This window comes from Triticum urartu, chromosome 6 (assembly GCF_003073215.2).
Source record: "Triticum urartu cultivar G1812 chromosome 6, Tu2.1, whole genome shotgun sequence".
Taxonomy (NCBI): Eukaryota; Viridiplantae; Streptophyta; class Magnoliopsida; order Poales; family Poaceae; genus Triticum; species Triticum urartu.
Window position 1 is genome coordinate 539910558 of NC_053027.1, and position 65539 is coordinate 539976096.

General features: G+C 46.8%; 2 protein-coding genes and 1 pseudogene across 2 annotated transcripts; 2 read left to right on the plus strand and 1 right to left on the minus strand.

The window, feature by feature from the left end:
• Positions 1 to 16408: 16408 nt before the first annotated feature.
• On the minus strand, positions 16409 to 16556 carry LOC125517774 (annotated as a pseudogene).
• Positions 16557 to 20516: 3960 nt separating this feature from the next.
• LOC125515055 (protein DETOXIFICATION 19-like) lies at positions 20517 to 26202 on the plus strand. Its single transcript, XM_048680475.1, has 7 exons — positions 20517 to 20961; positions 24274 to 24818; positions 24912 to 24998; positions 25085 to 25141; positions 25232 to 25470; positions 25622 to 25740; positions 25871 to 26202. The coding sequence occupies exons 1-7, from the start codon at positions 20686 to 20688 to the stop codon at positions 25997 to 25999; spliced, it is 1452 nt and encodes a 483-aa protein (XP_048536432.1). The 5' UTR covers positions 20517 to 20685; the 3' UTR covers positions 26000 to 26202.
• A 9711-nt stretch (positions 26203 to 35913) lies between these two features.
• Positions 35914 to 37186, plus strand: LOC125515056 (dehydrin DHN4-like). The gene is made up of 2 exons (XM_048680476.1): positions 35914 to 36183; positions 36277 to 37186. The coding sequence occupies exons 1-2, from the start codon at positions 36010 to 36012 to the stop codon at positions 36856 to 36858; spliced, it is 756 nt and encodes a 251-aa protein (XP_048536433.1). The 5' UTR covers positions 35914 to 36009; the 3' UTR covers positions 36859 to 37186.
• Positions 37187 to 65539: the final 28353 nt, after the last annotated feature.

A 65539-nucleotide genomic window follows, 5' to 3' on the forward strand; every position in this document is an offset into this window, starting at 1 on the left:
TGAGCCATGGACATAGCACTTTAGGTGGAATAGAGTGGTGGTTGTGGAGAAGACAAAAAGGGAGAATATAGTCTCACATTTACTAGACGTATCAATGGGCTATGGAGATGCCCATTAATAGATATCAATGTGAGTGAGTAGGGATTGCCATGCAACGGATGCACTAGAGCTATAAGTATATGAAAGCTCAAAAAGAAACTAAGTGAGTGTGCATCCAACTTGCTTGCTCATGAAGACCTAGGGCATTTTGAGGAAGCCCATCATTGGAATATGCAAGCCAAGTTCTATAATGAAAAATTCCCACTAGTATATGAAAGTGATAACATAGGAGACTCTCTATCATGAAGATCATGGTGCTACTTTGAAGCACAAGTGTGGTAAAAGGATAGTAGCATTGTCCTTCTCTCTTTTTCTCTCATTTTTTTATTTGGGACTTTTTTATTTATTTTTATGGCCTCTTTTTTCGTCCGGAGTCTCATCCTGACTTGTGGGGGAATCATAATCTCCATCATCCTTTCCTCACTGGGACAATGCTCTAATAAATGATCATCACACTTTTATTTTCTTACAACTCAAGAATTACAACTCAATACTTAGAACAAGATATGACTATATGTCAATGCCTCCGGCGGTGTACCAGGATATGCAATGACTCATGAGTGACATGTATGAAATAATTATGAACGGTGGCTTTGCCACAATGTCAACTACATGATCATGCAAAGCAATATGACAATGATGGAGCATGTCATAGTAAACGGAACGGTGGAAAGTTGCATGGCAATATATCTCGGAATGGCTATGGAAATGCCATGATAGGTAGGTATGGTGGCTGTTTTGTGGAAGGTATATGGTGGGTGTATGATACCGGCGAAAGGTGCGCGGTATTAGAGAGGATAGCAATGGTGAAAGGGTGAGAGTGCGTATAATCCATGGACTCAACATTAGTCATAAAGAACTAATATACTTATTGCAAAAATCTACAAGTTATCAAAGCAAAGTATTACGCGCATGCTCCTAGGGGGGTAGATTGGTAGGAAAAGACCATCGCTCATCCCCGACCGCCACTCATAAGGAAGACAATCAATAAATAAATCATGCTCCGACTTCATCACATAACGGTTCACCATACGTGCATGCTACGGGAATCACAAACTTTAACACAAGTATTTCTCAAATTCACAACTACTCAACTAGCACAACTTTAATATCACCATCTCCATATCTCAAAACAATCATCAAGTATCAAACTTCTCTTAGTATTCAACACTCATAAGAGAATTTTATTATTAATCTTGTATACCTAGCATATTAGGATTATTTAAGCAAATTATCATGCTATTTAAGACTCTCAAAATAATCTAAGTGAAGAATGAGAGATCAATAGTTTCTATAAAACAAATCCACCACCGTGCTCTAAAAAAATATAAGTGAAGCACTAGAGCAAAACTATATAACTCAAAAGATATAAGTGAAGCGCATAGAGTATTCTAATAATTTCCGAATCATGTGTGTATCTCTCAAAAGGTGTTTACAGAAAGGATGATTGTGGTAAACTAACAAATAAAGACTCAAATCATGCAAGACGCTCCAAGGAAAACACATATCATGTGGTGAATAAAAATATAGCTCCAAGTAAAGTTACCGATAGAAGTAGACGAAAGAGGGGATGCCTTCCGGGGCATCCCCAAGCTTTGGCTTTTAGGTGTCCTTAGATTATCTTGGGGGTGCCATGGGCATCCCCAAGCTTAGGTTCTTGCCACTCCTTGTTCCATAATCCATCAAATCTTTACCCAAAACTTGAAAACTTCACAACACAAAACTTAAAGTAGAAAATCTCGTGAGCTCCGTTAGCGAAAGAAAACAAAAGACCACTTCAAGGTACTGTAATGAACTCATTCTTTATTTATATTGGTGTTAAACCTACTGTATTCTAACTTCTCTATGGTTTATAAACTATTTTCCTAGCCATAGATTCATCAAAATAAGCAAACAACACACGAAAAACGGAATCTGTCAAAAACAGAATAGTCTGTAGTACTCTGTAGCTAGCGCAAGATCTGGAACCCCAAAAATTCTAAAATAAATTGATGGACGTGGGGAATTTATCTATTAATCATGTGCAAAAATAATTAACTAAATAGCACTTTCCAAATAAAAATGGCAGCAGTTCTCGTGAGCGCTAAAGTTTCTTTTTTTACAGCAAGATTAACAGGACTTTCCCCAAGTCTTCCCAACGGTTCTACTTGGCACAAACACTAATTAAACACAAAAAACACAACCAAAACAGAGGCTAGATAAATTATTTATTACTAAACAGGAGCAAAAAGCAAGGAATAAAAATAAAATTGGGTTGCCTCCCAACAAGCGCTATCGTTTAACGCCCCTAGCTAGGCATAAAAAGCAAGGATAGATCTAGGTATTGCCATCTTTGGTTTTAGGGAAGAAAAGAGCAAACTTGCTATCTATGGAATTAATCTTTCTATTTTTATAAAGCACATGGCTATTAATTGTAGAAGAAATATTAAGTATGTTACGGAAATTTGTATCTAAGCTAGCCTTCATCTCTTTGATAGATTCGTTTTGGTAAGAGAGCAAAAGAGATGTAGATTCAACTTTCTCATTCATGGGGTGACCAAATATGGTTTTCATCTTCTCATAAGTGTCGACGGCATCCCCTTCAAGAAAGCCTTCTTCAAATATAGAATCTAAGACGTGCTTCAAAGAAGAAGGAAGGGCAATATAAAAGCTTTTTAAGTAAATTTCAATTTGGTATTGAGGTACATAGCTAGCCCTGATCCTTAATAGTCTATACGAAGCATCTTTCAAAGATTCATCAAGTAAATAACGAAAAATTCCAAAATCATCTTCATCAAAATTATTAAGATTCTCATTGATAACTCCGGTAGGTTTTTCCATAGTATCCTTATTTATGAGCTTAGCAGCAATAGAAGGGTTGTCCAAAGTACTAAAACTCGAGAGAGAACCCCCAACCCTTTTTGATTCAGACATGGCGGAAGAAAGGAGAGCGAGAAAAAGAGAGGGAGGATATATATATATATATATATATATATATAGAGAGAGAGAGAGAGAGAGAGAGAGAGGGCGAATAAAATGGCAAGGGTGAAGTGGGGGAGAGGAAAACGAGAGGCAAATGGCAAATAATGTAATGCGGGAGATAAGGGTTTCTGATGGGTACTTGGTATGTTGACTTTTGCGTAGACCTCCCCGGCAACGGCACTTGAAGTCCTTCTTGCTACCTCTTGAGCACTTGTGTTGGTTTTCCCTTGAAGAGGAAAGGGTGGTGCAGCAAAGTAGCGTAAGTATTTCCCTCAGTTTTGGAGAACCAAGGAATCAATCTTGATAGAGGCAAAGGTGTCCCGATGTTTCGATGAGATGGTGGCTATCGTTTTCTGTGGGAGTCGACTTTGACGATCCGACTACGAACGTGCGAGACGTCGCGCCTTAGCAATCGCTAAACCAACTTCCGAGGGGTTATTGACCACGCCGGAGCACGATCAACCTGACCACGAGGGCCTGTTTCCTGCGAGCAAACGAAGAACAAGCAAGAAACTGAGATTGCAATCTGGATATTGCGAATATAAGATGAAAGCTTTATTGATCAAGGTGGGGTTCTGTGACGTCTTGGTCTGGTCGTTGGACACAAACGAAGTACGCGAAGTTGCAGCTATGGCGAACTTTTAATCTAAACAAAACCCAAAGTCTAAACGACGCCCTAAGGGCTGTATATATGGAGGAAGAGGGGGGGAATTTCGTGGCCCTTGAGGGTGGGGTCCGAAACCAACCCTAACTCTTGTTTCCCCACACATACGGACTCTAAAAATAGCCTATACTTAAGTATTTCGAAATTACATGGGCCTGGCCCATTAATAAGGTGACACGGCACCTAGAATAGCCTATGGACGAATATTATGAAGTGGCATCTTGTATATTTCGTCCAAGGCTTCATGCACTCCTTATGGCGGCTTCAAAGTCCTGAAATCATCACTTGTAACTCCGTTCTTGATCCCCTTGCGCATGCCATCAACTCCATGCGTGTTCTTGCTCCAATGTTCATCCTTCTCCAAGCTAGGCCCTTCATTTGTAAGCAAAACAAATGTATCCAATTTAGGCAGCATCATAATCTCATGAACATTAGAATCATTACCAAGAAACGAAAGTACCTGGTAATTTAATTGGCGTGCGCGAGCTCTAGTAATTGGTCCAGTATATGTAACAGTAGGGGCTGTGGGTGTAACAATGGTATTGATGTCCTCATCAAATCTAGTAGGAGGCTACACGCTAGTCCCTCGCACCTACACAAAACAAATAAATCCTCGCAACCAACGCGATAAGGGGTTGTCAATCCCTACATGGTCACTTACGAGAGTGAGATCTGATAGATATGATAAGATAATATTTTTGGTATTTTTATGATAAATATGCAAAGTAAAATAAAAGCAAAGTAAAAAAGCAAAGTATTGGAAGGTTAATATGATGAAGATAGACCCGGGGGCCATAGGTTTCACTAGTGGCTTCTCTCAAGACCATAAGTATTTTACGGTGGGTGAAAAAATTACTGTTGAGCAATTGACAGAATTGAGCATAGTTATGAGAATATCTAGGTATGGTCATGTATATAGGCATCATGTCTGAGACAAGTAGACCGACTCCTGCCTACATCTACTACTATTACTCCACACATCGACCGCTATCCAGCATGCATCTAGAGTATTAAGTTCAAGAGAACAGAGTAACTCTTTAAGCAAGATGACATGATGTAGAGGGATAAACTCATGCAATATGATGAAAACCCCATCTTGTTATCCTCGATGGCAACAATACAATACGTGCCTTGCTGCCCCTACTGTCACTGGGAAAGGACACCGTAAGATTGAACCCAAAGCTAAGCACTTCTCCCATTGCAAGAAAGATCAATCTAGTAGGCCAAACCAAACTGATAATTCAAAGAGACTTGCAAAGATAACCAATCATACATAAAATAATTCAGAGAAGATTCAAATATTGTTCATAGATAAACTTGATCATAAACCCACAATTCATCGGTCTCAACAAACACACCAGAAAAGAAGATTACATCGAATAGATCTCCACAAGAGAGGGGGAGAACTTTGTATTGAGATCCAAAAAGAGAGAAGAAGCCATCTAGCTAATAACTATGGACCCGAAGGTCTGAGGTAAAGTACTCACACTTCATCAGAGAGGCTATGGTGTTGATGTAGAAGCCCTCCGTGATCGATGCCCCCTCCGGCGGAGTTCCGGAAAAGGCCCCAAGATGGATCTCGTGGATACAGAAAGTTACGGCGGTGGAATTAGGGTTTTGGCTCCGTATCTGATCGTTTGGGGGTACGTAGGTATATATAGGAGGAAGAAGTACATCGGTGGAGCAACAGGGGGCCCACGAGGGTGGAGCGCACGCCTGGGGGGTAGGCGCGCCCCCTACCTCGTGGCCTCCCTGTTGGTTGCTTGACGTAGGGTCCAAGTCTCCTGGATCTTGTTCGTTCAAAAAATCACGTTCCCGAAGGTTTCATTCCGTTTGGACTCCGTTTGATATTCCTTTTCTTCGAAACCCTAAAATAGGCAAAAAAACAACAACAATTCTGGGATGGGCCTCCGGTTAATACGTTAGTCCCAAAAATAATATAAAAGTGAACAATAAAGGCCAATAATGTCCAAAACAGAAGATAATATAGCATGGAGCAATCAAAAATTATAGATACGTTGGAGATGTATCAGTTCCCAATGAGCTGCTTGAGTTTTCCGGGCGCTTTCCATTTCGCAGTACTTTTGTACTATGGTTGCCAAGTCGGCGAAGGGTAATACGTGACGGTGGTTGATAGCGTTGAGGATTCCTTCATCCGCACAATTACTGCGGAATATTGAGATCGCGTCTTCGCCGCGGCAATATTTGATCTTGTTCTTGACAAGGAGGAATCTGGCCCAAAAGTGATGGACTGTTTCCTGAGACTGCTGCCGTAGGTATGTGAGATCGCATATATCTGGGTGGGTGGGTAGATTTAAATCCGAACCCCGACTCAATTTGGGATCCGGAGTTTGAGAAATTTCCGAGCTTAATAGTTCGGGCTCCGGGAGATCGACCGATTTTTCAGGTCTACCGTCTGATTCCAAGTTCGGAGGACATGTCATGTCATTCCGTGGACAGGTATCCGGCTCTTCGAGCTAAGAGATTCGAACATAGTTCGTCCTCGGTATAGAGGGATAGTTGTTGTTTTACTCCTCCACTATCGCTATCTGATGGGTGATCGATGGAGATTTGATTTCTCTCTGATCGGGTTTAAGCCCAATTCGACCGTAGTCTGTAGGGAGCCCCAAGGCGGCAATGCAATCCAAGAGTTCGTTTAAGGACGATAATTCCGTTGGATCCACCTGTTTGGAGTATTCGGAGTCAATTCGGAGGCGTTTTTCGATGACCCGAGAAATCATCGTCGGCTCATCGGCCGAATGGGCAGTCATGATAAAGCCACCCAACCGGAGGGTTTGGCCTGAGGCCAGGGCTCCATCGGCGGTGTTATTGTCCTTGATCACAAGGCGAGCCATCAACCCTGACTTCGACGTCACAGTGGAACTCTCAATGAAAACACCAACGTCGGTGTCAAAACCGGCGGGTCTCGAGTAGGGGGTCCCGAACTGTGCGTCTGAGGTTGATGGTAACAGGAGACAGGGCACACAATGTTTACCCAGGTTCGGGACCTCTCGATGGAGGTAAAACCCTATGTCCTACTAGATTAATATTGATCGGTATAGGGTTACAAGAGTTGATCTACCACGAGATCGTAATGGCTAAAACCCTAGAAGTCTAGCCTATATGATTATGGTTGTCGCTACGGACTAAACCCTCCGGTTTATATAGACACCGGAGAGAACTAGGGTTGTACAAAGTCGGTTACATAGAAAGGAAATAGTACATCCAGCCGCCTAGCTTGCCATCCACGCAAAGGAGAGTCCTACTCGGACACGGGAGAAAGTCTTCTATCTTGTATCTTCACGGCCCAATACTCTGGCCCATGTCCAACAGGCCGGACGCCCGAGGACCCCTTAGTCCAGGACTCCCTTAGTAACCCTCTCAACTTTTTAGCACATGCTATATGGGTGAAATGATGATACCATGCCAACTTTCAACCTTTTCAGAGTTCATTTGTAGTGTTTTTCAATTTCAGGGTCATTTAGCTCAAAAAAATCAGTAAATGCATGAAAAATGGCAAATGAAGTTAGAAAGGGTTGAAAATTGATGATGTGGCTTTGAATGGTGCATACTGAATGCACAAAAAGTCTGGAGATGAAATAATTTTAAAAAAATGAAATGCCTTTGTAGCAGATGAGTTTTCGTTTAAAACCCTGATACTTCGAAAGAGATTATCCATTTTGTACACGAAGTGCATCCTATTTTTGTCGTAACCCTCTCAACTTGTTAGCACATGCTTTGTGGGTGAAATGATGATATCATGCCAACTTTCAACCTTTTCAGAGTTCATTTGTAGTGCTTTTCAATTTCAGAGTCATTTAGCTCAAAAAATCAGTAAATAAGCTGAAAAATAGCAAATGAAGTCAGAAAGGGTTGAAAACTGATGACATTTGTCCGAAGCACAAAAGTACATGTTTCAAATACCAAAACACATAAGCACCCTAACTATTACAAAGATTCCCTATAGTTTGTCCAAAGTGGAACTTTCCAGATATATAAGTCCGGAAACTCACTAGAGAAGAAAGTGATGACAGTGAAGCCGGTCACATCCCAGAGTGAGATCTTTGGGTGTGAAACTTTTTCTTCGCGTGTGTCCCTTTGCGCCCTAACCATGGACAATCTTCATCATTTAACTTGATGATCGGGTCAATATTCACTGTGAAGGGAGCAATTTCATCAAACTTTTCATAATCTTCTGATATGTCTGTCTTGTCATCCACTCCCACGATATTTCTTTTCCCTGAGGTGGTCCAAGGGGCACCCGAGGTGGGCACAACCCACCAGGGCGCGCCTGGGCCTCCTAGCGCGCCCTGGTTGGTTATGCCCCCCTCGGGGCACCCCCAGGCGCAGCCAGGGTCATTGTGTTCCTTCTGGCCCATAAAAATTCTCCGTAATGTTTCGTGGCATTTGGACTCCGTCTGATATTGATTTTTTGCATTGTAAAAAACACAGAAAAAACAAGAACTGACACTTGGCACTATGTCAACAGGTTAGTACCAAAAAATGACTATAAAATGATTATAAAACATCCAAGATTGATAATATAACAGCATGGCACAATAAAAAATTATAGATACGCACTATGAAGGGAGCAATTTCATGAAACTTTTCATAATTTTCTGACATGTCTGTCTTGTCATCCACTCCCACGATGATTATTTTCCCTAAAAGAACTATGTGACGCTTTGGCTCATCATAGGATGTGTTCGCTTCCTTATCTTTTCTTTTTGTCAGCTTGATAGACATGTCCTTCACATAGAAAACCTGGGCCACATCATTGGCTAGGACGAATGGTTCGTCTGCGTATGCAAGATTGTTGAGATCCACTGTTGTCATTCTATACTACGGGTCTTCCGTTACCCCGCCTCGAGTTAGACTGACCCATTTGCACCAAAACAAAGGGACATTCAAACCACGTCCATAGTCAAGTTCCTATATCTTCTCTATGTAACCATAATATGTGTCATTTCCCCTCTTGGTTGCTGCATCAAAGCGGACTCCACTGTTTTGGTTGGTGCTTTTTTTTATCTTGGGCGATAGTGTAAAATGTATTCACATTTATCTCGTACCCTTTGAAAGTCATTATATTCGAAGATGGTAACTGGGACAGCAAGTACATGTCATCTTCAACAGCGTCGTTATGCATGGCATGTGTCTGCAACCAAACGGCGAAAGTCCCCGTTTGTTCACGTGTAATCCAGTCGTCAGACTGCTCCGGGTGTTTGGAGCGTAGAATATTCTTGTGTTCCTCGATATATGAAGCTACCAAGGTGTAATTTTGTAGAACTGTGTAGTGTGCTTGAGTGAGAGAATGCCCGTCCACTTGACAGTTTCATGAACCATTTTGAGTTGTTGTTGCTGCTGCTCAAATACTTTCTTAAAATTTCATACAACTTATCCAGACTAGAATCACCTGGTTTCTCCTTGCTTGGATCTGCCATGACACTGCAACCTAAACAAGAGCTAGTCACACCGGACTTGATTTTGCAGCACTCCACTAGCAACAATACACGCGTACAAATGCTGATGGCAAGTAGATGTACTCCTACCAGTTGCTCTCAAATGCACACAGACAGCACGAGCAGAGTATTTTAATCCAGCCACCAAGCAGAACGAACTTTCCGTCAACACTAATCACAATTGTCCAGAGTCGGACATCTAGCAAGCCAGCTTACTGCTTGGACATGGGCGACGCAGCATCAGGAAGTAATTTCCTGGCGGACCAGCACAAGCATCCAGTTTCTGCACGGGATGTATGTGCAGCCGCACCGGATGGAGGCCAGCGATGCGACAGGCAGCAGTACGCCTGTCACGGTGCTCCTTCTGTAGCTTCGAGAGGACAGCGACAGCTCGGGTACGACAGAGATGGATGCGCAGCAACCAACACACACAGCCACAAATCACAGCGACACAGCTCCGCAGTCGGTCGCCATTGCTGGTAATTGGTGATCTACATATCTCATCATCACCGATTGCACTTTGAACAAAGTGTCACTATCTCACACGTCACGAAAACGTGTGGAGTAGTAGACTAGCCACAATGGGTAGTAATATAGAGTAGTAACATGCTCATGTTACTACTCCCTCCGTTTTTATTTAGTTCGTATATTAGCTTTGGTCAAAGTCAAGCTTTACAAACTTTGACCAAGTTTATAAACAAAAATATTAAGATATACAATAACAAATCAACAACATTAGATTTATTATTGAATGCACTTTCACATCGTATAGATTTATTATGATAAATGTCTATATTGTTTTCTACAAACTTGGTCAAACTTTATGAAGTTTGACTTCAGTCAACTCTAATATGCAGAGTAAATAAAAACGGAGGGAGTATTATGTGTTACTACCTCTATAGTGGGGAGTAACATATGTGTGGTAACATGCAACACTTTATTTATTAGGCTATAGACTCATCTTGTCTTAATATGTGTGATGTTATTCATACTAGTAGTAACTAGCTATGTTACCATATGTCTCTTTTTTTTCATTTATTGCTTGCCACATCATTTATTTTATCTAGATATGTGTGATGTTACTATTTATTTTATCTAGTGAGTAGTGGTATGAGAGTACAATTTCCCACTATCCTAACACTGGAGCATTAAATGTTGATCACACCTACAAAGATCCAAAACTAATTAATGTGTACGATCTGCACCATGCATGTCTCCACCACCACGCGTTCGACACGCCACAGCCACCACACAAATACAGGGTGAAGACGGCTTGCCCACCAATCTCCACATCGCTATCCCGTTGATCGCCATAGCCCATAGGCACCAACCCACCTCTTCTCCCCTCTTCGTGCGGGCCGCGGGCCGACATGACTTCGGCTCCGCTGCTCGGTGGCTGCGAGCCCGCCGACGCCAAGGGCGGCGAAGGAGAGGCGAAGCCCTCCTCGCCGGCGTGGTTGCACCGCCTGATCGACACAGAGGAAGCGTGGGCGCAGCTGCAGTTCGCGGTGCCCATGGTCCTCACCAACATGTCCTACTACGGCATCCCGCTGGTGTCCGTCATGTTCTCCGGCCACCTCGGCGAAGCCCACCTCGCTGGCGCCATGCTTGGCAACTCCTGTGCCACCGTCACCGGCTACGCCTTCGTGGTGCGTACTGCTGCATGCTGCTAGTGCTACCACACACTCTTGATTCGTCCAAGCTCGATAATTAGATGGCGCATTAATCAAACCGGTCCCTTCAGACGCTGTTGCAGTGCTGCAACGCGTTTGCCATATGCAAGTTACCTGAAAATGCACATCGGTCAGCCGATTTCAAAACCTCACAGGCGAGAACACGGATGCCGCGATGGACAGCAGCGAGGCGCGGGGTCAACCTGTGAATGACACGGAGTTAGAGATCGACGATGCGGCAGCGTGTGGAGTCCGAGGCTTAACCGTTGGGGCGCGGCGTGTGGTGGACTGCCGGCGCCAGAAAAGAAGGATGGTGGAGCGACGAGGGAGGACGGCTTTGGTTAGAGGGGTCGTTGGTGGCATGCAGCAGGCGATTTGGTGGGCGGTGCATCAGAGCATATCCAACGTGCGGCGCGCTGAAAAAGAGTTTGCAGCGTGCAGATTGTCTGTTTTGACGCAACGAAGAGCGCTGGCTCCAGTGGCCACTGTAAACTTTAGCACACGTGTAGCTCCAGCAGGAGCGTTTAAAAAGCAGCGCGTGCAACCAGCCGGCGCTTTCCATATGTTGTATTTTGGACGCGAAATGAATTTCAAATATCAAAACAAAGACATGGCATAATTTAAATCACCCAAACAAGTTCATGATGACATAAAAGTTCATGCCCACAAGTTCAAAGCTCCAGCAGTAGGGTTTGCGGTGGCGGCGGAGGGGTCGCGGGAGTAGGAAGGGGTGAGGGGGGTGCCGGCGCGGGCGTCCCCATCGGGTCAATTCACCGGCGGCGGCGCGGGGCGGGGCGAAGGTGGCACGGCGGAGAGAGTGCGGCGCGAGCGCTCGAGTGTGCGGCGCGCGAAACGGGCGCACCAAATACACAACGCGCGATGACGATTCGGACCGCGCGCTGTACTCTATATGCCACACGCGCGCTTATTACGCGTTCGCTGGAGCCCGGATATTGATTGTGCGCGCGCTAAAAAAGACAAATTTACGGCATGGCGTTTATTTAGCGCGGCTGTTGGAGATGCTTTCAGAGATCGGACCGGTGTAAAATGAGGGCTACAAGAGGAAGATGGCATGGAGCCGTTGGATGGATATCGGACGTCCACATGAAATCAACTACTCCCTCGGATTCAAGGGAGTAGCACTGAATTGCTTTTTAGGCGGAGAGAGAGAGATAAGAGCGTAGTTAACGTGGCACTAGAGCCCTAGTTGGAATGATCAGATGAGATAAGATATTACCAATGTTGACCATACGCGCGTGCAGTACAATATCATTTTAGCTCCACTCGTATTCCATTAGTTTCATATTAGCAAGCAGGCATGTAAATCTGGGTGAAAGAGTTTGTTGTATCGGCCAGCAGGGACTCGTACGTGTATATATGGACGATCAAGAGTACAGGAGGCGTACATTGGTTTAGATTGACTTGGCTCGTAAGAAACTATACAGAGACGAAGCCATATCAATCCAACCTGACGTACATAATTACAATACGTAAATACATCAAGTCCTTGCCCTACACGTACAGGATTACAAGTATTCCAACATCCTCTCTCAATCACAACTTATCTAAGTTGAAATTGCGCCGAAAAGCTTCTTGCTGCCTCACTGTCAAAGGCTTCGTAAACCCATCTGCAACTTGATCTCCTGTCGGTATAAACCGAATGTTTAGTAACTTATTTGCTACTCTTTCTCTGACAAAGTGATAGTCCACTTCAATATGTTTAGTTCTAGCATGAAACACAGGATTTGCTGACAGATAAGTGGCACCAAGATTATCACACCACAATGTTACTGCTCGTGATTGGCAAATACCAAGTTCCTTTAGCAATGATTGTACCCAAATTACCTCTGTTGTTGCATTTGCAAGGGACTTATGTTCTGCTTCTGTGCTAGATCTAGATACTGTGGGTTGCTTCCGTGCAGTCCATGAAACAAGATTGCATCCAAAAAATATAGCAAAACCTCCGGTGGACCTTCTGTCATCAGGACAACCTGCCCAATCAGCATCAGAAAAAGCACTAACAAGAGATGAATCTGACTTCACAAGTTTTAGCCCAACAGAAGATGTATATCTGAGATACCGAATAATTCTCTTCACTGCTGACCAATGAACCGTAGTGGGAGCATGCAAAAACTGACACACCTTATTTACTGAGAATGATATATCAGGTCTAGTTAGTGTTAAATATTGCAGCGCACCAACTATGCTCCTGTACCTGGTAGAATCTTCTCCCCCAAGTAGCTCGCCCTCTGCTAAGGACAATTTCTCTGATGTAGATAATGGTGTAGTGACTGGCTTAAAATCCTTCATGCCAGCTCTCTTTATTATGTCTACAATATATTTTCCTTGAGACAAAATAATTCCATTGTGTACTGATGTTACCTCTATTCCCAAGAAGTAATGCAAGTCTCCTAGATCCTTCAGTGAGAAATCTCCACGCAGATCATGGAGTAGTGCTTCGACTGCCTCTGAGCATGAGCTTGTGACAATAATACCATCAACATAAATAAGCATAAATATGGTTATTCCATTTCTGCTATAGAAGAATAGAGAGGTATCTGCCTTTGAAGGAGTAAAACCAAGTGATTGTAGTTTGGTGGATAGATAAGAGTACCATGCACGTGGTGCCTGTTTCAACCCATATAGTGCTTTGTCTAACTTACACAAAAAACCAGGTTTCTTGGGATCCCATACCCTGGTGATTGCCTCATATAGACCTCCTCTTCTAGAAGACCATGAAGAAACGCATTCTGCACATCCAATTGTCGCATACACCACCCTTTTGACACAGCAACAGACAGAATTAACCTGATCGTCGCTGCCTTCACTACAGGACTAAAGGTGTCCTCGTAGTCAATGCCATAACGTTGCTTGAAGCCTTTAGCAACTAAGCGGGCTTTGTACCTGTCAATAGTATCATCAGATTTGTGCTTAACTTTATATACCCACTTACAGTCAATAATGTTAAGTCCTCTTTGAAACGGAACAAGATGCCATGTCTTATTTTTCATGAGAGCAAGATATTCAACATCCATGGCCTCTATCCACTTTGCATCACCAAAAGCCTCTTGCAGAGTGTCAGGTTCTCCTGTACTGCAGAAACCAGCCCAACGAATACAGCCGTCCTTATATTCTTTAGGGCGAAAAATACCACTTTTTGACCGTGTATGTGCTTGTGAAGGCGGTTGGGAAGGTTGGCGTGGCTGTGGCACAAAATTCGCAGAAGATCCAACGCCCACTGCAGCATCAGGGGCCGATCAATCCGTCTCGGATCGTGAATCCGCAGGAGCATCATGGACCGATGCGGCGGGTGAACCGGGGCGGCCCACTTCCGTTGATAGGCCGCCACTTGGCGAGCCACCAGGAGCGCACGCGGAATCGACCGCGTCCTCCACTCGGGGGCGCCCACCTGGCGAAGCGGGAGCCGTTCGCTCCTGGGCCGACCCGCATGAGGCGCGCTCCTGGGCCGACCTGCACGAGGCGCGAAGAGCAGTTTCCAGGGGCTCCCGCCGTGTCAGGGTGCCAGGTACAGATCCCGTGGCAAATTCGCTGCCATCCAGGGAAGCGCCGGATCCCGTGCGGGCAGGTGAGTCCGCCTGGCTTGCCGTGCCCTGATCTGCTGTGGCTATTTCATCCTGCATAAAATCATCTCCAAAAGCACTGTTTTCGAAACTGTGAGCATCAACAGTATTGGAAATTGACAAATGGTCATTACGCTCATTATTCCCATGATCTAAAGGAGTGAATGGATTGAGGAGATTTTGTGGTAATAGAAGGATTTCTGCTCGAAGTTGTGCGCCGGCATTAGGATGAAGATTTGAAAAAGGAAAAATGGATTCATCAAAAACAACATCTCTGGATATATAAACTCGACCAGTGGTGACATCAAGACACTTATACCCTTTATGAAGGCCACTATAGCCTAGAAAACACACTGTTTGGAACGAAATTGAAGTTTGTGTTGATTGTAGGGACGAAGATTGGGCCATACCGCACACCCAAAAATGCGTAAGAAAGAATAATTGGGTTTCTCATGTAGAAGTCGCTCCATGGGTGTTTGGAAATTAATGACCTTGCTAGGAAGTCTATTTATAAGATAGACAACGGTAAGAAAGGCTTCGTCCCAGAATTTAAGTGGCATGGATGCATGAGCAAGGAGTGATAGACCAACTTCAACTATATGACGATGCTTACGTTCAGCTGAACCATTTTGCTGATGAGCATGGGGACATGATACATGATGGGAAATACCAATACGGTTGAAAAAATTGTTCAACTTACGGTATTCACACACCCCCCCCCCCCCCCCCCCAATTCCCACCCCCCCCCCCCCCCCAGTCAGTTTGCAAAGCAAGGGTGTTTTTTTATCAAATAGACGTTCTACATGATGCTAAAAATCATGAAATTTCTGAAACACCTCAGATCTATTTTTGAGCACATAAATCCAAGTAAACTTACTGAAATCATCGACAAAGCTTACATAATATTTATTTCTGCTCACTGAAGGTGTAGCAGGACCCCATACATCGGAGAAAATAAGCTCTAAAGGAGCACTAGGCACACTCGTTGAACTAGGATACGGAAGTTGATGGCTTTTCGCCTTTTGACAGGCATCACAAACTGACTCGTTGTTTTTACTGGAGAAAGGGAGACGATTTTCCTTAAGAACTTTGTCGACCACCACATATGAGGGATGTCCTAGACGCCTATGCCACCGAGAGGAAGATGGTTTGCTTGCTGAAAAAGCTTGCCATCCATGAATTAACGGCTTGGACTGTAGGGGATAAAGGCCACCCCTACTCTGAGCGTGGAGTAGAACCTTGCATGTTACTTGGTCCTTAACAGAAATAAATTCAAGCCAAAACTCAATGTAAGTAAGATTGTCATGAGCAAGTTTGTGAGCTGAAATAAGATTTTTTTTGTTGCAGATGGAACATGTAGGACATTCTTAAGATGTAAAGGACGATCATGGGTATGAATTTGCGTTTGACCAATATGTTCTATTTCCATACCTGCTCCATTTGCTGCATGAACTTGCTCGTTGCCATGGTAGCGATCATGGACCGTGAGCTTGCTTAGCTAACCCGTAATGTGGTCGGTAGCTCCGGTGTCGACGTACCAATTGGTGTCAACACCATAGGAGTTTGTCATCATGTTCACCGTCATCTTCGGTGTTGCCGGTGGTGTGCGAAAACGTTTGTCATGCCTCTTCCAGCAGCGGTAAGCTTCGTGACCTTCACGACGACAATTTTGGCACTGCTCGTCAGAAGCATTGCCGCCGCCGCCTTGGTAGCCGCCGTCGCCGCCTTGGTAGCCGTCACCGCCTTGGTAGCTGCTGCCTCCTTGGTAGCCGCCGCCTCCTCCTTATTTTGGTGGCTTGTTCTGGTAGCCACCACCGTTGCTACTCCCGCGGCCATCATAGCCGCTGCGACCACCATAGCCGTTGTTCCCGTCGTTATTCCTGCGGTTGCCGCTGTTGGAGGGGCCACGCCCTCCTTTGTTAGCGAGGTTGGCAGAATAATATCCGCCATGAGCCAGGGCCTCGAGGCAACTCTCAGCCGCCAGAAGCTGCCCGTACAGGTCACCGAGAGAGATGGGGTCCCCTCGAGCAGTTGTGGCCGAGATTGCAGACACAAACGGGTTGTAGTCGTTGTCGAGTCCAGAAAGAATCTGCAAGATTAAATCATCATCATCAATCTTCTTACCAATTGCAACCATCTCATCAGCAATCCCCTTCATCTTCGTGAAGTAGGCCGATGCCGTCATCTCGCCCTTCTTTGTGTTGGAGAGTTGGCCGCAGAGCTGGATTGCTCGCGCCCGGGATTGGGATGAGTACATATCCGTGATTGCCTTCCAGAGAGGAGCCAAGGATGTGATGTCCGAGACCTACGCCAGGACCTCCTGTGAGAGAGATCCCATCACATACGCCAACACCTGTTGATCTTGATAGACCCATAGATCATACAGGGGATTGGCTACTTGCTCTAGGCCGCTCTTGTCAGCCTTCTAGACCTCGATGAATTCCAAGGGTGCGACGGTGGTGCCGTCCATGTAACCAAACAGGCGAGCGCCTCTGATTTGGGGAGGAACTTGGGCTTTCCAGAGAAGAAAATTTTCCCTGGTGAGGCGCTCGGTGACTTGCTGGCTAAAGGGATTGGAAGGCAGACTAGAGGAGGAAGACGACGCCATGGCTGGGGATGTGCGGGAAGAGGTTTTAGGCTCTGTATACCATGTAAATCTGGGTGGAAGAGTTTGCTGTATCGGCCAGCAGGGACTCGTACGTGTATATATGGATGATCAGGAGTACAGGAGGCGTACGTTGGTTTAAATTGACTTGGCTCGTAAGAAACTATACAGAGACGAAGCCATATCGATCCAACCTGACGTACATAATTACAATACGTAAATACAACAAGTCCTTGCCCTACACGTACAGGATTACAAGTATTCCAACATTTTCCTTGTTTTCTTCCTGGCCGAGGAGGCGGTATTCACATGAATTGACACATGTCATTCTGGAGCGCATGCCCGGAGAGCACGACCACGAGGCCTGGTCCTCCTTGGGGTGCCGCCGCATGACGACCTTCACCTTGATTTCGGCGCTCAACCGCATCTACGCACTTGTCCATCAGCACCGGCACCACTGGGAGAATGCCATCCCCGTGCCCTGGCCAGATGTCAACCTGTCGGGCATTTGAACCCAAATAGGGTCCCAGTGCTGCTGCAGCTGTTGCTGACCAGAGGTTCCGCGCGGGAGGCGGAAATCCGCCATTGTCATGCTCAGCTCCCGGCCGACCACCGCGACGCCCCAGCGTTCGCGGTGGACTCCGTGCATTGGGTCACGTTGTTCACCGACAATCACGACCAACGCTGCCGTTGTGCTTCGAGGGTGCGCCTCATGCACCATGCGCGCTCCAGCACCACAGCTGGTGGTGGAGGAGGAGGATGAGGAGGTTGTAGAGTCCTACGGAAGGGCCATCGAAGCCTTCGTGCTCTAGGAGCTCCCCAGCTGGCCGGCCTGGCTTGACCTGTCTCTGGCGTTGTCCGATTTGGTCAGAGTACAGGTTGTCGTGCCCTCGCCCGGGTTCGCGCCCGAGCCAGAGTAGTAGCCGTGGCCACTAGTGGGGCATTCGTGGTCGTGGACATCCATGTTCCCATGTGGGTGCACGCAGCTGACGCGATAGTAGAAGGAGGCGCACGATGCACCACTGCACGCACCGACACCGGTGGTAGTACCGTGGTCGTATCCTTGGCGGGTGCCGGTCTACGTTGACCTCACCGACAAGGATAATGGTGACGGCGCGACAGCCACTAGTCCTAGACTTTATTTATGTTTTTGATTAACATTTCTATGTTTAATTAATGGATGAAAGGACTTTTGATGGCACTTTATATATGTTTCTATTTTCAATAAAAGTCGGTCGCAATCTGAAATGCGTCACTATAGGCCGACGAACACTGCATTAATTGGAGTTGCCCTAACTAATAACTCAAGACTTTTTTGCGGTGGAGGGGCAGGCGCTAGCGTTTCTGTGTACAGTACCGCTTATAATTCGTGACCAGCGTTGGAGTTCAAGACTCTACGAACAAGCATCTGTGCGTTCGAGATGGCCACCGTATTGTAACTTATTACCAGAGGAACAACCTAGCATATAGTATTTCTTTTTGGGCAGTGATCTGCGCCGGCGCACCGGCCTAACGGTTGGGCCGGTCCAGCCCCAGCCGTCAGATCTGGTCCCCTGCATCGTCCGATCCGTTCCTCCCCCCACCTCCTTCTTCAACCTCCCGCATGGGAAAAGGACGGGCCTCCCTCGTGCGCGTCGATGCCCCAGCACGCGCCGACCGCCTCGCCTCGCCTCCTCACCGCCGGTCGCCCTCGCCGTCGGTCGCCTACGGTCGCCGCCCTCGCCGCTAGTCCCCCGCCCTCACCTATGTCGTCTTTGTGTGTTTTTGAAACCTCCATGGATGCAGCAGCGTGCGGCCATGGTTACGGCCAGTCGAGGTTGCAGCCCGCCGCGAGCCCGTAGCAGCTCGCCGGCGACCGGTTGCAGCATCCGCCCCCCCCCCCCCCCCCCCCCCCCCCCCCCCCCCCCCCCCCCCCCCCCCCCCCCCCCCGTGCTGGATCGAATTCACAGAAACCCACCACCGGCATCTGGCCGTCGTGAGAAAATGGATGTAGCAAAAACTGTGGATGGTAGCAAAAAACCACATGATTGAAGCAAAATTGTCACACAGACGTAGCAAAAAGAAAAATGCCTGTTCCAACACAAAAACAATGTAGCATATCTAGGTGATGGTTCCGGCATCACCACCAGCCGTGTCGTAGCTCGCCATGCGCCCATTGTAGCACCGCCACACAGCTTCATCTTCGCCGGCCGCTGTTGCTAGTTAGCCGTTTTCTGTTTGAAGCTTTTCTAGAAGCGGGTTGCAGCTTTTTGCGCTACGCGGTGGCCGACCTCGAGCTACCCCGTATCTAGTTGAAGCTTTTTCTAAAGCAGGATGCAGCTTTTTTGATTGCCGGATGTAGCATTTTTCAGTACTGGTTGCAGCTCTGATGCATGTCCATCGAAACTCATTCTTTCTCTGGTTCCAGCAAAATTGTCACCGTTCATAGCATTTGGCTTTGACGGTTGTAGCTCCTATGTGCACCGGTTGTAGCTCTGATGCATGTCCATCGAAACTTATTATTTCTCTTACGTCACGAGTTGCCCCACCGCGCAGCTTCCATCGCCGCCGCTCGCCATCATCAGTTCGCCGTTCCCTCGGTTGAAACTTTTCAAAAGACCTGTAGTAGCTATCTCGCGGCCGGTTGTAGCTTTTCAGTTTGCACGGTGGGCGCCCACAACTTTTGTGTCTATGTTTGAAGCTTTATTAGAAGCCGGTGGTAGCTTTCTTACACGACAGTTGTGGCATTTTTGGGTACTGTTTGCAGCTCCTCCTGCACCATTTGTATCCTCCGCTCTTTCTCTGGTTCCAGCAAAAAAAGGGTCAGTCGTAGCATTTTGTATCACTGGTTGCAGCTCCACCGCCATCGGTTTGATGGTTCCAGCAAAAAAGAAGCCGTTCGTAGCATTTTGTAGAACTGGTTCCAGCTCCGATGACTGCCGGTTGAAGCTCGTCTACAGGAAGGTGAGGGTTCGCAGGGGACTGGAGAGGGGAAAAAGGGGAGGGAGGAGGCATTGGTCGTCGACGTCTTCTCCGCCCCGCAATGGCTCGCCCCATGAGCAAGGCCTCGTTCATGCCGTTGTGCTGCGCGTGAGCTACAGAGATGAAGGAACCGAGCGGTCCAACGGCGTATACTGCGTGTCGTGAGGTAGAAGAGAGAGAAGATGAAAAAACGGTTCGTAGATGAGAGAGGTAGGCCCGAGCGACGCACGATCCAGATTGATCGCAAGGCCCGCGTGCGTCCGGCGCACCGGGTACGAAAGTTTCCCTTTCTTTTTACAACTCAACCTAGTACGTAGTAGCAAAAAAAAAAAAAATTTTGACAACTCAAACTAGCATTAATTAGGAACATCAACCCACCAAGAGACCATCCCTACCCCGACCGTGCTATGCGCACGCACCTTGAAATCTTCCTGTACCCGCACATGCGCACATCTCGTATGACGGGTGAGTAGAAAAAATTACAAAATCAATGTGTAGTGCGATCTTCTCCAGTTCTCCACGCCACCACCCGTTTCCCACGCCGCACAGAAAAACGGGGTCAATCTCCACATCGCTCGCTATCTTCTTGATCGCCATCGGCGGCGGCGGCACCACACACCCCCCACAAAACTAACGCAGCTTCTTCTCCTTCCCTCTCTTGCGGCGCGCTCGCGGGGCCGACATGTCCTCGGCGGCTCCGCTGCTCGAGCCCGCCGACGGCAAGGGCGGCGAGGCGAAGAGGCCCTGCGGCTGCCCGCCGGCGTGGCTGCGCCGCCTGATCGACACGGAGGAGGCGTGGGCGCAGCTGCAGTTCGCGGTGCCCATGGTCCTCACCAACATGTCCTACTACGGCATCCCGCTGGTGTCCGTCATGTTCTCCGGCCACCTCGGCGACGTCCACCTCGCCGGCGCCACGCTCGGCAACTCCTGGGCCACCGTCACCGGCTACGCCTTCGTGGTACGTGCTGCATGCTGCTACCACACACTCTTGATTTAATTCGTCCAAGTTCGGTTAGATCGCCTGCGTAGCTCTGCCGAAATTTTGAGACGGAGTACCGCGACGCGTATATGCAAGCTACCTGAAAATGCATTTCGATCAGCGGGTTTCAAAAGCTCCCTGGCGAGCACGGGGACACCGCGATGGACGGCAGCGAGGCGAGGGTTCAAGCCATGAACGGCACGGAGTTGGAGACCGACGATGTGGCAGCGGCTTCACCAGTGAGGGGAGGCCGGGGCTTAACCGTTGGGGTGTGGGGTGGGGTGGACTGCCGGCGCCAGAAAGAAAGGATGGTGGAGGGACGAGGGAGGGAGGGCCAGGGCGAAGCACCGCCGGCCGTTGGTGGAAACGGCGGCGCTTTTGGTGGGCGCTGCATCATAGATCGGAGCGGTGTGGAAAGAGGGCTAGATCAGGAGGAAGATGACACGGAGCCGCTCGATAAATATCGGACGTCCACATGAAATCAACTTTGTACTGAATTGTTTTTTAGGCGGAGAGAAGAGAAGAGAGTGGACTTGATGAGGTGACATCTTTAAAGATAGATATATGTTTTTTGCGTTCAGATAGATATATGTTTACTAGTTAACGTGGCACTAGCCCTAGCCGGAGCGATCAGATCAGATGAGATATTATCAACGCTCGTGCTAGATGGCCTGTTGACCTTACGTACAGTACCATATCATTTCAGCTCCACTCTCGTACTCCATTGATCTCACACTCCATTAGCAAGCAGTGATAAGGATTAAGGGCACACCAAATATATACGGCTGAACATTGGAATAATTAAGTAGTACTAGTGTAGTACAATTTGTTTGCTCGGAAAATGGAAGGGATGCTTCTTTTTTTGGTTTGCTCAGGAAATGAAACAAATCGATCGGCCACCATCTCTCCAAGTCTCAATCTACACGACCCAAAACCAGAAAACGCACAAGAAGCCAACATTTTCCTTGCTTTCTTCTTGGCCCAGGAGGCGCTAGCTATTCGCAGAAACTGTAGCTGTCTTACACACGCATTGAATTCGTGTAGCTGCCAACAAGAAACTGACACGCGGAGTTATACATCGTTTGCGTGGCCCGCAGAGGGAGACTGGGAGAGTTATAGATAGCCTATAGCTGCCGGGCATAGCTGGACTGACACAAACGTCGGTACGACTGTACTCCCTCCATTCCAAAATACTTCCTCCATTCCACAATATAGTACTTCCTCTATTCACGTGTTTCAACTTTGACCGTAAATTTAACTATCAAGATCGATTGCGACGGGAGCAAAAAATATATCAATGAATTCGTATTCGAAAGAAGTTTTTAATTATATAATTTTTTCTTCCGCCGCAGTTGGTCTTGTTGGTTAAATTTATGGTCAAAGTTGGACCTCGGAAAGCGCGAGTGTACTATATTTTGGAACGGAGGGTATAGTGCATCCGTGCTTCTCGAGGTCTAACTTTGACCATAAATTTAATCAACGAGACCAACTGCGGCGGGAGAAAAAATTATATAATTGAAAACTTCTTTCGAATACGAATTCACTGATATAATTTTTGCTCCCGCCGCAATCGGTCTTGCTAGTTAAATTTACGGTTAAAGTTGAAGCACGGAGATAAAGAAAGCACTACATTGTGGAATGGAGGAAGTATTCTGTTTCTGTGGGAGTCGATCGACGACGTGTCGTGTCTGCATGACTGCCGTGGCTCGGCTCGGCTGGTCCTCACGTACGCCATCCGGTCTGGCTGCATGAATGCGTGCGTGCATGGTCGACGTGTATGCACTGGAGTACATCACTACATGCGGAGACTAGGGGATCGAGCGAGGTCAAATAAATTCTGAAAAGTGGTAAACATATATACACAGGGGAGGCCGAGTCTTGAGCTAGGAAGGAAGGGGTCGTCTCGATCTGGTACAAAGCGAATATCTCCGTCTCCCTGGGAAACGGCGACGGTGTTCTCAAGCAATCAGTCACAAGTCTCACGACTCACGAGCCTCGATCCACCCACCCTTCTTGCGCTTGATGCGCTTAACCACTTGTTTGTCTAATTCGATGCCGTGCTGCAAGTAAAATAACCGATCAACTCCTGCTGGGTGACATGGTCAATGACGTAAATCAGCCAAGTTTCTCCAGAGTCGGGATCCAGGACTTTTCAGTACATGTGTGGCCACGAGTCCGCCGAATCATGGCCGCTGCGTCTGCCGATAGTGGGCGTGTGTTTTGCGGTAAACTAATGTGGGTTTCTAGAAATAGTGAATTTTCGTTTCGAGAGGTATGTACTTCCATCTGTCCGGATTATAGAGCGCTTTAAACTTTTTCTTATAAAACGAGGGCAAAAAGCTTTAACACTTATGAATGATTAAGAAGAGAGTTATAACTTATAAGATTATATGTCCGTTGCTCAAAGTTGATATACGAAACAAAAGACGACTACTCTTGCAGTAATTATTAATTCCATCATTCCATGTGTTTAGCCCCGGTGGTTGAGCGATCCTCGGCTTCTTTTCTAATCTTAGAAACAATGATATGCTAGATGCATTGAGAAATGGTTGCGGAAGTCGTACGCATTCCCTTCATTGCATATCTCCCATTAGACTAGCATGATAAGGATGATCATGGTTTACTCCGGCTGCCCCATGGGTGAGAGTGACTGCTGCGAACCACCACCCCGAGACCGAGCTGTAGTTGGCCGATTCTCAACATTAAAATAAATTGAGGCCAAGCCAATCCCAAACCATCTTCATTCTTCCCAATGCGGATGGAGAAACGGCACCTGAACATAATGTGGGTAAAATGGTGAATATAGAAAAAGCTACAGTAGAACACAGCGAACCAAGATGACTTAGGTGAAAAAGAAATTCAGGTGACTTACGAATAGACAGTCCCATTAAGTCCATAACTTGTTCTGCAGTTGTTCTAAAAAAAAGAACTTGTTCTGCTGTGGAACATTGTCGCATTGCATCCTACTTCCATTTACATCCTACTTCCATCCTTCCAAAATATAAGGTTTATTAGGTTTTTTCAAAATCAAACATCTGCATGTTTGATCGAGTTTAAAAAAAATGATATATCTATAATACCAAATTTGTATCATTAGGTCCATCATTAAAATTATTTTCATACTTTGTAGTATTGTGGATGTTGATATTTTATTTCATAATCTTGATCACATATATTTATATTTGATTTTTCACGAAAATTGATGCACTTTATATTCCGGAACAAAGGGGCTAACTCCTCAGAATTAATCCAACGGAGTAACTCATATGCAAAAAATGCTGAACATTTCAGACCGGCATGAGCGGCGCCCTGGAGACGCTATGCGGGCAGGCCTACGGGGCACGATTATACCGCATGCTAGGACTATACCTGCAGTCGTCGCTCATCATGTCGGCGGTGGTGTCTATGGTCATCGCCGTCCTGTGGCTGTTCACGGAGCCCCTGCTTCTGTGCCTGCGTCAAGAACCCGAGGTGTCCCGCGCCGCTGCGGTGTTCATTCGGTACCAGATCCCCGGTCTGTTCGCCTTCTCCTTCCTGCAGTGCCTTATACGGTACCTGCAGACACAGTCCATCGTCCTACCGCTCGTCGTCTGCTCCGTGGTGCCATTCATGCTGCACATTGCGCTGAACCACCTGCTGGTGAACGTGCTTGGGTTCGGCCTCATCGGCGCGTCTACCGCCATCTCCATCACCTTATGGTTCTCCTGCCTGATGCTGCTTGGGTACGTGATGCGGTCCAAGGAGTTTAGCGAGACATGGAAGGGCTTCTCCGCCGACGCGTTGAACTACGTGTTGCCGACGATCAAGCTCGCGACGCCCTCCGCCATCATGGTTTGGTCGGTAAATATATAGTTGGATATACAGATACCATTGTCAGCCACATGTTGTTTTTTCTCATTATTGATTTTGAGTTTGTTGAATGCATGCAGCTTGGAGTATTGGGCATTTGAGCTTCTGGTTCTTATCGCGGGATTGCTACCAAATTCCACAGTGAGCACGTCGTTGATCGCCATGTGGTAAGTTCATTCTCGAATACTGTCTGTCCGATGGAGCTTCAGAAGCATTGTTCCATCATGTTGACTTCTTCAACTTGTAAATGCAGCTCAAGCACGGAGGCGATTGCCTACATGATCACCTACGGATTCAGTGCCGCTGTAAGGTATGTACGATCTCAGGTTCTTCATTTAATTTGACGCTGTAATTAAGCACAACGACCTGTTGTTTCATTAACTGTTTGCACCTTTTGCAGCACCCGGGTGTCGAATGAGATCGGAGCCGGGAACGTGGATATGGCGAAGAATGCGGTCGCGGTGACGCTTAAGTTGTCGGTGTTCCTCGCTTTCTCCTTCATCCTGCTGCTGGGCTTTGGCCACGGCCTTTGGGCGAGACTCTTCAGCGGGAGCAAGGTGATTGTGGCAGAATTCGCAGCCATCACCCCGCTCTTGATGATCTCGATTGTGCTCGACTCCGCGCAGGGCGTACTGTCAGGTGCGGCAGCTACCTAAACCAATCTCCAAGAATCACTTACCTGCACTACTGAACAGATAGATAATTTCGTAGTACCACGTACTGGAATGCCGCTGTTAGTGCGCGCTAAACGATTCCGCAAATTAACAATCGAATAAATTGGCATGTGCAGGGGTGGCGAGGGGCTGCGGATGGCAGCACCTGGCGGCGATGACGAACCTTGTGGCGTTCTACTTCATCGGCATGCCGTTGGCCATGCTCTTTGCCTTCAAGCTCAATTTCTACACCACGGTAATTACCCTACTGAGAGCTCTCACCCTTGCCACTGCGGAATGTGGATAGCAAGCAGCTCGAACTCCATTCTTTCTGAAATATAATTAATGAGATGGAACACTCAACAGACCATGTACTTTGTTTGCAGGGTTTATGGTCGGGTCTGATCTGCGGGCTTACTTGCCAGACCAGCACGCTGGTGGTGATCACCGCCCGCACGAAATGGTCCAAGATCGTGGATGCGATGCAGCAAGAGAAGGCCAACTATATTGCTTGATCGATAAATATCGTTCATGGCTTGCACCTGTTGTAGGGGGTTTTGTGAGATGGCCAGGGCGTACGATGTTTGAACAGAAAGCTAGCTTTTTGACCGTGTACTTTCAGGGAACATATGTCTCAGAAATAGAAAGATGTACCCTAAAAAAACAGAAAATCGATCCTGTAATGGCAATTAACCAGAGAGTGCAGGAGAAACGTACATACCGGGACGTGGATGTTTCATCCTCCCAACCGAACCCATGGATGTTCATATTTTCAAGGACGCAAATATATCAAGGCCGTCAATGCGAAGTTGTTAGCGTTGAGGCCCTGCGCGCAAAGTATCGAGCGCGAAACCGCAAATGCCACTTCTCACCTACAGGGCGGGGCTACTGGGCACGCCCAATACTGTAGCTGCACGCCAGTTTTTTTCCTGTGGTTTCTTATTAGTTTTTTCACTGTGTTTGCATCGGTGTTCTTTGGGTTTTCTTCAGTTTTTCTTTAGTTTCCTTTTTTTCCGGCTTCTTTGTTTTTATTCTTTTTTTACTTTATTTTCTCCAACACATGTCTAATTTATTCAAATGTGTTCTACATTTTTCATATACATCAGAAACTTTTTTTATACAACTTAAAAAAATTCAAATACATGATTAATATTTTTATATATGTGTTAAATCTTTTCAAATAACTGTTGAAACATTTTCTCGAATGATACAAAACATTTTTTAGGCTATGCAAACATTTCTTTACATTGTACAATCTTTTTTGACGTCACAAACATATTTTTTGAAATGCATGCTTTATGAAAATGCAACATACTTTTTTGAATGGTACTAAACAATATTTGTAAATTGTATGAATATTTTTAAAAATTTCACTTACATTGTTTTCAATGGTACAATTTTTTAAAAAAAGTTCTTTCATAATATATGAATTTATTATTTTTGTAAATATAAACAAAGTAAAGAAACAACATGCGTGAAGTCAACATGACGAAACCATATGCTACTGGGCTGGCCACTTTCGGTTCCTGTAGGTGAGCTCGGCTTCTGTCTCGCTAAAGGAGACTTCTTGCTTGAATGGAATTATTTTATTCGTTTAGCTGGAGTTGGTGGAACCTTAGGTGGTTCTCGGAAGACGAAATCAACAAAAATATTCTGAAGTCGGAACTAAAAGGAATGTATAAGCCAATGCTTCCATAGATTTGATCGTGGTTTATTTACAATTATAACTTCCACAACTATTCATTTATCAGTTGGGATAATTTCCCATATAAAGAAATAAAAAAACTCAAAGAAAGGATGGGGGGTATTTCCCATGTCAAAAAGAAAAAGAGGTGAATGATACCATAACAATGTGTATCGGACTGCTTGTTTCCTTGTAGTTGGACATATAGACTTGCTCGCGGATAACATCCCGCATAGCTAGGGAAGCAGGCTCGTGCATCGTCATGGACATATAGACTACCACAGCCACCTTGATGAGGAGGAAGATGCATTGGAAGAAGACAACTACGACAATGACTAAGACTAATATATATTTGGGTATAAATATTGATCTTTTTTTCTTCGGGTTTCTTTGTATTTCTTCTTTTTTTACTTTCTTTTCTCCAACACATGTCTAATTTATTCAAATGCGTTACATTTTTCATATACATCAGAAACTTTTTTTATACAAGTTCAACATTTTTTCAAATACATGATTAACATTTTTTTATATATGTGTTCAATATTTTCAAATAAACGTTGAAACATTTTCTCGAATGATACAAAACAATTTTTAGGCTATGCGAACATTTGTTTACATTGTATAAACTTTTTTAACCTCAAAATATTTTTTTGAAATGCATGCTTTATTAAAATGCAACGTATTTTTCTGAATGGTACCAAAAACATTTTAAATTGTATGAATATTTTTAAAAATTTCACTTACATTCTTTTCAATGGTACACATATTTTCTAAAAGTTGAGCTAACATTGTTTTAGCTACATGGATATTTTTTAATGTGCAATGAAGTAACTAATTTTTCATAATATATGAATTCATTATTTTTGTAACTATAAACAAAGTAAAAAAACGATATGTGTGAAGTCAACATGACGAAACCATATGGCTACTGGGTTGGCCACTTTCGGTTCCTGTAGGTGAGCTTGGCTTCTGTCTCGCTAAACGAGACTTCTTGCTTGAATGGAATTGTTTTATTCTTTTAGCTGGAGTTGGTGGGACCTTAGGTGGTTCTCCAAAGAAGATATAAAAAAATTTATTCTGAAGTCGGAACTAAAAGGAACGCATAAGCCATTGCTTCCATAGATTTGATCGTGGTTTATTTAAAATTATAACTTCTTCACCTATTCATTTATCATTTAGGATAGTTTCCCATATAAAGAAATGGAAAAACTCAAAGAAAGGATGGGGGATATTTCCTATGTCAAGAGAGAGAGAGAGAGGTGAATGATACCATAACAATGTGTATCAGACTGCTTGTTTCCTTGTAGTTGGACATATAGACTTGCTTGCGGATAACATCTCACGTAACTAGGCAAGCAGGCCCGTGCATCGTCATGGGCTCTCACACTAGTAGGATGTTTATCCTTTCGATTTCTTGCTTTCCAAATTAACATAATGTAAAAAAAGTTACTACAATTATACCATGGCAAAAACAATAATCCAAAGTAGCTGCTTAAAGAAAGACCTTCCTATTCCTCGAGAATGCCAAAGTTACACTAGTGCCATGGATGTGTCCATGGAGACACGGCAACTGTCTGCGAGGAGTGACATTTGCATTAGCCTCTGAAGATGAAGCTGCTAGGTTTGGCGCCCCTTGAGAGGACAATTGGGAGGAAGCGTTAGAGGGTATTGGGGATTTAAGGAGAGTGTAAGATGCACATGTTTCCTACACTCGCATGCTATTCACCGGAGAAAGAAAGCCTTCATCTCTTATCTCAAGATTAATTGCTCACTTACATCTGATCATGACGAGAAGGCTACATCGGTGTATCCCTTAATCTTTGATATGCTGGGTTCATCACCAAATTACCTCCCAGTCCCCATTTTCAACCTACATCATCTTGAGGTGGGATTCTCAGAGAAGGAGGTGTGTAATGTGGTTAAAACGCAACAGATGGACAAGGTGATGGGACCTGATGGTTTCTCGGCGAGGTTTTATTTCACATGTTGGCATCTCATCTGAGAGGATATAGACACAAATTTCTGAATGTAAGGTGCAAAGAATAAGAATCGGAGTGCTCAGTGAAGACACGGATATTTTAATACCCTAGTTCAATTTGGTGGCACATTTTACGTATGGATTAGAGAGGTCGAGCCACAACTCTGAGGACACACAAGTTTCCGCCTTCTTATCCTTGAGATAAGTTCCTTGGAACTCACCCAATTACTCGGGGTCGATATTGCGATGATCTTCAGACCATCAAAAAATCATTCTTCAGCCGTTGTACACTGGAAGCTATGAATGACTCCTAACTTTCTAGAAGATGCATAGTCTTCAAGAGGAACAAGTCTCAGTAGACTAAGATCAACTTCTTTGTGATGCTCAATCTCTTTGCTTTACTATTTGGATGGTTTTTCCTCACTTAGATATCTCAAAATTAGTGCGGGCAGGGATGCTCTTTGCGTAACACTGGGCAGAAATTTCTCTCGAGCAATCTCCTGCTATCTGCGGGGTTAGGTTTCTATTTATAGTTGCATCTCATGGTTGGCTAGCGATATGACTGTTGGACAGGGGGCTCACACCAACATGTTGTTGCGAGCTGTCATAATAGTAAAAATTTTGAACTCTCATATTCACCGGTTCCTTAAAACTTAGGACAACCTCAACAACAACTTTCCTAACTCCTTAGCGAGTAAGTCGAACTCAGGTGTTTCAAAGTATCACCTTCAACACAAAGAGCTCAAAGACTTTTTCTGAAAGGAGATTCACATCTCTTCGCTCAGTAGCATAGATAGGTTTGATTGATCACACTCAAATACTTTCTATCTTGCTTCACTTTCACCCCCCTAATAGTACGGTTTTTCCTACGACTCAAAAAACTAACAAAGAATCACTATTCTTCAAAATTCAATTCTTTAGAGGGCACTATGAATTGTTAAATGTTATCAGAACATTTTTAGGGGTCATAACCCACTATTTTAACCAAATCATCGGGGACTTCACCTATGTGTACTCACGAACACATTAGTCCCTTGACAATTTTATCGTTAATCATCCAAAACCCACAAGGGGCACTAGATGCACTTACACTTTGTCTTTTTCTGTGGACACAAAATCATTGAGATGAACCCTTTTACTCCTTTTGGGTCATCTTTTCACTTCTTCTGTTTTGACTTGGTAGCATCCATCTAATGTGAATCTTCAACCCGCGTACAAATACTCAAGCTATCTAGCCTAGTAAATCAAGTTCTCCAGATTGCTCTCCTCCTCCCGCGACGTGCGTCACGGGAGAAACCCTAGCGCCCCGCCTCCGGGACCTCCTCCTCCCCTTCTCCCCTCCCTGGCCGCTGCCTGCGAGCTCAGTCAGGCGAAGCCTGGTCGGTTCCGGCGATGGGGGGGGGCATCTACCCCTCTCCGTGTGGTCGCTGTGGCGCGGGACGGCGTGGCCGGCGGAGGCGCGACGGCGTGGCATCCGGACGCGGGGCGGCGGAGGTGGCTGCGGTGTTGATGGCGGCTGCGTTTGGGCATGGCCTGATCCGGTGGCAGCTGCGCCACAGGTGGCGCGGGCTCAGCGGCGGCCTGGGTAGCTCGGCGCGCGCGGGAGCTCGGTCGGCGGCGGCTTGGGTCGCCGTTGCACCTCATCGTCTGGCTATGTGGATGCTGGTGGTGGATGGCGGCCGCTGGTGAGGTCTTCTCCAGCCGCGATGCCGGTCTGAGTGCGGCTCCAATCCAACCCATGTTGAGCTTGCACATGTCGCGGCATAGAGCTGGATCTTTCCTAGTGATGGCCACCGTTTAGGGTTGGATCCGAGGTCGGGAGGGCCACTTAACCATCCTTGCCTCCCGTCAGGTGGCGCACCGGGGAGCTCGTCCTTGCGCGACCTGGCAGGACGGGGCGGTGGCAGCCGAGTGCGGCAGGCCGGGGGGGGGGGGGGGGGGGGGGGGGGGCTTGGACCTGGGGGCCGTCCAGGGGCACGGGTGTAGGTGCCTTCCCGCTTGTCTCTTTGCCGGTCATGGCTTAAAGCTTTGGTTGGGGATGGTGTCGGGGCGGCGGCCGTGGAGTTGATCGTGGTTTATTTAAAATTATAACTTCAACACCTATTCGTTTATCATTTGGGATAGTTTCCCCTATAAAGAAATGAAAAAACTCAAAGAAAGGATGGAGGATATTTCCCATGTCAAAAAAAGAGAGAGAGAGGTGAATGTTACCATAACAATGTGTATCAGACTGTTTGTTTCCTTGTAGTTGGACATATAGACTTGCTCACGGATAACAGCCCGCGTAGCTAGGCAAGCAGGCCCATGCATCGTCATGGGCTCTCACACAAGTAGGATGTTTCTCCTTTCGATTTCTTGCTTTCCTAATTAACATAATGTAAAAAAAGTTACTACAATTATACCATGGCAAAAACAATAATCAAAAGTAGCTGCTTAAAGAAAGACCTTCCTATTCCTCAAGAATGCCAAAGTTACACTAGTGCCATGGATGTGTCCATGGAGACACGGCAACTGTCTGCGAGGAGTGACATTTGCATTAGCCTCTGAAGATGAAGCTGCTAGGTTTGGCGCCCCTTGAGAGGACAATTGGGAGGAAGCGTTAGAGGGTATTGGGGATTTAAGGAGAGTGTAAGATGCACATGTTTCCTACACTTGCATGCTATTCACCGGAGAAAGAAAGCCTTCATCTCTTATCTCAAGATTAATTGCTCACTTACATCTGATCATGACAAGAAGGCTACACCGGTGTATTCCTTAATCTTTGATATGTTGGGTTCATCACCAAATTACCTCCAAGTCCCCATTTTCAACCTACATCATCTTGAGGTGGGATTCTCGGAGGAGGAGGTGTGTAATGTGGTTAAAACACAACAGATGGACAAGGTGATGGGACCTGATGGTTTCTCGGCGAGGTTTTATTTCACATGCTAGCATCTCATCCGAGAGGATATAGACACAAATTTCTGAATGTAAGGTGCAAAGAATAAGAATCAGAGTGCTCAGTGAAGACACAAATATTTCAATCCCCCAGTTCAATTTGTTGGCACATTTTACATATGGATTAGAGAGGTCGAGCCACAACTCTGAGGACACACAAGTCTCCGCCTTCTTATCCTTGAGATAAGTTCCTTGGAACTCACCCAATTACTCGGGGTAGATATTGCGATGATCTTCAGACCATCAAAAAATCATTTTTCGGCCGTTGCACACTGGAAGCTATGAATGACTCCTAACTGTCTAGAAGATGCATAGTCTTCAAGAGGAACAAGTCTCATTAGACTTAGATCAACTTCTTTGTGATGCTCAATCACTTTGCTTTACGATTTGGATGGTTTTTCCTCACTTAGATATCTCAAAATTAGTGCGGGCATGGATGCTCTTTGCGTAACATTGGGCAGAAATTTCTCTCGAGCAATCTCCCGCTATCTGTGGGGTTAGGTTTCTATTTATAGTTGCATCTCATAGTTGGCTAGCGATATGACTGTTGGACAGGGGGCTCCCACCAACATGTTGTTGCGAGCTGTCATAATAGTAAAAAAATTTGAACTCTCATATTCACCGGTTCCTTAAAACTTAGGACAACCTCAACAACAACTTTCCTAACTCCTTAGCAAGGAAGTCGAACTCAGGTGTTTCAAAGTATCACCTGCAACACAAGAGCTCGAAGACTTTTTCTAAAAGGAGATTCACATCTCTTCGCTCAGTAGCATAGTTAGGTTTGATTGATCACACTCAAAGACTTTCTATCTTGCTTCACTTTCACCCCCCTAATAGTACGGTTTTTCCTACGACTCAAAAAAAACTAACAAAGAATCACTATTCTTCAAACTTCAATTCTTTAGAGGGCACTATGAATTGTTAAATGTTATCAGAACATTTTTAGGGGTCATAACCCACTATTTTAACCAAATCATCGGGGACTTCACCTATGTGTACTCACGAACACATTAGTCCCTTGACAATTTTATCGTTAATCATCCAAAACCCACAAGGGGCACTAGATGCACTTACACTTTGTCTTTTTCTGTGGACACCAAATCATTGAGATGAACCCTTTTACTCCTTTTGGGTCATCTTTTCACTTCTTCTGTTTTGACTTGGTAGCATCCATCTAATGTGAATCTTCAACCCGTGTACAAATACTCAAGCTATCTAGCCTAGTAAATCAAGTTCTCCAGATTGCTCTCCTCCTCCCGCGACGTGCGTCACGGGAGAAACCCTAGCGCCCCGCCTCCGGGACCTCCTCCTCCCCTTCTCCCCTCCCTGGCCGCTGCCTGCGAGCTCAGGCAGGCGAAGCCTGGTCAGTTCCAGCGGTGGGGGGGGGCATCTTCCCCTCTCCGTGTGGTCGCGTGTGGCGCGGGACGGCGTGGCCGGCGGAGGCGCGGCGGCATGGCATCCGGACGCGGGGCGGCCGAGGTGGCTGCGGTGTTGCTGGCGGCTGCATTTGGGCATGCCCTGATCCGGTGGCAGCTGCGCCACAGGTGGCGCGGGCTTAGCGGCGGCCTGGGTGGCTCGGCGAGCGCGGGAGCTCGGCCGCCGACGGCTCGGGTTGCCGTTGCACCTCGTCGTCTGGCTGTGTGGATGCTGGTGGTGGATGGCGGCCGCTGGTGAGGTCTTCTCCAGCCGCGACGGCGGTCTGAGTGCGGCTCCAATCCAACCCATGTTGAGCTTGCACATGTCGCGGCATAGAGCTGGACCTTTCCCAGTGATGGCCACCGTTGAGGGTTGGATCCGAGGTCGGGAGGGCCACAGAACCATCCTTGCCTCCCGTCAGGTGGCGCACCGAGGAGCTCGTCCTTGCACGACCTGGTAGGACGGGGCTGTGCCAGCCGAGTGCGGCCGTCCCGGGGGTGGGCCTCGGACCTGGGGGTCATCCAGGGGCACAGAAGGAGGTGCCTTCCCGCTCATCTCTTTGCCGGTCATGGCTGCAAACTTTGGTTGGGGATGGTGTCGGGGCGGCGGCAGTGGAGGTGGGAGGCATGGGCTCATGGGCGGAGCTCAAGGCTTGGGTGTGAGCTGGCTGCCATGACTGTGCGGGCGGTGTGTGGTCAGGGTGCGACAACCGGAGGGGTGGGTGCGGTGGGCCTGGCTTGATGTGACTCACCTCGATGGCTTTGAGGATTTCCCGGGGTGAAAACCTGCTTTGGCTCTGCCAAGCCGACGGCGATGGCGCCTATGGGTGTCGCCTCCTTTTTGAAGGCGTCGTCGCGGTTCCTCTACATGCTCTGATTGCTCCGAGGGAAACCTTGATCGTGGGATCGGGCGGTGGCGATACGCCTGTGTCATACCCTTCTTGAAGGCACCGCCTTGAAGTGTTCGGCTTGTCATGCACATCTTTCTCTCTTCGCAGTGACTCGCTCACGGTTGAGCTCTTCGGAGACTCCAAGTGGTGCTCTCTCTGCCTACATGTAGTTGCTTGGAGTGGATGGGGTGATCCAGCTGTTCTTATACACCCTTGTATCTTTACCTTGAATGTGTGTTGTGAGTGTGAGTTGTATGTGTCGTTTGTATAATGATCCTTTATAAAGTGGGACGCGAGTCTTTTTGGGTAAATCAAGTTCTCCTGATGCTGAAATTCCAATGACATAGCTTTATTCTACTGTCTTCTCGAATTGCCTACTTCATAATTTGTCCATGCAAAGCATATCATTGCGTTCATATGCGAATGTGTTTAATATATATTTTGTTACATATAATACTAGCGAGTTAAATTGATGCACCGGAACGGAGGAGCAGTTATTTTCGTTCGTGTTACACGCCGACCGAGAGTTGCGAGCTGTCATTTGCTCGAAGCAAACAAGTCGACCTTTGCGAGCCAAAAGATGTATCCGATGAGTTTCCCATATAAGAAAATTCCTTATTTAACACTGTCTTAAAATCTGTTTTCTTATTTGACACTGAAAAAAATTTTCTTCCTTATTTGACACTAGTTATAAATTTTATTCCCGTTCATTTTAAACCTAAATGACACTTAAAAAGACGATTTTGCCCCTCATGCGGTATGTGTGTGCGCATGTGTGCTGGTGCGTGTGTGGGTGCACGCACACTGTGCTACTGCTGCATGTGTGTATGTGCATGTGGGCTGCTGCGTGTGTGTTTGCTTCTGCGTGTGTGTGCTGTTGCGTGTCTATGTGCTTCCTACGTGTGTGCTGCTGCTGTGTGTGTACTGCGTGCGTGTGTTGCTGCATGTGTGTTGCTGCGCGCGCACGTGCGCGCGTGCGTGTTGTTGCGTGTGTGTTGGTGCATGTGTATGTGTTGCTGCGTGTGTGCTCTTGCCCTCGCACTGATGCTGTGTGTGTGCGCTATTACCCCACACACATACCACATGAGAGGCATAAGAGTTTTTTTAGTGTCATTTAGGCTTAAAATGGGTCGAAATATTATATAAGGAATAAAATTTAGAAGTTGTGTTAAATAAGGAAGAAAAACTTTTCAATATCAAACAAGAAGCAGATTTTAAGATAATGTCAAATAAGGAATTTTCTCTTCCCAGATTGTCTTCTTCCCGGACGAAAGATAGCTGTCATCCTCTCCCCTGTGTGTCATCACTTCTGCTTCCAGAAGGAGCTGAGACGTGGCAACCCGGCCGCGCACAGCGCCTGCACACGTCCGGCCTCGCTTCATGGGCTAGTCACCAGTCACCGCCACCCGCCCCACCGCGAGCACACGTATCGCCCTACCGTGGCACACACCGAGATCCATCCGACCCGACCGACGATCCTTATCCCTCGCCGCAAACGGCTTTATAAAATGGTGCCTCGTGCTGCACCTGCTTACACAACAAAGTGTACCGAGACCAAGAGAAGTAAACGGCAGCATACTAGATCTTGATTCCCCGTGTGACAAGTTCAGCGCAGCGCAAGATGGAGTACCAGGGACAGCAGCAGCGCGGCCGCGTCGACGAGTACGGCAACCCGGTGGCCGGACATGGCGTCGATACCGGCGCGGCCGCCGGTGGGCATTTCCAGCCCATGAGGGACGAGCACCAGACTGGCCGTGGGATCCTGCACCGCTCCGGCAGCTCCAGCTCCAGCTCGGTGCGTATACACAGTACACAGTACTTCTTGCTGACACCACTTGCATCTATGGTTAGTGTTTTGTGTACTGATTTCTCTCGTTCTTCGTGATAGTCCGAGGACGATGGCATGGGCGGGAGGAGGAAGAAGGGCATCAAGGAGAAGATCAAGGAGAAGCTCCCTGGTGGCCACGGTGACCAACAGAACACCGGTGGCACCTACGGACAGCAGGGTACCGGCATGGCCGGCACCGGCGGCACCTACGGGCAGCAGGGTCACACTGGGATGACCGGCACCGGTGGCACCTACGGGCAGCAGGGTCACACTGGGATGACCGGCACCGGTGGCACCTACGGGCAGCAGGGTCACACTGGGATGACCGGCACCGGTGGCACCTACGGACAGCAAGGCCACACTGGGATGGCCGGCACCGGCGGCGCCTACGGGCAGCAGGGTCACACTGGGATGACCGGCACCGGCGGCACCTACGGACAGCAAGGCCACACTGGGATGGCCGGCACCGGGGCACATGGCACCACGGCCACCGGCGGCACCTACGGGCAGCAGGGTCACGCCGGGATGACAGGCACAGGGGCGCACGGCACCGGCGGCGGCTACGGGCAGCACGGCACTGACACCGGCGAGAAGAAGGGCATCATGGACAAGATCAAGGAGAAGCTCCCAGGCCAGCACTGAGCGCTGAGCAGAGCCCGCGGCCGCCACTTCTGAGAGTGGAGGTGCCGGTCGACCACCTTTGCAGAATCAATAATAACATGGCGATACAATAAAATTCCACCATACAACGTGAGCCTGGTTCACCGAGCTCACTTGCGTGTTGGAGGAGCCACCGTATCTAGGCTCAAGTTTACGTGAACAAACAGTGTTGTTTGTTTTGAGTTTCTCGTCTGTTTACACTGTATAATCTTGTAAATTTCCTTCTGGTTAAACCGTGTATGTATGCTTCGCGTACAGGTAAGTTATTTTATCAAAAATATATACTCCTATAATAGTGTCTTAAAGAGTAGCTTAAGAGCATCATATGTATTTCGGCCTTGTGATGAAACCGGTGCACTGGGTCCGTGCCTTGGTTTCCGTATTTGGAAATTTCGGAAGGTTCTACAAAAAGAAGAAAATACATACAGGGCATATAAGACCAGTGAATACACAATACCAGGAAACAATATCAACTCTAAATTTAGAGCACAGTATATTTTTTAAAGGTAAAGCTAAGCTTTATTGATCAAATACCACAGTGGAATACATCTCGGATTGAACCAGCCCCACACGTGGCGTCCCTGACCTAACGAATGTAAAAACTTAGCCAGATTGTGAGCCTCTTTATTTGTCTCTCTTATCTTCAAAAATAAAACTAGTAGCACGAACGAAGCTTAATCTCACTAATGACACTATCATATCTCCCTTATGTGCCCTTCTGGATGTCTTCTACAACTTGCTTGGAATCTAAAGGAACAATAAAGTTTTGCAGAGCAGATCGTCTGCTAGAGAGTGTCTCCCTGTACGCAATGGCTTCCAGTATTGTTGAATCACGGATGCCATGTATCTTCAACGATGAAGTCCCCAAGTAGTTACCTTGGTCTCTAATTGCCGCTAACACGTAATTTTGCAAAACCAGTAGGTGACGCCTTCTGTCTTCGCTCACATTGATGGTGTTCTGGACTAGAGGTACCAATCTAGTTGGCCCATAGTCCCTGTGCCGAGCTTGCGGCCCGCCAATCTCAGCAAGAAAAGGCACCGGAAGCCTCGAACCCAGGTGTGATCAAGACGGACACTGTCGAATACTTGGCGTATACATTAAGAATAGTTCTAATTATCGGCATGTTTACTCCAAGTTGGCAATAGATCATGTATAACCCTAAATACCCCTAGAAAATGAAATTCATGAATATTTGTTTATTTTAGACGAACATTTCTAGAAATGGATGAACAGTTTCTGAATTCATGAACATTTTTTGACTCAACGAACATTTTGAATCAATGAACTTCTTTGAAATTGGGGAAGAATTCTTGAATATGTTTTGAATACACGATCATTATTTCAAAATCATGAATATAATTTTATTTCCTGAATATTTTTTAAGTCATGATTTTTTATAATATGTGAAGAATTTTATTAAATCACAAGCATTTGCATCTGCCTCATCGCAGCGTTTTGCCTGTCTTTTCTTCATATTTGTTTGGCTCAATGTTTCCATGAGGATTTCAAACTGAAATCTTCATATTTGTTTGGCTCAATGTTTTCATGAGGATTTTAAACTGAAATGTGTGACTCTGACAAATGCAAGTTAGTTAAGGATGCAATTCTGTCTTGCCACACGAATGTTATATGCTTGCAGGAAACCAAACTTCAGGTGGCGGAAGCAACAAAAGCAAGCTCTTTTCTTCCCTCGAACCTCAAAGCTTTCTCCTTCATCCCGGCTATTGGCTCTGTTGATGGCCTTCTTGTCGCTTGGGACAAAGATTGTGTGCCTGCCATTGAGATCTTCAGAAGCAAATACTGCATTTCAGTAAAGTTAAGTTCATTCAGTGACAACAACTCATTCTGCCTGACAACTGTCTATGCCCCATGTGATGATACAGAGAGGCCCGATTTCTTCCACACGGTTAAACAAGCTGCTGAATCAGCTACGGGACCATGGATTCTTCTTGAAGATTTTAATATGTACAGGTTTACACATGAAAAATCGAAGGGACATAAAAACTGGGCTATGATGGACAGCTTTAACGACTGGATTAGAGAGAATGCCCTTGATGACATCGACATTACCAACAGAACATATATATGGTCAAATAAGAGAAGGGATCCCACCTTGGTTAAGCTTGACAGAGTCCTTGTGAACGCGGACTGGAACCTGGGTTTTCTGAACACGGAGGCGACAACCGTCTTTGCAACAACTTCACATCACATCCCCATTGCAATTGACTTTAGCAGAAGTAAATGTTTCCGGTTTGAGAATCACTGGCTACACACTCAGGAACCACGAGATGTTATTCACAGTGGGCTCACTAAGGGCACCAGACACTTTGCATCCATTACACCCTCGTTGAATTTCAAGCTCAGGTGAACCCGAGCAGCAATTAGGAAGTGGGCGCAAGGTCCAAGTCCAGTTTGTAATTACTTCTACAGAATTGCAAGCATGTCATGCAATATCTAGACGCTGTAGAAGAAAGAAGAAACCTCACAGCTATAGAATTCTCTTTGAGAAAATTCGCCACTGCCAAAGCATAGCGGATCATAATATGGCAAACTGAAGGATGGAGGAGGCGTGCAAAAATCAGAAATTGTGTGCTAGGAGATGAGAATAATAGCTTCTTCTACGCCGCTGCAAATTGTCATCATCGGAAAAATATTGAGTTCTTTGACGACCGTCACAAGTTGGATATTGCAACAGTTTACTTCACTTCAATCTTTAGGCAGCAATCACTCTCCCTCCCAACCATTGATGCAAGTTCCATATACGAGCAGGTTAACTTGGAAGCCTTAGAAGAAGCTTTTTCAAAGGGAGAGATCGTCAGAGCCATTGAAAAATCACCTAATCATAGAAGTCCTGGCCTGGATGGATAGACAAACGAAATTTATAAGGCTTTAAAGGAAGTGCTCAAGGAGGATCTCCTCCAGCTATTGCACGATTTCTACTACAACCGAGCTAATTTCCAAGGAATCAATATAGCGCATATCGCGCTCATACCGAAAAAGGAGGCACCTGTTGAGATCAAGGACTTCAGGCCCATTTCTCTCGTTCATAGCCTGCCCAAGGTGGTTTTCAAAGTCCTCCCTAACAAACCGAAGCATTTGATTCCGTCTCTAGTACATTCACTGCAATCAGGTTTCCTTCCTGGAGGAAGCATTATTGATAATTTCCTGCTGGTAGCCGAGCTCGTGCAACAAGCAAGGAAGAGACGCATGCCCATGATTGTCCTGAAGCTTGATTTCAGAGAAGCCTTTGATAGTGTTAGTTGGGAAGCCCTTCTCAAAATCCTCGCTGCAAGGAGTTTGGCGACAAGTTGATTGGCTGGATCAAGTGTTTACTCTCCTCCAACTCCTCAAGGGTTCTCATTAATGGCCGCCTGGGGGAGAAGATCACGATGCAGAGTGGGATACACCAAGGGAACGCCCTATCACCATACTTATAATATCCTCGTGGCTGATCTCCTACAGCAATTATGTGTTGCAGAACACAACCGGGGCAACCTGGAGCATCCACTCGCGGCGTATGGCCCCTTCCCGGTGTTGCAATGCGCAGAAGACACCCTCGTCCTGATCAAGGGTACATATGAGCAGGCTTTTGTAACACCCCGGGAACCATGCTACAATAATCTTCCCCTAATGGTGGTCAAGTCATCATGATTACTATGCAAATTGCCGTTTGTCCTAAAAATCAACGTCAAATTCCAATTTAAATTGCAGGCCAAATTTTTTACTTCTTCAAACGGAGAAACAAAAATGTTTACGATATGTCATAAAATCCCAAGGCATTGGTAAAAATAATTTCAACTATATTTGGATGTCCAATTTGGCCCTGTCATTGGTGGAACAACAACCTTTAACCACACCATTTAAATGCAAATATAATTTAATTAAATTCAAGATGACCCCAAACTTTGTGGACAAGCCCATAATATTGCAAAGTATTTTTGCGACAAGTTCCACATTTAACAAAATTCACTTGACACTAAAAAGAAATACAAAGCAGATAGAAAATAAATGACAGAAAAAGAAAAAGACTAAAGACCTACTATGCTAATGGGCCGAAAGTGGCCACAGTGCACCTAGCCCAGCCCACCACCGGCCTTTCCCTTACCTCCCGCTACAAGAGGCAGAGGAGGTGCGTGGCGCACATCCATGACGGCCATGGTCATGGATGGCCTCCACGCCCCCACGTCCTATAACTATGTCCACAGAAACCCTAGCCCCCACTTCGCTCAGCCCCCTCTCGACCCCCTTCGCCCCCTTCCTCCGTGGCTCGAAATCGAGCTCAGAAAACTCATGGTCACCGCTACCTCACCATCATTACCGAGGCCACCATCACCGCCAATGTGTGGGGACACGTCCAGGAGGTTCGTCGCGACCGGCTTCGTCCGTTCCAGGCATTGGAGAAGGGAGGGGAACGGTTTAGACCGGCTTCGTCTGGCCATCGCAATCTCGCCATCGCCGCCATCTCTACGGTCCGCCCCCAGCCTCCCCGACCTCGCCTTCATGCTCGCGGTGAGCATCTCCCCCGATCCTTCCATGCCCCCTCTTTGATTCGGCGCTGTAGACCCGCGCCGCCTGTTGCCGCCATGGCCGGACCTCTGGAGCTCCGCCCGCGTGCATACTCAACCACTCCTCGCCGCACCCTTGGCCGTTCCGGCACGCCCATGCCTCGCTGGCCGCGCGCTCACACATGCCACACACACCCCCGCTGCCTGCTAACCCGCTTGTCTGACGCTTGCTCGCCGTTGCTCTGCTATGCCACTGCTGCCTCGCAGCCACTCGTTGCCGCCGTCCGGTGCTCGCCCCGCCCTTCTGGCCGCCCTGGCTCGCGCCCCTGCTATCGCTGCCGCCTGCACTGTCAGGCCTACATCTTCAGTTAACAAGTGTTCTCCACCTTTAGTTAATGAGTGGTCGAGATTTACGACTGAACCAACGATCTAACGGCTCGCAGAGCTCACCACCCTACTGTACCGTTATTGCCGTTCCTGTAGCGTTTCATTCCTGGCACTGTTGCCATCACCCAAGTGCCTGCTGAGCTATAAAGCGAGCGGCCCCTGTCTTGTAATGGCATCGCTTATTATGAGAATCGTTTCATTATACAAACATATATCTCATAGTAATACAAACCCTAGCGGGCTCCTACTTTCACTTTTCTTTGTTTGTGAGATCTAGTTCGAGTTCATCCCTGAATTCCCCATTGGGGCATGACAATTTGTATCATGAGCATAGGGTTTCCTCGGCGGCGAGATAGATCAGAGCTGCGACGGTGATTGCCCACCCTTCCCTTCCTATTTTCGTTAGCAGCGGCGGTGAGTGGAGGCGGTTGGTGGCGGAGTTCCAGGCGGCGCTGGCAGCGATACACAAATTCGACGACAACTCGCCGAGCAAGACTGGTTGTTTGAGCACATCGCTCTCACAGGAAAATCCCAGGTCGAGCGGTGGTGGTGTTGTTCCAATGGCGATCTACGACGGCGACGGCAGAGTTAAGTGTTCAGATATGGTTTCCAGCACATTCTGGAGGTAAAATTCCCCTCTGAATCACTTAAATACAAAGGGCCGTTCGAAGGCTAGTCTCGATGAGTCCGATGTGGCAACATCAAGAAGAAACAACAGAGTTGTGGGGTGAAGTGGACGAATTTCGTAAGGATGTGCACGGCATCAACACCAAATAGGATACTATGGTTTCAGTACTTAGTGGGGTTCAGAAAGCAGTTTCTTCCCTAAACTCGCAATTGTCAGCAATGTCCGATGTGTTAAAATCAGTCAGTATCACAGATGCATCCACTTCGGCGCAACCGGGCAAACCATCTTTTGAACAAGCACCAGTTCCCCCCTCCACCACCAGTGAACAAGGAAACGGTTGCTGAAGGGGGCAGACATCTAACCAAAGAATTGAGGAAGCGATTGGCCCTTGAACAAGAGAAGACTAGGCACGTTGCTTCACAAATTCCTCCTCACTTGGCACCCATCCAAGTTCCTAGACCCTCTGTTCCTCCTGGATATGGTGCTAATACAACGCTGGATGTACACTCAAGCAATGTGAGTCCAACAATAGCATACAAGACTGCTCGTACCCCTGGATTTCATAGTTTTCAGCTACCTGGAGTTCGTCACAGTTGGGATGATTTTCAGAAACAGTACGAACAAGAGATGCACTTTCAATTTCTCAAAAGCATCACCAAAGGGCCACTCATGGATTTCCCACGTTTCGTTGGGGACAATCCAGCAGGATGGATTCGCCAATGTGAGAAATATTTTCAAATGGCTGGTGCACCTACGGAATACAGGGTCAACCTGGCACAGTGTTATGTTGTTGGCAGAACTGATGTGTGGCTACGCCATTCAGATATCTTAAAAACAGTTAACATGGGCACGGTTCAGTGAAGAAATTATGTGTCGATTCTCCTCAGCAAGTTCTTATAAGATGACTGAGAAGTTTAATAACCTGAAACAAGGAACTTCAACAGTATCAGATTACACTGCCCAATTTGAAGACCTGATGGCAGAAATACAACCTAACAATCCGATTATTGATGAAAACTGGTTTATCAGATGCTATGTTAATGGGCTTCATGCACACATCAAGTATAAGGTGAGATCACTCAGACCTACATCTCATAGACGCCTACTGGTTAGCAGTTGATCTGGAAAAGGGCACAACAGAGAAGAAAACATATCAGTCTTATTTTGGTACAAGCAAAAGCTTTCAAAAAACCTATCCTCCTGTGTGAGAGAGACCAACAGATCCTAAACCAGTTGTGGTGAACCAAAGAGCAAGAGAGCCTGGTAAATGTTGGAGGTGTGGTGATGCATGGTTCCATGGCCACAAATGCAAATTAGCTCCTATACTAAATGTGCTCACTGGTGAAGATCCCACAGAACAACCAAAAGAACAAGAAGAGATGGATGAACAAGAAATGGAAGAACAACAACAGTCAGAGGAGCGCTGTATGACAATTTCTGCACAAGCTATGCAAGCCGATAATGTCAACACCATATCTATATTGGTCCAAATTGGGGGAAAACAAGGCATTGCTCTAGTGGACTCAGGCAGCAACTTGTAGCGACCCGATCTCAAATGGTCAAGTCTCCGTGCTTCAGTGCCATCCCTGGATCGGTAATGCTGACACACACAGTACTCGAGGATTTATAATAGAGTAGCAATCACACACTTATTACATCGAATGTCTCAAAAGAGAACTTATTACAATAAATATGGCTTAAGGCCATCTAATACGATAACAGCGGAAGGCTTGGAAGATAAAGTGAGTCCATCAACTCCAACAACATAGCTGAGCTGCACGACAATGACCTAGCGAACCTTACTCCTCGTCTGAAAAGTCTGCAACATAATACGTTGCAGCCCGAAAACGGGTCAGCACATGGAATATGCTGGCAAAGTAACACAGTAGAGCAAGAACAGAATAATGCTATCACTACATGCTTATTTGGCTGGTGGAAAGCTCTATGGTTATAGTTTTTGCGAAAAGCCAATTTTTCCCTACAACAAAGGAATATATTTTATTTAACTATCATGGTAGTTGAAACATCATTGAGAAGGTTCCTCCAACTCAATCCCAATTAAAGTAATTAACAACCCAACAATATTAGTTTAGAGTGATGAGATACTTATGATACTCCAAGTACTAGATACTCAATATATCCATAACCGGGGACACGACTAACCATGATTAGTTTATACACTCTGCAGAGGTTTGCGCACTTTTCCCCACAAGAATCGATCTCCTCCGTTGGATTTCTCGCACTACAGGGTGTTTGAGAAACGGATGACCGAGACACAGTCTTTCAGAAGCATTAACCCCTTACTCCGGGAAGACCATACCAACCTACATCCCTCTACCTGCTGATCCACCTCTTCGAGAGCTTCACACAACTTACTCAACTATGCTAGAGCCCATAATAGCTTGTGGCTGCACACGGAAGTTTCTAGCATGAAAATATCTCAGATCCCTTTGAGCCTGGGTGGTTGAGGGAGTCCTGGATTAGGGGGTGTCCGGATAGCCGGACTATACCTTCGGCCGGACTCCTGGACTATGAAGATACAAGATTGAAGACTTCGTCCCGTGTCCGGAAGGGACTTTCCTTGGCGTGGAAGGCAAGCTTGGCGATACGGATATGTAGATCTCCTACCATTGTAACCGACTCTGTGTAACCCTAGCCCTCTCCGGTGTCTATATAAACCGGAGGGTTTTAGTCCGTAGGACGAAGAACAACAATCATACCATAGGCTAGCTTCTAGGGTTTAGCCTCTCTGATCTCGTGGTAGATCTACTCTTGTACTACCCATATCATCAATATTAATCAAGCAGGACGTAGGGTTTTACCTCCATCAAGAGGGCCCGAACCTGGGTAAAACATTGTGTCCCCTGCCTCCTGTTACCATCCGCCCAGACGCACAGTTCGGGACCCCCTACCCGAGATCCGCCGGTTTTGACACTGACATTGGTGCTTTCATTGAGAGTTCCTCTGTGTCGTCACTTTTAGGCCCGATGGCTCCTCCGATCATCAACGACGATGCGATCCAGGGTGAGACTTTTCTCCCCGGACAGATCTTCGTATTTGGCGGCTTTGCACTGCGGGCCAATTCGCTTGGCCATCTGGAGCAGATCGAAAGCTACGCCCCTGGCCGTCAGGTCAGATTTGGAAGTTTAAACTACACAGCGGACCTCCGCGGAGACTTGATCTTCGACGGATTCGAGCCGCAGCCGAGCGCGCTGCGCTGTCACAATGGGCATGATCTAGCTCTGCCGCCGAACAGTGCCCTGGAGGCCGCACCCGCATCAGCTCCGACCCTTAATTCAGAGCCAACTGCGCCAATCGAGGATGGGTGGTTGGACACCGCCTCGGGGGCTGCAATCTCTACGGCAATCGAGCCGAACACCAGCCCTATTCTCTGCGAAGCCCGTGACTCCAAGGAGCCGGAATCCTCTCCAGACTCCGAGCCCTCCGTGCCCCTACCGATCGAACCCGATTGGGCGCTGATCATGGAGTTCACCGCCGCGGACATCTTTCAGCACTCGCCCTTCGGCGATATTCTGAATTCACTAAAGTCTCTCTCTTTATCAGGAGAGCCCTAGCCGGACTATGGTCAACAAGGTTGGGATGCGGATGATGAAGAAATTCAAAGCCCACCCACCACCCACTTCGTAGCCACTGTCGATAATTTAAACGACGTGCTTGACTTCGACTCCGAAGACATCGACGGTATGGATGACGATGTAGGAGATGAACATGAACCAATGCCTATAAGGCACTGGACAACCACCTCATCTCATGATGTATACATGGTGGACACACCCAAAGGAAGCGACGACGAGGAACACAGGGATGCAACGAGGGATCGTTCACTCGAAAAGCAATCAAAGCGGCGACGTAAGCGCCGCTCCAAGCCCCGCCTCGACAGAGACAACAGCCATACAGACCCAGCCATAGAGCAGGACGAGCCGGCGGACGACGAACATGCCTTCGAGGAACCATCCGAACAGGGCAACTTGGATAAACAAACCGAACACCCCGTCCCCGGCAAAAACAATAGTCCGGACGACCTTACGCCGGATAAGCTCATGGAGCAGAAGAACCTCCACAAAGGGCTCGTCGCTACTGCGCGCAGCCTGAAAAAGCAGAAGCGAAAGCTACTGCCTGAATTTGACAAGGAGGCCTTAGAGCCCCCGCAGTCAAAAAATAGGAAGGCCACCCGGTCGGATAGACGACCGCATGGCCAGCATGGAGCGGCAAGCGGCGACGCACACAAGCCAGCACGCGATCCTCCAAAGGATCCGCATCAAAAAGATGGCCCAGCCAGATCTATCTATAGGCCAAGAAAGCAAGCTCTAGTAAGCAATGCAACACAACAAATATCCGAACATCACGGCACACCCAAATACAGGGGTGCCGCTCACCCCCTATGTTTCACCGATGAGGTGCTGGACTATGAATTTCCAGCGGGATTCAAGCCCGTAAACATAGAGGCGTACGACGGAACAACAGACCCTGGGGTCTGGATCGAGGATTATATCCTCCACATACACATGGCCAGAGGAGATGACCTCCACGCCATAAAATACTTACCCCTCAAGTTTAAAGGGCCAGCCCGGCATTGGCTCAAAAGCCTCCCCGAAAACACCATTGGAAGTTGGGAAGAGCTTGAGGATGCTTTCCGGGCAAATTTTCAAGGGACCTATTTCCACCCTCTGGATGCAGACGATCTCAGTCACATAACTCAACAGCCCGGAGAGTCAGCCCAGAAATTCTGGAACAGATTTCTTACTAAAAAGAATCAGATAGTCGACTATCTGGATGCCGAAGCCCTAACAACTTTTAAGCATAACGTTCGAGACGAATGGCTCGCTAGACACCTCGGCCAAGAAAAGCCAAGAACAATGGCCGCATTAACAAGCCTCATGACCCGCTTTTGCGCAGGAGAGGACAGCTGGTTGGCAAGATGTAGCACCAGCGACCCAAGTACATCCGAAGTTAGGGATGGAAACAGAAAACCCCGACGCAACAAGGACCAGCGCCGGAATAAGAGAAACAACCCAAAGAGCATGGCGGTCAACGCCGGATTCAAAATCTCGCGGCAGAATCAGAGAAAGCCTCCCCTCAAGGATAACAGGGACGAGCTATCCAACTTAAACAAAATATTGGACAAGATATGTGAAATACACAGTACTCCCGGGAAGCCTACGAACCATACCCACAGAGATTGTTGGGTTTTCAAGCAATCCAGCAAACTCAACGCCGAACACAAGGGGCTCGACACACCAAGTGAGGACGACGACGAACCCCACAAGCAGAGCACCAGGAAACAAAAGGATTTCCCACAAGAAGTCAAAACAGTAAACTTACTTCACGTGATGAACAGAATGACGCCAATAGGGATACGCGCCATACGACCTATCCAAAAGGAGTCTCGCTAATGGTTGTTAAAACTGATCACCTTCGACCATCAGGATTACTCTAGAAGTATCCGGAACGCAGTCTGGACTGCCTTGGTATTAGATCCAATAATCGGCGGACTCCACTTTACAAATGTCCTGATGGACGGCAGCAGTGGTCTAAACCTGTTATACCAGGACACAATCCGCAACATGGGGATAGACCCAACAAAAATCCGCCATAGCAAAACCTCCTTTCAAGGGGTAACGCCAAGCCCGGATGCCCGTTGCATGGGTTCTCTCCGACTAGAAGTTATGCTCGGCTCCCCCGATAACTTCCGTCGTGAACAGCTAACTTTCCACATCGCCCCATTCTCAAGTAGCTATCAAGCACTGCTGGGACGCGAAGCTTTCGCCCGCTTTAACGCAATACCGCATTATGCATCTCTCACGCTTAAGATGCCCGGTCCACGAGGCATCATCTCATTAAAGGGAAAACATTGAGTGTTCCCCCCGCACGGAAGACAGTGCGGCTGCCTTGACAGCCCCACAATAAAACGGGTTCACCAGCCAAAGCACCTAAACAAGTCGTCAGGACCACAGACACGGCTAGACGAGTCCGACATAAACATACAATTGATAAAGGCTTAATAGCCGTATACCCCTGTAGTAGGGGCTCCGCGCATATAAAACAAGAGACAATAAAGCTCAATTTTACCCATTTCGATTTATAGTTCATTTATTTAGTATAACTCATGTTCGGCACGATCTTTCCTAAACTAAGTTCCTCTCTTTTACAGATGAACACCGTGCTACGCCCGTCCAGGACACGGCACAACGGAGACATAGGCGCAGACGTGCAGCAGGGACCCGTTCCAAGGATTCTTTTCAGATTAAGACCCTGCGTAAACCTTTTTTACTGTCTCTTGTTGATACACATCCCCTGGTTTCTTGGTATAACCAAGGAGGAGGCTGGCATTTTGGCATGTGGCCACGCCAGAGTTTTTGCGCGTACTTGGACACTAGGGGCTTATTACTAAGGGTGTTATCCCGCCCGCCCTCATAAAGACCGAATACCTTAGGGAGTGTTCGGCATCGCGAGTTTGGCCTTATATGCATCAGCTCCGAATCATGTCTTTGGTCAAATGTTGGGTTTGCCCGGCTCCTGTGTTTTTCTACCTTACGTTCCGCTCTATCGACTAAGGCGGCACCAGGAGAACTACTGCGATTGTGCCCCGGTTCGGCCAGGCGAGCACCTCAGTAGAGAAAACCGAAAACTGACTGTCATGATATAGTGTGAGACTGGTCAACCACTCGATGACTTACCGGAATCTTTAGGATTCCTCCGCATTAACGAAGGGCCGCTTCCTGGCCAGGCAGATACGCGCCCTGAGTTCGGGCGAGCGCAGGCGCCACCAGGGGCTATATAAGTAGCCTCACTGTCAAACTCCTATGGCTAAGTGAAAGTGATAAAGCATCATAGTCCGATTGCCTAGTTCGCTGCGGTATCACCTTCTTTGTAGGACCAAGACGTTGGATCAAGTGTGAAAATGCGCCTTCTGCGAACACCCCCGCATTATGTGCGTGGGGGCTGAAGCCGACGACTGCCATCTTTCAGATTATATATACATATATGTTAAACGGCCGCACAGGAGGTATTATAATACTTGCAGGCACAAGTATAAAAAGCTTCTACAATTTATCAAAATATTGTTTTACAATAATATATGCTATTCGAATATAGTATCCCTCGAGCACTGCGTCTCTATTAAACGAGCGCCTTGCAGAACTTCCTAAAAATAGTTCTCGGCAGGTACTCGGCTTCCATCCGAGTCTGGGGATGCAACAGCGGTGGCCTCCATTTCCGCCCAGTATGTTTTCACATGGGCAAGAGCCATCCGCGCACCCTCTATGCACGCTGACCTCTTCATCGCATTGATATGCGGCGCCGCACCAAGGAACTGCTGCACCAAGTTGAAATAACTTTTCAGCTCTGGCCTCTCTGGCCACAGATGACTCATGACATACTTCATGGTGAGTCCGGACAACCTATTTAGCTTGGCCCATTCGGCCAAACGATCGGCTAATGACAGTGGACGCTCCGGATTGTGGAACTGCGACCAAAAGAGCTTTTCCACTTCGCGATCTTCTTGATCTCGGAAGTGTTCGGCCGCATTCGCGGCACTCGCTGCCAAATCTAGATAGGTGTCCGCTGTACTCCACATCCGGCCTAACGGAGCATGTTTAGGATCACAGAACTTCCTCCGTAGCATAAAGGGCTTTCCAGCCACGATCTCTCCGGTCTAACGCAGCTCCTCCTTCATAGCTCTCATTGCAGAGCGAGCATCCTTGGCATCGGAAACGGCCTTCTCCAGGTCCGCCTGTTCCGCCTGATCTTCTTTTTCAAGAAGCTTGCAACGGTCAGCAGCGTTCTTCAGCTTCACGGCCATCTCGGCCATTTCCTTCTTGCTTCGGCAGTGAGTAGCCTGTTCGGCTTTCAGCTCTTCAATTGCCTTTCCGGCAGCCGCATCACTTTTCCTGGCTTGCTCCTTGGCTCGGGCAAGTTCCGCCCGAAGATTCTCCATGGCAGCAGCACCATGTGCATCAAGCGCACACATTGTAAGATACTGGCATAAAGCTCCTCTTACCAGGTGCCGCTGAGGAATTACATACCTTGGGCCTCGTCAAGCCGCTTATTGACAAGCGCGATGTCGGCACCTACCACGTCAAGTTGCCGCTTTAGCTCGGCAAATTCATCAGTCCGGCTTGACACCGGACACTTCGCCACCTACGTATGAAGGCGGCATATTAGACCTGGGATTATGATCCTCTGCGTGCCGTCACCTTTGACAACGCACAGAGTCTCAGGGGCTACTATCTACACAGGGCACATCTTATTTATGTGCAACTGTCCAACAAGGGTACATTATTTCGCGTACCTCAAAACCTATTAGTAAACTCCTGACGGCCTCGTGCAATCCGCTCTCCGCGGATGAAATCCTCTCAATTACCGTACCCATCAATTCATGGTGCTCCTCTGAGATAGATGCTCGCCCTAGCAGATCCTTCAGCTCCTCCGACCGCCCACGAGACGGCGCCGGACTCGTCCGATGGCCCTTTTCGAAGGCCGGACGCGGAGGGCTTTGGGGGCCATATGACTACCTTCCAGCCCTGCCGGATTCGGAGAAACCCTCCGCGACAATACCTCAGGGTCGCCCGCCTCACAAGGCGGTACAGCAGGGGGAGGCGTTCCGCTCTCCATCATCTTCGGAAGAAGATCCCCCGAAGACGAGCTCTGCTGAGAAGGGCTAAGGCCCGAGCTACAAGGTAAATTTTCGATTACTTTTCTCAGATATAAAGCAAGGATTTCCCTCGTTTCTTAAAAATAAAACTCCTCTCTACTTACGGCTCGGTGGAGGGCTGGTCCCCTTGAGGGCATAATTCGGCCAAAGTATCCCCCAGCACAGGACCCTCTAGCGAAGATTTCTTCCCCTGCTTTGAGGCCATGGTCTCCGGGTCTTCAGAGGCGGTCCTCTTCTTCCCCTGAGGAGAGGAATTTTCGATTCCTCCCTTCCGGACAACCTCCTTCGAGGAGGCTGTAGCTTCCTTGTCCCCTCCCTCGCTTTCCTTTGAAGGCACAACCTCCAACATCCTGACTAGCACGGGACCCGGCGTGGTCTCAAGGATGGGGGTCGGACACCTGATTAGCTTTGCTTTCGCTATCCACTCCTGCTTAAAGGACAGTTCTTTTAGGGGCAATTTTATGATAAATATACGGATAGCGAGTCCGGGCACAAGGCTACTTACTTGAGTATCCGGACGATTGCAGCTCAGACCTGTGTCCTCCATAGAATCCGGACACACTACTTGTGGTCCAAAGAATAATTTTTACATCTCCACGGGCGTCATGCCAAGAAAATGTTGGAGAGCTCGTGGTCCCTCCGGGTTGAACTCCCACAGGCGGAGGGGGCAATGTTTGCAGGGCAGAACTCGACAAATTAACATAACCTGCGTCACCACGACCAGACTGATGTCTCTTTCTAGGAGATCTCGGATGCGGCCCTGCAACAGGGGCATGTCCTTTGCCGGCACCCAGTCCAGCCCCTTATTGACCCATGACGCCAGTCGTGGCGGGGGACCCGAGCGGAAAGCAGGCAGCACCACCCACTTGGTGCTCCTGGGAGCTGTGATATAAAACCACTCTTGTTGCCATAAGCTGGAATCCCCTTGAAAAGAGCCCTCGGGCCATGGAGCACCAACATTCTTGCTTATAAAAGCACCTCCACACTCCGCGTGCCGCCCCTCGATCATCTTCGGCTCTACTTTGAAGGTCTTGAGCCATAGTCCGAAGTGAGTAATACGGAGGAAGGCTTCACACACGACGGTGAATAAGGAAATATGGAGGATGGACTCCAGAGCTAAGTCGTGAAATTCCTGGCCATAATAAAACATGAGCCCCCTCACGAAGGGATCCATTGGGAAGCCTAGCCCCCGAAGGAAGTGAGACATGAACACCACACTCTCACCAGGCTTAGGAGTAGGAATGACCTGCCCTTGAGCAGGCAGCCTATGCGAGATTTCGCCGGTCAAGAACCTGGCCTCTCTCAACTTCAGCACGTCCTCCTCCGTGACGGAGGAGGGCATCCATCGGCCTCGAAGGTCAGAACCGGACATTGTCGAAGGTCCGAAGCGCCTGAAATCTGGAGCCTTGGGTGTTGGAACTCGAGGCGAAGGGCAAACTCGTTTGAGATTGAAAGAAAGGAGTAGGGCCTTGGTCTCTTTATAAGAGGTTGAATACCAAGGGCCCTCCCCGTGACCGTTTTGGGACTCGCCTTTGATCGAGAAAATATACCAACGGGTACGGTTGGGTTACCCACGCCCGTATTGATGAGAATCCCGGGATAAGGGGACACGATCTCTGCTTTGACAAGACGTGCCAAGGAAACCGCCTCGCTAAACGCACTGAGGTGGGACAGTAAAACGATTCGAATAAAGACTTGGCCGTGGTGTGATGTCACGCTACGGAACACATCAGCATATTAGATTTGTGTAAACATTATTCTCTCTATGGCAATATGTGGAAACTTATTTTGCAGAGTCGGACACTACCTTTGTGTTCAAAATCTTCTATGAAGTACTTGGAGGAGGAACCCGCCTTGCAATGCCGAAGACAATCTGCGCGCCGGACTCGTCGTCATTGAAGCCTGGTTCAGGGGCTACTGAGGGAGTCCTGGATTAGGGGGTGTTGGGATAGCCGGACTATACCTTCGGCCGGACTCCTAGACTATGAAGATACAAGATTGAAGACTTCATCCTGTGTCCGGAAGGGACTTTCCTTGGCGTGGAAGGCAAGCTTGGCGATACGGATATGTAGATCTCCTACCATTGTAACCGACTCTGTGTAACCCTAGCCCTCTTCGGTGTCTATATAAACCGGAGGGTTTTAGTCTGTACGACGAAGAACAACAATCATACCATAGGCTAGCTTCTAGGGTTTAGCCTCTCTGATCTCGTGGTAGATCTACTCTTGTACTACCCATATCATCAATATTAATCAAGCAGGACGTAGGGTTTTACCTCCATCAAGAGGGCCCAAACCTGGGTAAAACATTGTGTCCCCTGGCTCCTGTTACCAGCCACCTAGACGCACAGTTCGGGACCCCCTACCCGAGATCCTCCGGTTTTGACACCGACAGTGGTGGACCATAGGATTATCACACGGGTACTCCGGGATATCCTAGGACAACACTGGATTCCCCAGGTGCCCAACAAACAATCCACCCAGATGTGTATTCAAGTTGCCACCATAAGTTTAACCATTATTTAATAATCTCACATCTGTCATGGATTTCACTCTCCCAACCACGTCTACGAGCATAGCATAGCAATAAAAGCAATACGTAGAAGTAACTCCCAAGGGTTTGAATATAACAGGGCAATAGGTTCTACCTTATCAACTACTTCCCAACCCACATGTTAATCACATCCTAACCATGCAATGTTTGAGGATTGGGACTAATGCATAAAAACTGGGTGATAAATGGGCATGATCAAAGTGTTACTTGCCTTGCTGATGATCCGCAAAACCTAGGGACTCATAGTAGCACGCTTCGCACTCCGGGTGTTCTATCGCAAACAAAGAATAGCATACATAAGCAATCAAGCAAAGAAACACGGGTAAATCTCAAATAACAAGATCTAACCAGAAAGTTCAACTTAAGAACTCCGGTTTGCGAAAAGAATCAAATCAAACGGAGCAACAAAACTCAAACGGCGAGAGAAACAAGATCCGTTTACTAATCTGGACTAAGGTCAAATTTTACAGTAGCAAAAGCTTGTTCAAGTGGTTAAACGGAAAGAGGTTTTGAGACGAAGATCTAGGCGCTTGAATCGCCTGATTCTGATAAACGAGCGAAAAGATAAACTAAAACGAAAATCGGTTCAAAAATCGCGATTGAAAATAATCGCAGAAAATTCGAGAAAAAGAAATTTGACGAACAGGCTAACGAACGAACGTTCGTTGTCTGCGGCTAACGAGTGAACACCGTTCCTTAAAACAAACATATGGACGAACATCCACAAAGTAACTAAACCGAGAAAAACCGGCGAACCGATTTAAAAAAACAAACTAGGGTTTCTAAAAAAACCGGATCGGTTTTCTAGAGAAAACCGGCGGCATATACCTCCGGCTCCGGCGGCTTCCGCGGCGGGGTGGCGAGGTGGGGCGGCAGGGGCGAGCGGCGGCGGCAAGGCGAGGCGGCGGCGGCAACTTGCGGGCGGCGGGGCGGAGGGCGGCGGCTTGGGGTCGAAGGGGCCCCGGGCTCCGGCTTATAAGGGGAGGGGCGGCGGCGACTTGGAGGAGGGGGCAAGGCGGTGCGGGGTGGAGTCCTGGCCGGACTCAGCTTGCACCGGCCGTGTCTTGGCCGGACTCGGTGCGGGAGGCGGCGGCTGGCAGGCGGGCCTGCGGCCTGGCTCGGCCGGGCCTCGGCCCAGTCGGGCGCTGAGTTTTTTTAAATAATTTCGCCGAAACCAATTAAATCTTAGAAAATAAAATAAAAATCTAAAAATGCCAAAACAAATTTTCACCATCTAAATAAAATATTTAGAACAAGATGAACATTTTCTTGGCCCTAAAATGCAACTTTAAAAAACATGCAATTTTTCTAATTCAAATAAAATAGCAATAAACTTCGGATAAAATCAAATATTTGATTTTAATATTTTTCCTCCAATATTTCATTTATTTTGGAGAAGTCATATTATCTCCTCTCATATATTTAATATGAAATATTTTCGGAGAGAAAAATAATTAAAACCAAAATCCTCGTTTCAATATTTGATAAAACTCAAATATGAAAACAGGGAAATCCCCAACTCTCTCCGAGGGTCCTTGAGTTGCTTAGGATTTCGAGGATCGTGGAACGAAATGCAATAAAATATGATATGCATGAATGATCTATGTATAACATTCCAAATTGAAAATTTGGGATGTTACAAACCTACCCCCCTTAAGATGAATCTCGCCCTCGAGATTTGGGTTGGCTAGAGAATAGGTGTGGGTGGTCTTTGCGAAGATCATCCTCTCGTTCCCAGGTGGCTTCATCCTCGGTATGGTGGCTCCACTGAACTTTGCAAAACTAGATAACCTTGCTGCGGGTGACTCGACTGGCAAATTCAAGAATCCTGACTGGCTTCTCCTCATAGGTCAAATCACTGTCCAACTGAATCGCCTCCAAGGGTACTGTATCTCTTAACGGTATATCGGCCATCTCAGCATGGCACTTCTTCAGTTGTGAAACATGAAATACATCATGAACTCCTGACAGTCCTTCAGGTAACTCTAACTTGTAGGAAACTTCTCCCATACGTTCCAAAATTCTATACGGTCCTACAAATCTCAGGGCTAACTTTCCCTTAACTCCAAAACGTTTCACTCCTCGCAGGGGTGACACTCACAGATATGCTCTATCTCCAATTTCATAGGTTATTTTCTTGCGTTTCGAATCTGCATAACTCTTTTGCCTGGACTGAGCTATCTTCAGTCTACCTCGGATCAACTCAACTTTCTCTTCAGACTCTTTGATCAAATCTGGTCCAAACAACTATCAGTCTCCAACTTCATCCCACATCAACGGTGTTCTGCACCTTCGTCCATACAGGGCTTCGAATGGTGCCATCTTTAAACTGGCTTGGTAGTTATTGTTGTATGAGAACTCCGCCTAGGGCAAGTTTTCATCCCAACTAGATCCATAATCTAGCGCACAGGCCCTCAACATATCCTCCAGAATCTGGTTTACTCTCTCGGTCTGTCCATCTGTCTGCGGGTGGAATGATGTACTGAACTCCAACCTTGTCCCCAAAGTTTGGTGCAGCTGATGCCAAAACTTTGAAGTAAATTGTGTCCCTCTATCTGATACGATGGTCCTCGGAACTCCATGCAGCCATACGATCCTGGTCATATATATCTTGGCCAACTTTGCACTTGTATAGGTAGTTTTCACCGGGATAAAGTGAGCTACTTTGGTCAAGCGGTCAACTACTACCCATATAGAATCATATCCTGATTTGGTTCTGGGTAATCCGGTGATAAAATCCATGCCAAGTTTATCCCACTTCCATTCGGGTATCGGCATAGGCTGTAACAATCCTGCTGGCTTTTGGTGCTCAGCCTTCACTCTCTGACATACATCACATACGGCTACATACTCGGCAATATCCTTCTTCATACCAGTCCACCAGAAACGTTCCTTCAAATCCAAATACATCTTGGTGTTTCCAGGGTGTATCGAGTATGGTGAGTCATGAGCCTCCTGAAGTATTAACTTCCTGATCTCTATGTTATTGGGCACATAAACACGGTCTTCAAACCATAAGGTTTCGTGCTCATCCTCACGAAAACCTTTGGCCTTTCCTTCACTCATTCTCTCTTTTATCTCGGCAATCTCTTTGTCATCCTTCTGAGCTTCTCGAATCTTTCCTAACAATGTAGACTGCACTTCCATTGTTGCAACAAAACCTCTAGGAACAATCTCCAATCGAAGTTCCCTGAGATCTTCTGCTAACTCCTCCGGCAATCCCGTGCTCACTAGGGTATTAGCATAACTCTTCCAGCTCAAGGCGTCTGCTAGGACATTGGCCTTGCCTAGATGATAGTGAAGCTTCATTTCATAATCCTATATAAGCTCCAACCATCTCCTCTGCCTAAGGTTCATCTCCTTTTGTGTGAAAATGTACTTCAAACTCTTATGATCCGTGTACACATCACAACGGTTTACAATAAGGTAATGCCTCCAGGTCTTCAACGCATGCACTACGGCAGCCAGCTCCAAATCATGCGTGGCATAATTCAACTCGTGTGGTTTCAGTTGTCGCGAGGCATACGAAACAACTCTTCCGTCCTGCATAAGCACACTTCCAAGTCCTTGGCGAGAGGCATCGCAATACACTTGAAACTCCTTGCGTATATCCGGCAGAATCAACACTGGGGCTGTAGTCACACGTTTCTTTAACTCCTGAAAACTCGCTTCACATTCTTCTGTCCATTTAAATTTGGTATCCTTCTTCAATAACTCCATCATTGGCTTCACAATTTTGGAAAAATTCTCAATGAATCTCCGATAGTATCCTGCGAGTCCAAGAAAACTGCAGATCTCGCTAACTGAAGTGGGTGCCAACCATTCAGTGACTGACTGAACCTTGGTAGGATCTACTGCTACACCTTCTCCTGATATAACATGTCCAAGGAATCCAACTTCCTTCAGCCAAAACTCGCATTTGCTGAACTTGGCATACAACTGATGTTCCCTGAGTTTCTCGAGAACTAAACGCAAATGCTCTTCGTGCTCCTCCTCGTTCTTCGAGTATACCATTATATCATCAATGAACACCACAAGAAACTTATCCAAATATTCCATGAACACCTTGTTCATCATGCTCATGAAATAGGCAGGGGCGTTAGTCAGTCCAAACGACATGACAGTATATTCATACAACCCGTACCGTGTGGTGAATGCTGTCTTTGGTATGTCCTTCTCTCATATCTTCAGCTGATGATATCCAGATCGCAGATCGATCTTTGAAAACACCTTGGCTCCTTGCAGCTGGTCAAACAAATCATTGATCATCGGTAGTGGGTATTTGTTCTTGATCGTGACCTCATTTAACACACGATAATACAACCATTCTTAGAGACTTATCCTTCTTCTCGACCAAAAGCACTGGGGCTCCCCATGGTGATGAGCTCCGTCGAATGTAACCTTTCTCCAATAACTCCTTGATCTGTTTCTTAATTTCCTCCAGATCATTCGCGGGCATCCGATATGGTCGCTTCGATATAGGCCCGGTGCATGGCAATAGCTCTATCAAAAACTCGATGTCTCGATCCGGTAGCATGCCTAGTAACTCCTCTGGAAAAACATCCAGGTAATCCTTCACTACAAGCACTTCCTCCTGAACAACTCCCGTGAGGGTATTTAATTGGCTACTCCTTGGCGCATGCCTAGATACATACTTGGTCCTTTTTCCCTCAGGGGTGGTGAGACAAATTGACTTACTAACACAGTCAATGCTTCCTCCATACTTTGACATCCAGTCCATGCCTAATATCACATCCAATCCTTGTGACTCCAAGATTATTAGGTCAGACAGAAAAACATGGCTACCAATGGTTAAGGGTATCTGGTCGCACCATCGACTAGCCATATACTCTGCTCCAGGTGAACTCACTAACAGATGGGTCCTAAGGGTTTGGGTTGGTAGTTTAAACTAATCCATGAATCCCCTTTATATGTATGAATGCGATGCACCAGTATCAAAAAGAACAAGGACGGTAAAAGACTTAACCAAAAACTTACCAATAACCGTGTCTGGCTGCTCTTCAACCTCCTCCACGTTGACGTGGTTCACTTGTCCTTTGTTGAATGGATTGGGCTTCTTTCCAGCGCTCCCATTGTCGTTTCCATTCTTCGCTTCAGGGCACTCTGTGGCATAGTGTCCAGTCTTCCCACACTTGAAACAAGTAACGTGGCTTAGGTCTCTCTTCGAGGGTGTGGCTGGATTGGGACGGTTCTGATTGTTGCTTGCTCCATTCCCATTCCCATTCCTTGGGCCAGTATGATTATGGTTACTTCTTCCATTATGGATGTGGCCTCCATGGTTATGAACAAGTCCTCCCGATTTCGGGGTTAGGCGAGGTTTCTGCTGAGCTCCTGAATTATACCTTCCTTGTCCATACTTCCTCTTACAACTCTCAATTTGCTGCTGCTTCCCTTCAATCATAAGAGCCTTATCTACCAACTCTTGGTAGTTGTTGAATGTTGCCACCATCAACTGCATGCTCATCTCATCATTCAACCCTTCCATAAACTTCTCTTGCTTTGCGGCATCTGTGGCCACATCATCAGGGGCATAGCGAGATAACTTGCTAAACTCATCCGCGTACTAAGCCACAGTATGGTTCCCCTGGCGTAAGTTGCGAAACTCATGCTTCTTCATACTCATAGCTCCAGTTGAGACATGGGCTGTACAGAAAGCTTGCTGAAACTGATCCCATGTAACAGTGGTTATAGGGTAGGTGACAGCATAATTCTCCCACCATGAGGCTGCTGGTCCATCCAACTGATGTGCGGCAAAATGCACCTTCTCAGCATCGGTATATCCTGCAGTGGTTAACTCCCTTCCAATCCTGCGGAGCCAATCATCTGCCACTATCGGCTCGGTGCTACTGGAAAACACCAGTGGTTGCAACCTCAGAAAGCGGGCTAAGTTATCAACTGGTGGGGGTGGCGGTGGATTGTTGTTGTTGTTGTTGTTGTTGCCTTGGTTCTGAACTAACAACTGCATCAGGGTATTCTGCTGTTGGATCAACTGAGTGAGCTCCGGTGGGAAAGTAAATCCGGGGTCACGTCTCGGAGGCATCTGATGGGTTTAGAGGGGAGAGATTAGAATAGAATGAGGTCTAATGAGAAAACACTACCCATATGCACATGAGACAAACACAAACATTTCACTCAATCAATCACGCAAGGGCATACAATCGATCTAACTATTGTTACAAAAGTGCTCGGACTATACTATTTACATGGTGGAATACTACTACTACTGATGTGGTGGTCTACTAAAAATATTCTTCGGTTGAAGACTCCATGATGTCTGCTCCAGCTTCGTCTTCATAGTCATCATCACTATTGTCGGGGTCCGAGTCGGTGTCGTCGATGATAATGTAGTCCTCCGGGGGAATCTCCTTGGGTTCTTCATCGTCTCCTCCTGGTCCGGGGTCTCCCATGAATACTCCTAGCTTCCTTTCCAGATCGTCATTCTTCTCCACTAGTACGATGATTTCCTCCTCATAATCTCTGCGTGTAGCCTTAAGTTCTTCCTCCAGTTCCATGATCCTAGTCATCGCCTTCTTCAGATCTATCATTCCTGCGCACATCTGGTTCTCCTGGCGACGAATATGCTGGTTTAACTCCTGAATGAAAGCTGCAATTGATCTATCCTTCCTGGTGCTGATCATCTCCCATTACTCATCTCGGCGCCCACAAATCTGATAGATAGTATCCTTAAGCTCCTTATGATAGACTTCTCCAATGCGTCCCATGGTGATGTGAGCTGACATACTCTTTCCTAGACTCCAGGTTGGTGCATCATAGGAAAACTCTATGGGCTTAGTGACTGGCATGAATGTCCTTCCTGGAACTTGAACTTGAATCATCCATCGCTCCTCTTCTAGTAAAGTGGCATTGTAAGTCTCGCTGAAGCTTGGTATTCCAATGTTCAGGTACCTAGTGACCTCCTTCAGGTGTCGTCCAAAAGGTGCTTCTTCATCCGGTTATGCAAACTTGTTCCTTGCGTCCGCCATCCTAAAGAGTAGAAAATGGAGAGGAGTCAAAAATGAGAAGAGAATAGTGATCTAGGGCTTTAGCTTAGTGGTCGTGTCCTACACTCAGCGTGTGCTCTGATACCATCTTGTAGCGACCCGACCTCAAACGGTCAAGTCTCTGTGCTTCAGTGTCATCCCTGGATCAGTAATGCTGACACACACAGTACTCGAGGATTTAGAACAGAGTAGCAATCACACACTTATTACATCGAATGTCTCAAAATAGAACTTATTACAATAAATATGGCTTAAGGCCGTCTAATACGATAACAACGGAAGGCTTGGAAGATAAAGTGAGTCCATCAACTCCAACGGCATAGTTGAGCTGCACGGCAACGACCTAGCGAACCTTACTCCTCATCTGAAAAGTCTGCAACATAATACGTTGCAGCCCGAAAACGGGTCAGCACATGGAATATGCTGGCAAAGTAACACAGTAGAGCAAGAACAGAATAATTCTATCACTACATGCATATTTGGCTGGTGGAAAGCTCTATGGTTATAGTTTTTGCGAAAAGCCAATTTTTCCCTACAACAAAGGAAAAGATTTTATTTAACTATCATGGTAGTTGAAACATCATTGAGAAGGTTCCTCCAACTCAATCCCAATTGAAGTAATTAACAACCCAACAATATTAGTTTAGAGTGATGAGATACTTATGATACTCCAAGTACTAGATACTCAAGATGTCCATAACCGGGGACATGGCTAACCATGATTAGTTTATACACTCTGCAGAGGTTTGCGCACTTTTCCCCACAAGACTTGATCTCCTCCGTTGGATTTCTCGCACTACAGGGTGTTTGAGAAACGGATGACCGAGACACAGTCTTTCAGAAGCATTAACCCCTTACTCCGGGCAGACCATACCAACCTACATCCCTCTACCTACTGATCCACCTCTTCGGGAGCTTCACACAACTTACTCAACTATGCTAGAGCCTATAATAGCTTGTGGCTGCACACGGAAGTTTCTAGCAAGAAAATATCTCAGATCCCTTTGAGCCTGGGTGGTGGACCATAGGATTATCACACGGGTACTCCGGGATACCCTAGGACAACACTGGATTCCCCAGGTGCCCAACAAACAATCCACCCAGATGTGTATTCAAGTTGCCACCTTAAGTTGAACCATTAATTAACAATCTCACATCTGTCATGGATTTCACTCACCCAACCATGTCTATGAGCATAGCATAGCAATAAAAGCAATACGTAGAAGTAACTCCCAAGGGTTTGAATATAACAGGGCAATAGGTTCTACCTCATCAACTACTTCCCAACCTACATGTTAATCACATCCTAACCATGCAATGTTTGAGGATTGGAACTAATGCATAAACACTGGGTGATAAAGGGGTATGATCAAAGTGTTACTTGCCTTGCCGATGATCCGCAAAACCTAGGGACTCGTAGTAGCATGCTTTGCACTCCGGGTGTTCTATCGCAAACAAACAATAGCATACATAAGCAATCAAGCGAAGAAACATGGATAAATCTCAAATAAGAAGATCTAACCAGAAAGTTCAACTTAAGAACTCCGATTTGCGAAAAGAATCAAATCAAACGGAGCAACGAAACTCAAACGGCGAGAGAAACAAGATCCATTTACTAATCTAGACTAAGGTCAAATTTTACAGTAGCAAAAGATTGTTCAAGTTGGTTAAATGGAAAGAGGGTTTCGAGACGAAGATCTAGGCGCTTGAATCACCTAATTCCGGTAAACGAGCGAAAATATAAACTAAAACGAAAATCGGTTTAGAAATCGCGATTGAAAATAACTTCGGAAAATCCGAGAAAAGGAAATGTGACGAACAGGCTAACGAACGAACGTTCATTGTCCGCGGCAAACGAGTGAACACCATTCGTTAAAACGAACGTACGGACGAACGTCCGCAAAGTAACTAAACCGAGAAAACCGACGAACCAATTTAAAAAAAACGAACTAGGGTTTCTAAAAAACCCGGATCGGTTTTCTAGAGAAAACCGACGGCGGCGGCGGATACCTCCGGCTCCGGCGGCGGGGCGGCGGCAGCGGTGAGCGACGGCGGCGAGGCGATGCGGCAGCGGCGGCTTGCGGGCGGCGGGGCGGAGGGCGGCGGCTTGGTGTCCAAGGGGCCCCGGGCTCCCGCTTATAAGGGAAGGGGCGGCGGCGGCTTGGAGGAGGGGGCAAGGCGGCACGGGGTGGAGTCCCGCCCGGACCCGGCTTGCGCCGGCCGTGTCCTGGCCGGACTCGGCGCGGGAGGCGGCGGCTGGGCCTCAACCCAGTCAGGTGCTGCGTTTTTTTAAAATAATTTCGCCGAAACCAAATAAATCCTAGAAAATAAAATAAAAATCTAAAAATGGCAAAACAAATTTCCACGTCTAAATAAAATATTTAGAACAAGATGAACATTTTCTTGGCCCTAAAATGCAACTTTGAAAAACGTGCAATTTTTCTAATTCAAATAAAATAGCAATAAACTCCAGATGAAATCAAATATTTGATTTTAATATTTTTCCTCCAATATTTCATTTATTTTGGAGAAGTCATATTATCTCCTCTCATATATTTAATATGAAATATTTTCGGAGAGAAAAATAATTAAAACCAAAATCCTCGTTTCAATATTTGATAAAACTCAAATATGAAAACAGGGAAATCCCCAACTCTCTCCGAGGGTCCTTGAGTTGCTTAGGATTTCGAGGATCGCGGAACGAGATGCAATAAAATATGATATGCATGAATGATCTATGTATAACATTCCAAATTGAAAATTTGGGATGTTACACAACTCAACATTTATCAACCTCAAATTTGCTTTGACAACATCCTGCACTATTCTCAAGGACACTACCAGGGCTATAACTGTTGCTGGTGGAGGCACATTGTGGTCTGGCTCCTTTATAGCCACTACCACATTCACTGCAGGCCATACCAAATTCCAGCAGCAGTTCAAAGTGCTAGATCTCCCTAGGAATGACATGGTGCTAGGTAGTGACTGGATGGCCAAGCACAACCCTATTGCTTTTCACTACAATACCAGATCACAGTTATGCAGGACAAGAGCACCCCTGTCACAATTAAAGCTTGTGATACTTTATCAGAAGCCACTCCAATTGAAGCTGTAGAAGTGGACAAACTACTTTCATCAGGAGCACTGGGCTATGTTTTACAACTCATAAGAGATACTACTATGAAAGTGCCAAATAAATAATCACTACCACAACCTGTGAAAGAAGTACTGCAGGAGTTCCCTGAAGTTTTCCAAGAACCTAAGGGCCTACCACGAAAAAGATCACATCATCATAAGATTCCCTTGAAAGATCGAGCAGTCCCACCTAACTCCAGGCCATATAGAGTTCCTCACATGCATAGAAATGAATTAGAAAGGAAAATTGACTCAATGCTCAGGGATAAAATCATCAGAGCTAGTGAAAGTCCATACTCCTCTCCAGCAATCCTAGTGATGAAAAAGGATGGCACTTGGAGGATGTGCATTGACTACAGAAAGTTGAATGCTGCTACTAAAAAAACAAGTTTCCAATCCCTGTCATTGAGGATTTTCTTGATGAATTACATGGAGCAACTTACTTCACTAAGTTGGATCTCAAGTCTGGGTATCATCAAGTTAGAATGGAGGAAAATGACATTACCCAAAACTACATTTAGAACATAGTTTGGGCACTATGAGTTCCTAGTTATGCCATTTGGACTTGCAAATGCCAGTGGAACATTCGAAGCTCTCATGAATAGTATCTTTGGCCCATACCTAAGAAAATTTGTGTTGGTCTTCTTTGATGATATTCTGATTTTCAGCAAGTCTCTCTCTGAACACTTGGCTCCCCTGCAGACAGTACTACAACTGCTCAAGGAACATCAACTTTATGCGAAACTCTTCAAGTGTGTATTTGTAGCTACACAAGTAGATTACTTGGGTCATATTATTACTGGTGAAGGAGTTTCTACTGATCCATCCAAAGTGGCAGCAGTAGCTGAGTGGCCCACTCCTGCCACACCCAAACAGCTCAGAGGATTCTTAGGTCTCTGTGGCTACTATAGAAGATTTGTCAAGAACTTTGGCACTATAGAAAGACCTCTGCATGATGTATTAAAAAAAGACAACTTCTGTTGGACAGACAACCAAACCAATGCCTTCCAACAGTTGAAACAAGCAATGAACAATGCTCCGGTTCTTGCCCTACCAAACTTTACCGAACCTTTTGTCCTAGAGACAGATGCTTCTGGAGCAGATGATGCAGCAAGGGAGACCAATAACATATTACAGCTCCACCCTTTTCCCTAGGAATGCTGCCCTTTCCAAATATGAGAAGGAAGCACTAGCAATCATTGTTGCATTAAAAAAGTGGAGGCATTACTTCTTGGGCAATGACCTCATCATCAAAATAGACCACCAAAGTCTGCAGTTCATGACAGACCAGAAAGTCAACACTGGCATACAACACAAGTTGATGTTGAAGCTTCTAGAGTTTAACTTTACTCTGTAGTATAAGAAGGGCAAAGAAAACATTGTGTCTGATGCCTTATCTAGAAAAACTTCCCTTCTGGCTATGTCCATGGTTACTCCTCAATGGATCTCTGCAGTAGAGGAGTCATACACCAATGAAAACACCTACAAATCCCTCTTGGAAAAGTTATTGATGTCCCCCAACCACTTAGTGAATCAGAATACACTGCGCTCATGAGGTATAAGACACAAAGGGAGAATCTATGGTGGCCAGGATTTATCTCTAAGAACTAAGCTATTAACAACACTACATGCTTCTGCGCTGGGGGCCACTCAGGCATGAAAGCCACTTATCACAGGATTAAGCAAATTTTCTACTGGCGTGGTCTCAAGCAAGAAGTGGACAAGTTTGTAGAAGAATGCCCTGTATGTTAGAAAAAC

What these genes read in the sequence shown, in the direction of transcription:
- LOC125515055 (XM_048680475.1), top strand. Translation starts at nt 20,686, where the DNA reads ATGTCCTCGGCGGCTCCGCTGCTCGAGCCCGCCGACGGCAAGGGCGGC. An exon ending in GGATTCAGTGCCGCTGTAAG is followed by an intron (nt 25,142 to 25,231) that starts GTATGTACGATC and finishes CACCTTTTGCAG; the next exon opens with CACCCGGGTGTCGAATGAGA. An exon ending in CGCGCAGGGCGTACTGTCAG is followed by an intron (nt 25,471 to 25,621) that starts GTGCGGCAGCTA and finishes TGGCATGTGCAG; the next exon opens with GGGTGGCGAGGGGCTGCGGA.
- LOC125515056 (XM_048680476.1), top strand. Translation starts at nt 36,010, where the DNA reads ATGGAGTACCAGGGACAGCAGCAGCGCGGCCGCGTCGACGAGTACGGC. An exon ending in GCAGCTCCAGCTCCAGCTCG is followed by an intron (nt 36,184 to 36,276) that starts GTGCGTATACAC and finishes TCTTCGTGATAG; the next exon opens with TCCGAGGACGATGGCATGGG.